The following is a 51,099-nucleotide window of genomic DNA, read 5'->3' as shown; positions in this document are numbered from 1 at the left end:
GATTCTTTGTGGCAAGACCTTTCATTTGATACCAATAACCTTGACCTATTGGCCTTGACCTTGGAGATTTCTGTACTTGTGTTAAAACTCTAACCTTGGCCATGACTTTTGAATGGTAAGAGATGAGACTTTCATACTTCACATATTGAATCAATGTGAGAAGACCTTTCATTGGATACAAAGAACTTTGACCTTTTGACCTTGGAGTTTGACCTACTTTAAAAAATGTCATAAAAAATGACATCTCACTCACAAAGACACCGAAAGCGGGGGACCACAATTCTTTGAATTTGCTTGTTAATCTGTAAAAACAAAAAGAACACAAACAGAAAGGGAAAAATTTTTACTCCTTAAAAACATGGACAGGTTTATATTTCTATGAAATGTTTACCCTTTATTTAACATTGTATTAAGTTATCAATGAAGACAAATGTTTTTTTTTTTTTTGAATTAGGTAACCTAATTATATATTAATTACTCAAAAAACAAGTTTTTAAAATAATAATAATGATAATGATTGGATTTATATAGCAATTTTAATTCATATTAAAAGTAAAATATTAATTTTCTTTGGTGGGCCGTTTTAAATTTTGTCTACTTTATATAATTGAAAATATTTCCTCGTTGTCTAGTGCTCTGATCAGGCTATAAATTCACGAGAAATGTATTTTATATCATCTGATCCAAGGGATCGGTGAGTTTTCGGATCAATAATTGTCCTTTGTTAGTTGTCGTTGTCGTTGTTGTGGTCCTTTTTTTTTTTACATTTTCATCTATAGATTCAATAGACTCATTTCGACCAAACGTGTCACAAGGTTTTTTTTAGTAAAGGGAATTCTATTTTTTTTTTCAAATGAAGGACAGGCCTTCTTTCATGGGGAGATAATTATGAGTTCGCGAAATGTACATGGATAAATCCTTTGTAGCTGACTACGTTGGAACTTAAATTCAAAATATATGTAAGAGAAAGATGTATAATTAAATAAAGGATCACATTGGACAGGTATTGAACTATCTGGGAAACGACATATTTGTTGCTGTTTAATTTTCGTTGCAGATAAATGTTTCCTTAGGGGCAAATTTTACTTCATACAAATCCACAAATATTGAATATGCTGAATCTACAACTCAGAAATGAATTATTGCTGCTAGCATCATTATAGAGTGTACATTACATTACTTTGCTGAAAACATTCATTTTCTTCATATGCGATTTGTTATTGTAATTTCCAAATCAGAGATTTTATCAAATACACCTACCGATTTGATATACATGTACATGCAATGGTAAATATCATCAAGAAAAAAACATACATTTTTTATCTATACTTGATGCTTCTGACCAGATATTTGATTTTCTTAACTTGTCTCTTTCTCCACTGAGCAACAAACAGATTATAATTTAAATCTGCGCAAAGTCCCACAGGTTCACTCAGTTCACAGTCTAGGTATTGGAGGAAATGTCCATTTTTATCTATAATGTGGACGCAGTGGTTATTATCATCAGTCGTAAGAATGTGACTCTGACTGTCTGTGGTGATTCCTATTGGGATGAATGGCCTGTTCTTCGGAGGAAGTGTATGTCCCGTGTACCTGAATCTCAGTCTCCCAGCATGATTTACCACCACTATAGCTCTAATGCCATTGTCGGAGACACATATATCCAAATTTCTATTCTCAGTTATACATGTATATATCGAAAAGAGAGGTTTTCTGTGATCATCATACTGAATGGTTTGTTTCTCTGTGGAACCTGAATAACGGACAATTTTCGAGTGTTTGTCATCATGACTACACATGGTAACCAGGAGGTCACCAGAGGAAGTGCTACAGACGCCACGAGGTGTCCAGTTCTGGAGTCTGATGACGTTTTCAATCTTCTTATGCTTCACAATGTTCACAGTTCTATCACTTACATCGGTGTAAACTAGATCTCCACTTCTTGTCACTGCTATGTCCCATGGTATGTTGCCTGACTTGGTTTTGATTGACTTGAGTAGTGATCCCTGATTAATGTTAAAAAGTTTCATAGTGCTGTCGTTTCCTCTTGTCCAGATTTCATTGTCACTCAGACATGCCACATTGATAAGGTATTCAAACCCCGTGTCTATATTTGTAACAATCTCTGGTTCATCAAGCAGCTGTTTGACTTGAGAAGGGGATCCAGCTTCTGATGATCTCCTTTTTGGTTTCAAGCTGTAACCATTTTCATCTAATGTTAAAGAACTTGGTAATATGATTCCAAATAGTTCACCGAATTCCTCGCCTTGAACCTCTCCTGGAATGAATTTTGGTAGAGAAGGAGCTATTTTCTGTGGAAGATTACTGTAAAGATGAACATTAGAGGTGACCCTTAATAGTTTTGACATGTCATCAGCATCTATAGTTCTTTCAATTGATTTGATATCATTCCTTATGTCAGATATGTTTTTATTTATTTCATCCAGATGTTTCTGCAGCGTTTGTAACTGTGTCTTCTTCATCTTTTCAACTTTGGCTTTAAGTTTTAATGAACGTTTTTCAATTTCTGAGTGCCAGGCTCTAGCATGTTCTGTTATTGCTAAAGAAAGATCTCCATATATCTTTTCCAAATGATTCATTCTATTTTGTACATCAGAGGCAATGTGCTGGTAGGTTGGATAAATAGTCTCAGTTAGTTCATGTCGTTCTTTGAATAATTTATCCTTTTTTTCATTCACAGCTTTCATAATTTCTGACAACTTATGACTTAGATGTTGACCAGATGCGATACACATTTTACAAACAGGAATTCTACATTTGTTACAGTACATTAAACAATGTTGCTTGTTATGATATTTACATTCAGGGTAGAGGCGGTTAGGTTTCCTGAACTGATATTTGATGAGCTTGTGGTCCGTGCATCCATCAGAGATTATGTGTACTCCAACACAAGCCTTACAGAGATTGACAAGACAGGAATCACAGTGTATCTCTACCTCGATAGTCTCACAAAGGTCACATTGCGTCATTTCTGGGACTTTGGACTCTGAAGCATAAACAGGTTTTATGTTAAGACTGACTCTTGTGATTTCAAAAGTGGACATTGTGAAATCGAGATGGAGTAAAAATAAAATCAATCATACTTTTGCAATGCTTTTAAAACTAGAGATATTATGAGCAATAAGCTCACTAAATGATACCCCCGCCTCCCATATGTATATAAATTTCATATGTATATGAAAGTTTCATCAAATTTCATTCAGTGGTATGAGAGGAGTTTAAGATAAGAGATGGGTTCCCCAATGTGTAACAGACATAAGGACGGACGTACAGACTGCTAGACGGACGTACGGACAGACGGACATCCCGATTACTATATACCCTCCCGCTCTTCAAGCGGGGGGTATAATGATTGTAAAAATGGTCTTTATTATACACACCCTATTGAAAAGTGGGAGGGAATATAGTCATCGGGATGTCCTTCCGTCTGTACGTCCGTCCGTAATTCTGCAACTCCTCCTATACCAAGTTAAATCTAATGAACTTTCACAGAATCTTTGTTACATAGTGCCATTGTACACCTGCTATATTATTTTTTCAATCCGTCCGTCCGTTACGCTTTGGGGTACCAATCTCTACCTGCAACTCCACGTGTACCACTGAATGAAACTTTCAAATAATCTTTGTTAAATAGTGTCATTGTGTATCTCTAATTTTATTAAATAAAATACTTAAATACTTTTTCTAAAGAAAGGGCGTTCATCAGCAAGATTTATGTCTTTTCCTTTCTTTTTTCTTCTTAATCTCTATTTATCTTTTTTTTTTTGGGGGGGGGATAATATAAGATAATAATCAATAATATATATTGTACATGGCCAATTATTTTATATACATGTATATATATATATATATTTGTTTAAAAAGATATTATTACAGACATTGATTTTGTACCAGGTAAATGAAACTGGGCGTAAATGTTTTAGGACAAGAAGTACAAATGAATATAAAATTGATAAAAGGAAATATAAGTTTTAAATTTCTGTTAAAGTCTTTGTCATCAGGGTGTACAAAGTGTACCTACACTATTCTTTAAGGAAATATTTTAACCGAGCAAATACTAAGCCAGTTAAAATAAGTATCACCTGATAAATTCAGTCATTGAATAATTATGATTTTATTAACAGGAAGTTATTTTTATTCAAGGGAAGGAGAGTTTGATAAATTTCAGTTTTTATTGAGAAAAGAAAACTGCCTTGTTTTCGCAGTGAAAATATCAAGTGTTTGAAAATAATTTATGGAATTGATAAATTTCAGTATTTTCTGCTAAAAATCCATGAAAAATACAAAAAATATTAAAATTAAGAAAAATGTCGATTTCGAACTATTCTCAAATGTTCCAATTAACGGTGAGCAATGAACAAAATTGTATAGCAATGTATATTGTACACTAGAAAAGAAAAATTACTCCTCCTAAAAACTTTTATCTATACTAAAACTAGATTAAGAAATGAAAAAAAATTAGTCAGAAAATGAAAATATTTATCCGTCAAAGAAGTAAAAAACTTCAAACCATGAAGTCAAAAATACGTAACAAAACGAAGTATAAAAAGCAAAAATGCCGAGACTACTGTATATGATTCACATTGGAATTAAAAAGTTACTTATTATTGATTAAATCTTATATAATTGTTAATAAGTCCCAACCAAAGCTTTCTGATTATGTTAAGAAAGAGCCTTACTTAAAAAAAATTTTTAGGATAGTCATTCAAGTCTCAACCGTATATATTTGTTCAAATGTTCCTTTTTTGAGGTTGATATTTAAACTATTTAGAAGCTTTACTCCGACACATATATTCAATTCCATTTACTTCTCTGTTTTTCTAGTCGACGCATTTTTCTGTTGACGAGTTTACAACGTAATCAGAATTCAACACTTTTAAATACTATTACAAGCAAAATGCATGTCTTATCTAGAGCAAACATTCAGTGTAATGAAGTTAAGAATATCAAGTAAATTTTGAATTTCTATTACTGTAAATATAAGCTTACGTTGCGGAGTAAGGAGTTGATTCTTTCTTCGATGGTTCAAATCCCAATGCAGGACGTGGAGACAGCTCAGGTCCCGTGTCCCTTAGATGCTGGTAAAAAAAATTACTTAGTGCTTACTGTCTAAATGTGTTGCCTTTCGCCGTCAAGTGGTTGCATTCTCATAAAATTGAAAACTTCTTGAGGCCGGCGTTGAACTACAAACAAATCAAAACTGACAGGAAAGGGATGTACAAAAGCTGAAGACTGCTTAAGTATATACTTACATCAAATGATCATTTTACCTGGTTAGGATTTCATGTTCCCTGGTCTATTTTCTGACAATAATGACATTATTTTTTATTGGAGCTTATACTTCCCTTTGTTTTTTATCAATACTAGTTTATATTTAATAACTATTTATCATTATCACCTGGGTGTACAGTGTATGATTGATATGCTAGAGTATCCACGTATGCACAGTTTCTAAAAAAAAAAATGGAAAGCTATCGTCAAATCAGTTGATGAATCAAGAATATCAACAGGCTCGTCAACATTTCGTTAACTTTATTTTTCATATGATGATTTAGTCAGAAAATACAATCTATCATTAAGTCGACTGTTGATCAACGATAGACCATTATTATACCCTCGCTTGAGTCCTTATGTTCGTTCATCTGTCTGTTACCCTTTGAGGTACCTATCACTTATCCGTAATTCCTCTTATATAAATGAATGCAATACAATGAGACATTCACATTAGTGTCATTCTACTCCGAGAATTCAAACGATTAATAATGTAATAATGTAAATCCTATGTAAACTGTAGACATGCGGTGTGGCAACGCATATTGAAAAAATTACGCACTTTTTCCAAATTGCGTTAAAATTGGGACAAAATCAACGCACTTTGTAAAAAAACTTTTCAAAGTGCGTCAAATTTGGGACAATATAAACGCATTTTGAAAAAAAAATTGAAGTGTATTAAAAGTGTACATCAACATTTTGTTTAACCATGAGGACTACGTGACTTAACGCACTTTAAAAAAAATATAATTGAAATAAAATTTCCGTACTTAGATTTTAGTAATAGACAGCACTGTTTTTCTTAGATATCTTTCAAAAGCCGATGAAATGATATATCAAAGGCCTTATCGAGAATGAGAAGAAGGCAGATAAAATGACCCACAGCCCATTTCTTTATCTTTCATATCAAAATATATGTATTCATATTTATTTTTAAAAAAATAACGTAAAATAATGAAAAAAATGAATTAGGCTTTCCATAAAAATAATGTTAACGCAACCTCGTGCATTATAGAAGAGAGGCCCAGGGTCCATATCGCTGAATAATAGCCAATTGACCAAACTTTGGTCAAAGTAACTTTATACAAGAGGCCCATGGGCCCTACCCTATCACTAGAACCCCTGACCTTAGGGCCATAAAATCAAAATTTTGGAAGAGGTATTCTTGCTCATCATAACTATGTACTTAGTTTATTTTTTTACTAGGATCAGAAAAGAATTTTTCAAAGAATTCATGTAATTTCACTATATAATCTATAGAACCCCACCCTAACACCAGAACCCTGACCCTGGGGCCATAAAATTCACAATTTTGGTAGAGGCACTCTTGCACATCATAACTATGCACTTAGTTAGTTCATTTAATACCCAGGAGCAGAGAAGATGATTTTCAAAGAATTCATGTATTTTCACTCTCTAATCAATAAAGCCCCGCTCTAACAATAGAACCCCTGACCCTGGGGCCATAAAATTCACAAATTTAGTAGAGGTACTCTTGTTCATCATAACTATGTACTTAGTTAGCTTACTTTATACTCAGAAGCGAAGAAGAAGATTTTCAAAGAAATAATGCATTTTCAATATATACTTATTTATCCCCGCCCTAGCACTAGAACACCTCACCCCGGGGCCATGAATTTCACAATTTTGGTAGAGGACTCAATGCTGATTACAATCACGCAAACAGTTTGACTGCTTGATGTCCAGGAGTAAAGAAGATTTTTAAAGATTGTATTAATTTTAGTGGTTTTTGACCCACCCCCCAGGTCCCGGGGGGGGGGGGGGGGGGGGGGCAGGGACCATGAAATTCACAATTGTTGTTCCCCTTCACTGATAGATGTTTTGTGCCAAATTTGGTTGAAGTTTGTTCAGTGGTAGCAGAGAAGAAGCTGAAAATGTTTAAATGTTAACGGACAACGCACGACGCACGACGACGGACGAAAACAGATAGCAATAGGTCACCTGAGTTTACTCAGGTGACCTAAAAATCGAATACAAATCATAAATAACAATATAAAACGCATAATTTTTCATACATCATAATACGAATCTATTTAAATGATTGTTTTTAAGTCTTATTTAATGACAATAAAAAGACGTTACGTTGTGTTGGAACATTATTTACAACGAGCACAAAAACTTGGATTTCTGTATCACGAAGGGTCATATGTAAAACGTCTATATCTCAGGTCCTGAAGTGACGTCATCAACAAAAAGTTATCCAACCAGGTTGGAATAATTAATTACCCTATCTAAAATTTGCTAGAATGTTGACTACTCTAAGTCGTGCAAAATTTATTTTTTTAAAAAGTGCGTTAACTAGGTCCCAAATTTTACTCACTTTGAAAAGGTTTTTTTTCATACTGCGTAATTTTTCAAAGTGTGTGCAAAGTAACAGTACAATCATGACTTGTTTGGGGAGGAGAGCGAAGAGAACGAGGATAATATACATGTGTATAATGATCTACGTACAAGACAAATTCATATAAGGAAACTTAATGAAGCAAAGATGTGAACGGTAGGCAGGGTATGCTTACTCATCAATGGCATCTGATCCCACCTCTGATGTTTTGAAGGCCCGTGTTTGCTTTGCTGCTATTTTATATTGTTTAATAGATTGACTTTTGAGCTTGAATGCTTTTTGTAAAGAAAGAGCGTCCATCAGCAAGATTTGTTTCTTCTTTTTTTTTTTGAAATCTCAATTTTTACTTACCTATCTCTTTGGGGGATAATATAAGATAATAATCAAAATAGTATATGTTGTACATGGCTTATTATTTTATATATATATATATATATATATATATATATATATATATATATATATATATATATATATATATATATATATATATATATATATATATATATATATATATATATATATATATATATATATATATATATATATATATATATATATATATATATATATATATATATATATATATATATATATATATATACTAGGGATGTCAACGAATAGTCGACTATTCGACTGGACCATAGATCGAATAATGAAACAACATTCGAATATTAAATAACTACAAGTAAATGGGGAGATAATGAAATTTTAATCTCAAAATTGAAAAGGGTCCTTTCTCAAACTACACAACTGTATAGAGCCCATCCTCAGACGAATAAAAGCTCAAACACAGTCACAGTATATAAACAATTTTCCACATTCTTAATATGTAAAAATTAGTAATAATTACATACCGCGATAACTGTTTCTAACCACTGACTTTTTTGTTATTGTACGTAGTAAATTATGCAATGTTATTGACTTGTACCAATTATATTTATAAACTCTGTGAATTTCAAATGCTTAGGAACACACAATATTTGCATAGCCATGAAGTTTTAAAGTTCGATAATTATTAAAACAATAATTTTACATAAAAGGCATTATGATATACAGCTTGGGTAATCATAAATTAAACAAACAGTATTTAACATTTTCATCGGAGCTGTGGATTGTGTGTACGTGTGTGGTTATATTCATTTTGTACCAGGTAAATGAAACTTGGCGTAAATGTTTAAGGACAAGAAGTTTAAATGACCATAAAATGATAAAAGGAAAAATAAGTTTTAAATTTCTGTAAAATGTCTTTGTCAACAGGGTGTACAAAGTGTACCTACACTGTACCTCAAGGAAATATTTTACCCGAGCAAATACTAAGCCAGTTTTAATAAGTATCACCTGACAAATTCAGTCATTGAATAATTCTGATTTTATTATCAGGAAGTTATTTTTTATTCAAGGGAAGGAGAGTTTGATAATTTACTGTTTTCAATGAGAAAAGAAAACTGCTTGTTTTCGTAGTGAAAATATCAAGTGTTTGAAAATAATTTTATGGAATTGATAAATTTCAATAATTTTTTGCAGAAAATCCTATGAAAATTAAAAACAAAAATATCAAAATTCAAAAAAAAAAAATGTCGCTTTAAAAATACTCTCAGATGTTTTAAATTAATGTGAGCAATGATCAAAATTGTTTTAAATTAAACAAAGTATAACACTATGTATAGTGCACTAGAAAAGAAAAATTACTCCTCCTTAACTCTAAAAAAACTTTTATTAATACTAAAACTAAGTTAAGAAATGAAAAAAAATAGTAAGAAAATGAAAATATCTATCTGTCAAAGAAGTGAAAAACTTCAAACCATGAAGTCAAAAATAAATAACAAAACGAAGTATAAAAAGCAAATACCGAGATTACTGTATGTGATTCACACTGGGATTAAATGTGAATAATTATAAATTAAATCTTATATAATTGTTGATAAGTCCCAACCAAAGCTTTCTGATTATGTTAAGAAAGAGTCTTACATGTAGTTTAAAACGATTTTTAGGATAGTCATTCAAGTTCCAACCGTATAAATTTGTTCACATGTTCCGATTTTGAGGTTGATGTTTAAACCATTTAGTAGCTTTACTCAAAGACACATATATTCAATTCCAATTACTTCTCTGCTTTACTAGTCAACGCATTTTTCTGTTAACGAGTTTACAAATCAATCAGAATTCAACACGTTTAAATACTATTTCAAGCAAAATATACTCTTCAAAAAAAGAAACGCATAGTAGAATTTTAGTGACACATTGAACATAAAGATGGTTGGAAAAATGATGTATAAATAAAACAAAAATGTGGTAAGCAATAGGAATACTATCTAAATGTCATGATTACTCAACAATTTTAAAATTATAGTCAGTTTAAGGCCATTAAAGATCAATATCGGGTATGCCCCCCGCAAACACAAATGATAGCCATAAACGGCATCTAATGGAAGCAAATGTGTGTTTTAAAAACTGTATAGGAATACTCTCTCATTCCAAATGTAGAACTTTGGTCAGCTGTTGCAGAGTTTGGGGATGTGATTGTCTTTGGCAAATCATGTCAATCCATTTTGTCCAATGCTGCTTAATTTGGATTAAATCTAGCGATTTGGATGACTGTGGCTGAAACAGGTTGTTGTTTCTTTGCAAGAATAAGTGTTTCAAACGAGCCATATGTGGCTGTGTATTGTGAGATTGCAATACGGCTCTAGGATGCTGCAAAATTGAATGGGTATGTGTAGGTAGAACATGGTTAGAATACCCTTTTCCATCAAAGTCCATTGAATTCGAACCAAATCAATCTTACTTTCCTATAATACCGTTTTCCATATCATTACACTACCACCACCAACTTTTTTAACGTTCTGGAGGCAGTTATATGTCTAACATTCATTACAAAGAATTCGCACTCTTAAACTTATAAGAGGCTTTCAGATAAACATTCTAGACTAGTAGGTTAACCAAAATGTTCAGCAGTGATGCTGGGGTCATACTCTGTTGATCTGAGATCTTCGAAGTAGATATTTGGGGTGTTGTGGGGTCGGAACAATGGCATGAATAATTCTCTTGCAATAATTTGTAGTCAACTGAAAACGGTCTTGTTAGATGATCTGTGCAGTTCAGGGATAGTTAATGCTTTAGATGACGTCCTTGCATTACATTCCTGCAGTTTACGTAATCCTCGGAAGTGATGCTGTGCTGCTGATGTCACATGTAGTCTACCATATTTTTTCCAAACATCGGGTGTTCAATGTTAATGGTTTATGTTTTATAGGTTAGATATGGTCTGTGTGTAACATTAAAACCTCTTGCAATTGTAGATTGCGGTACCCCTGCTTCCAGTCGCCCATTTTCCTTTTTGTGCTACGCAACATTCAGATGCAGCAGTTTTAGGAAGTCATTTTTCAGATAAAACCAGATTCAAAATATCGAGAACCCCCGCTTTTGATAGCCACTTTGTAACTGAAGGAATTGCATTGGAATTCAACAAATGAAATTGGGATCAAAATTTTGGGGGAAATTTTGCAAAATCAGGTCTTTGTGTCTGTGAGACTTGTAGAATAGCTGTAAAGTTAACAATTGCATTAAAAGATCATGCATTTCACTCGAATACATCGTATCCATACAAGAAAAGGTATGACAAAACTATCATACGTTTTTCAGGGCATTGTTCTTACGTTTCTTTTTTTGAAGAGTATACATGTCTAATCTACAGCAAACATTCAGCGTTATGTAGTTAAGAATATCAAGTAAATTTTGAATTTCAATTACTGTGAACAAAAGCTTACGTCGCTGAGTAAGGAGTTGATCCTTTCTTCAATTGTTCAAATCCTGTTGCACGATGTGGAGACCGGTCCTTCGGATGAGTCCGTAAATACCGAGGTCCCGTGTCGCAGTAGGTGCAAAAAAGATATACCACAGCTCACTGTCCAAATTTGCAGCCTTTCGCAAGTGGTTACATTCATATACAATCGTAAATAAAAAAAATTCGAGACTGTCGTTTAACTACAAATAGTTCAAAATTGACAGGAAGGGGGTATATAAAAGTAGAAGACTCCTTAAGGGGTTGTGTACTGAAATCAAATGATCATGTTACCTGGTTACAATATCATGTTTCCTGGTCTATTTTCTAACAATAATGACATTATTTTTATTGGAGCTAATCCTTTCCTTTATAGTTTTGTACCAAAACTAGTACATGAATTTAGGTTATCTTTACTTTTCTATATAAAATGTAAAAATGCAAAAGGTCCTCTGGCTAGATCCAAACATAATTCCACTTGTATTGCAAAGCAAAATATAAGTAATTTTACCGAGTACCTTTTGAACGCTTTCTATACATTTTCCTTGGATTACAAATAAAAAAAAGAAATTATGAAATCAAATCAATATGTAATGGTTTGTTTAAAATAATTCTATAGATATCAAACTTTTAAACATTTCCATGCTGTCAAGAAAATATAAACACCTGACAGGTAGATAAAACAGGTAGCTCTGCTTCTAGATAAAAGTCCCTCGAGACAAACCGTGTAAGGAGGAGATTGGTCGACTGATTGACCAACATTGCTAAAATCAGGTAAAAATATACAAGTAACTTAATGCTTTAAAACTGGATGAACCCATTAAGATTCAATGCACATATACCCAGGTATTGTAAATAAAAAAAATTACTTGTCTACATTTATAATTGTATATTTATTTTCTTCATTTGTGTACACATTCGTAAAAACTGGTCATTTTTGTTTCAGAATCAAATCACAAAAACTTACTATGGATCCCCGTACCACTGGTCAGGACGTGATGCGATGTGACCTGTGTGAGACCGCTGTGGTTCAGATGCACTGTGTTACATGTCTTGTCAATCTGTGTAAGGCCTGTGTGGGAGAACATATGATATATGATGAATCCAAAAAACATGAAGTTGTTAGATTCTCTCTTAGAAATTCCACACCCCTCTTCCCGGGATGTAAATATCATGACAAAGAACGATGTGAAATGTACTGTTACCCGTGTGACATTCCTGTCTGCATCAGTTGCCTTGCATCCAAGCAACATTTAGGTCATGAATTATCTAAAATCTTACAAGTTCTAGGTGAAAAGAAAGAGCTGATTATTAGAGAAGGAAATATTTTAAATGAAACAATTTATCCAACCTACCAGGACATTGCTTCTGATGGATAAACAGAATGAGTCATTTAAAAAAGGAATATGGAGATCTCTCAAAAGCCATAACAAAACATGGACAAGATTGGCACAGAGAAATTGACAAACTAGTCCAGAAACTTAAAGCTGATGTTGATGAGATGAAAAAAACACAGTTACAAACTACAGAAACATTTGAATGAAATTAACAAGAAAATTTCAAACATTCAGGATGAAATCAAATCATCAATATCTATGATAGACACTTACGACATGTCAAAACTATTTTATGTTACATCAAATGCACATATATACAGAAAACTTCCAGAAAAACTTCTACCATCTTTACCCAAATTCTTTCCAGGAAAAATTCTAGGAGAAAATTTTGGAGCCTTAACGTCCAGTTCTCTAGTATCAGATGAACATGGTTACAGCATGAAGACAACACAGATATCACCAGAAGCTGGATCCTCTCCTCCAGTCAAACAACTGCTTGATAAACCTCAGACTATCATAAACATACGTACTGGGTATGTACATCCTTTCAGTGTGGCCTGTCTGAATGATGAAAATATCTGGGGTAGTGGAACTGGCAATCTTATTAAGCTCTTCAGCACCCACAATCCTGATTACCCACAACTTAAATCAATCTGTACTAGATCGAGGAACACGCCATCTGACATAACAGTGACCAAAAGTGGAGATCTAGTCTATTCTGATTTCATTAATAATACTGTGAACATTGTGAAGAATGAGAAGATAGAGGAGGTGATCAGACTAGAAAACTGGAGTCCTCAAGGTATCTGTAGTACCTGCTGTGGTGACCTCCTAGTTACCATGTTCAGTAATGATGGCAAACAAACAAAGGTTGTTCGATACTCTGGCTCCACAAAGAAACAAACCTTTCAGTTTGACGATAAAGGTAAACCTCTCTATTCATCAGGTAGGTGTGACCGATTTATAACTGAGAACAGGAACCTGGATGTCTGTGTGTCTGACAGTGATGCTGAAGCAGTAGTGGTGGTCAATCAGGCCGGGAAACTGAGATTCAGGTACACTGGACATGCTCGTCCTACCTCTTTAATTTGTGAACCTATCAGTTTACAAGGAATCACCACAGACAGTCAGAGTCATATCCTTACAGCTGATTATAACAATCACTGTGTCCACATCATAGACCAGGATGGACAGTTTCTCCGTTACATAGACTGTGTAAGTTATCCCTGGGGACTGTGTACAGATACAAATGACAATCTGTTTGTTGTTCAATGGGGAAGGCGAGATGTGAAGAAAATCAAATATCTGCAATGAAATGAGCACTTGTTGTGTTGCATTCTTTGTAATTAGCGGTCTATATACATATGTATACAATATCACTATAAAATATCAATATGCTGAAGTATTGTAACAGGCATAATATTTCAGTATTTTATCTTTAAATTATTCATCCTTTTTCATTAAAATTTATAAGTGTTATACTGTGATTCATTTATTAAGAAAATTGAAATGTTGTTGAATTTTAAAAGAATATCAGTTTTATATTGTAATTTACTGAAAAACTTAATAAGGGGTACCAGTATTTTTAATAATTTTTTGGCATGTTAAAGGAAATAGGAAACATAAATAAATGAACCCCAAAAGATCATTTTTTTTGCCAAAGATTAAACACTGGACACAGAGGTGGGAACAGGTACCATGGAAGAGTAAATACGACTGTCGATCGGTGTCGTATAGTGAGACTTTCCCCATAGTGAGGCTTCCCCCGGAAGGCTAACTATATAGTGAGTCATCCCCCGGAAGGCTGGCTATATAGTGAGCCTTCCCCCCGGAAGAATGCTTTTATAGTGAGACTTCCCCCACGGAAGTTTCAATATATATCCGTTCTTCCGGGGGGGGGGAGGCTCACTTTATAGCCAGCCTTTCCCCATTCATAGCGAGACTTCCCCCTCTTATTATAGTTTCTGGAACATTGTTTTATTATTTTAAAAAATTCTAACAGTGTTAATTTATGACGAAATTATCTTCCATATAGGTACACGTATTTATATATTTATTTTATATACATGAACAGTTTGAATATCGTTTTAACTGTTTGATATCCATTATAATATATGCATGTACATTGAGATGATATAATATACATGTATATAATATGTACATGTGTATACCCTTTCCTTTACATGTATTGATAACGAATAATTTGATTAGTTCACGAGTCACTTATATGAAATGTTCTGAATGTTTTCAGCATTGGAATAAAAAAAAATGATAGCATAGTTTTGTTTGTGTGTACAAACATTAGCTATTTACACATTAGATATGGTTCAACCGATTTAATAAAAAATGTAGCGAAAAGAAGAAACATTTATAGTACTTTAAGACTATGCGAGAAATAAAATAATTATGCTCGAATGTGAAAAATGAAACATGCATTCCAAATCTCAATTATGATTTTCTTATTTCCTAACTGTATTTATCGAAAGTTTCATGTACATAAAGTTAAAATCTACTTTAAGGATAATTTTAAGCATCATTTAATAGATATGCTGAAATGTAAAATTGATTGGAAAATATTTCATTTACTTTATTCACAGGGACGTTTACAATATTAAAGACTTCATAGAACAGTGGTTCGACAAAAATTTACACTGCAGCACATAAATCTCAGATTTTTATGGAAGGTCCGTAAATGCATATATCTTGTCAATGATTCAGGGGTGCATTTTGACTATGTCTACTCGCTGTCCAATTAAGTAATTAAAAGATTTCATGGTGATTCTCCTTGAGTTTTTGTTACTTATTTAAAAAGTTGAATGGCACATGCTGATTCAAAATTACCAGTATGTTTCGCCCCACGCATTAAAACATTGTATTCTTATTTTCAATTTGTGTGGAATAGCAAACAACTTATTGGTTTGCACATGTGTTGAAGTTAACAAATGAATTATGTTTGTTATTTTTTTTTAATTCATATTCAAATATCTTATCTCAATCAAGTAATGACTGATTCATACATGCACGCTCTGTTTTTCATCGTATAAAGTGTAAAAATATGAAATTGCGACAAACAGATCTACACACTAAAATTGACAATTAACCATCTCCGACTTTAGTGCAAAATAGTTTAGTCAAATAAGTGACAATTGCAATGCAGTATATATATATATATATTTTATTTTACGTATTTTTTATACGTGTATTCAAACATCCCATCGTCCAAACCCATTTTTAAAACACGACCAAAATGAAAAAATATTTGTATGAATTGATGTATGGGTGTGATGAGCAGGGGATGCACATATTTTCATGCAATTTTTCCGGTCATGAATTTAAAAAAAAGGGGGGGGGGATTAAGCCCAATTCATGCATCCGGTGCCTTTGCTAAAATATGCATGACAGTCAGAATTTGATTTAAAGTGTATTAGAACCCAAATCCATCTTATTTGATTTTATAGTGATGTAATTTCTTTAGTATCACGCATATTTACTTTCAAAATGAAATACAAATCCTTAAAAAAATACTTCATAAAATTTATAAAAGTTAAAAGGTCCCTTAAGCATATACATTAAATATTAAATTATGTCAATGTATATAAAATCCAAATCGAAAACCGAAGGGGGAAGATTCACTATGGTCATAATTGGGGGAAGTCTCACTATATAGACATATTTCCCCCCAGGGGGAAGACTCACTATATAGCCAGACTTCCGGGGGGAAGTCTCACTATGGCGGAAGTCTCACTATATAGACATATTTCCCCCCAGGGGGAAGACTCACTATATAGACAGACTTCCGGGGGGAAGTCTCACTATGGCGGAAGTCTCACTATATAAACATATTTCCCCCCAGGGGGAAGACTCACTATATAGACAGACTTCCGGGGGGAAGTCTCACTATGGCGGAAGTCTCACTATATAGACATATTTCCCCCAGGGGGAAGACTCACTATATAGACAGACTTCCGGGGGGAAGTCTCACTATGGCGGAAGTCTCACTATATAGACATATTTCCCCCCAGGGGGAAGACTCACTATAGACAGACTTCCGGGGGGAAGTCTCACTATGGCGGAAGTCTCACTATATGACACCGGTCCTATCTACCGTGTGATCATTGTCGTGATCAAGAAATAACCAAAAAGAAATCCATAGTGAATCTAGTATGTAAAATAATTGCCTACCAATTTGTTTGAAAAACTCAAGTTAGTATTCGACTATATAATACCGGTAATATTTTGTATTTCTAACAAGGTCATTTTATCATCAATTTAGTTTGCAAAATGCTGACTTAAATGAAACTGTTAATATTCTTGTTTCATCAACTTATTTTTCAATATTTCGTTTCGTTTAGAAATTGTTCACACTGAGGGAATGCGCTTGCTTAATGAATCAACTACGAGATATATAAACCCCATACGCGGTTGATAATAGGGTAGTATTTCAAAAGCAAAGGAAGTTGACGACAGAAAAAATTCGGTTATCAAGTTTCTCATTTTTGATGTTTTGTTATTATTTATCGTAAATGTTTTTAGGAAACCATCCAAAAAAGTATTCAAATTGTCAGACTCGGCTTTGGCTTTCTTGAATTCAAAGGAATAAGTTGAAGTAATATAGTAGTGAAAATGAAATTGTTTATAAAATACCGTCTATACTTCTAAAGGTAATATTGAAGGTCACAGCAAGAGCTTCTTTTTTTCTTTTTAAAATAAATCCTTCTTCTAATAAAAAAGTAAAGGTAACGACCAGCAACGATTTCATAAAAACTACATTCGAGTGTATATAAAAATGTTGGTCCTTGGGACAAGGATTTTACTAAAATATAGATTTAATATGAATGAATTTTATATAAAAAATTAAGAGTCATTCTCTGTAAGGATCTCGGATGCCGCTCAAACGAATTCTCAGAAGAAGCAGGGCTAGACGTTACATTTTGATAAGCCAACATTCCAAGTGGTGTGATGTGATATATAATTGGCCCTTGGGTCGCCGAGTAAGGAGTTGATCCTTTCTTCAGTGGTTCAAATCCTGGTGCACGATGCGGAGACAGGTCCTTCGGATGAGTCCGTAAAAATCGAGTTCCTGTGTCGCAGTAGGTGCAAAAAAGATCTCCCACAGCTTGACCACTGTCCAAATTTGTAGCTTTTCGCAAGTGGTTGCATTCATATACTATCGTAAATGAAAAATTCTCGAGACTGGCGTTAACCTACAAAGAAATCAAAACTGACAGGAAGAGGGTACATAAAAATAGAAGACTCCTTAAGCGATAGTTTACTACAATCAAGTGATCATTTTACCTGGTTAGGATTTCATGTTTCCTGGTCTATTTTCTAACAATAATGACATTATTTTTTATTGGAGCTAATACTGTAAAATCACCATATTTTCATCGGGTCAAATTTTCGTGGTTGAAGGAAAAAATGCTGGTTCGTGGGGATTTGATTTCGTTGGTGAAGACCTTTTTAGTAGTTGTGCATATGAAAATTTACATTTCGTGGTGGACATAAATTCGTGGGTCTCTTCATACCATGAAAACAACGAAAATTAAACCCCAACGGAAATTAGTGATTTCACAGTACTTCCCTTAGTTTTGTAGCAATACTATACATGTATTTAATAACTATTCATCATCATCACCCGGGAGGAAAGTGTATGATTAATATGCTAGAGTATCCACGTATGCACAATTTCTAAAAAAAAAAATGGAAAGTTATCGTCAAATCAGTTGATGAATCAAGGATATCAACAGCCTCGTCAACATTTCGCTTACTTTATGTTTCATATGATGATAAGTCAGTAAATACAATCTATCATTGAGTCGACTGTTGATCAATGATAGACCATTATTATACCCTCGCTTGAGTCCTTATGTTCGTCCATCTGTCTGTTATCTTTTGAGGTACCTATAACTTATCCACAACTCCTCTTATACAAATGAATGCTACTTTGAGAATTCAAACGATTAATGTTTCTGCATAACATAAATCCCATGCAAACAGCAGACATGCGGTGTTGCAACGCACATTGAAAATATTACGAACTTTTTTTTTCAAAGTGCTTTAAAATTGAGACAAAATCAACGCATTTTGTAGAGAAAAAAATTTAAAGTGCGTCGAATATTGGACAATATTAACGCACTCTGAAAAAAATTAAAGTGTGTTAAAAGTGTACATATACATTTTGTTTAACCATGGGGGCTACGTGATTTAACGCACTTTGAAAAAATATATTTGAAATAAAATTTCTGGACTTAGATTTTAGTTATAGACAGCACTATTTTTCTTAGATATCTTTCGAAAATCCGATGAAATTATATATCCAAGATCTTATCAAGATTAATGAGGAGAAGGCAGATAAGAGGACTTACAGTCTATTTATGTATCTTTCATATCAAAATATATGTATTCATATTTCTCTTTAAAAAATTAACGTGAAATAATGAAAAAAAATGAATAAAGTTTTCCATAAAAATAATGATAACACAGAAGAGAGGCCCATGGTCCATATTGCTGAATAATAGCCAATTGACGAAACTTTGGTCAAAGTAACTTTATAAAATCGAATACAAATCATAAATAACAATATAAAGCGCAATATTATTCATACATCATAATATTAACCTATTTAAATGATTGTTTAAGTCTTATTTAATGTCAATAAAAAGACGTTTCGTTGTGATGGAACGTTATTTACAACGAGCACAAAAACTTGGATTTCTGTATCACGAAAGGCCATATGTAAAACGTCAATATCTCAGGTCCTAAATAGTGACGTCATCAACAAAGAGTTATCCAACCAGGTTTGAATAATTAATTATCCTATCTAAAATTTGCTAGAATATTGACTACTCTAAGTCGTGCAAAAATTAATTTTTAAAAGTGCGTTCACTAGGTCCCAAATTTAACTCACTTTGAAAAGGTTTTTTTTTCAAACTGCGTAATTTTTCAAAGTGCGTACAAAGTAACAGTACAATCATGACTTTTTTGGAGGGGAATACCCAACCAGATATTAAGTCCCAATCAAAAACGTTTTAAACCCCCCCCCAAAAAAAATCAAGCATTATTTTCTCCAATCTGAAAACTGAAAACTATTTCTTTGGGGAGAAAGTACTTAGAAGAGTTGAGTTCATAAGTCTATATATAAATGCATTCATTTTCTCCTTTTATGTAAATATTCAAAAAAATGAATCGTTTTTGTCTCAGTGTCGGATCAGGAAAAGTCACTATGAACCCCCGTACCAGCTCCCAAGACGTGATGCGATGTGACCTGTGTGAGACTGCTGTGGTACAGATGCACTGTGATACATGTCTTGTCAAACTGTGTAGGGCCTGTGTGGGAGAACACATGGTTTCTGATGAATCCAAAAAACATGACGTTTTTAGATTCTCTCTTAGAAATTCCACACCCCTCTACCCTGGATGTAAATATCATGACAAAGAACGATGTGAAATGTACTGTTATCCATGTGACATTCCTGTCTGCATCAGCTGCCTTGCATCCAAGCATCAATTAGGTCATCAATTATCAAAAATCTTACAAGTTCTAGGTAAAAAGAAAGACATGATCATTTGTGAAAGAAATATATTAAATGAGACAATTTACCTACCAGGACATTGCATCTAATGTTCAAAACAGAATGAGTCAGTTAGAAAAGGAATATGGAGAGATATCAACAGGCATAACAAAACATGGAGAGGACTGGCACAAAGAAATTGACAAACTTGTCCAGAAACTTAAAGCTGAAGTTGATGAGATAAAAAAACACACAGTTACAAACTCTACAGAAACATCTTAATGAAATTAACAAGAAAATTTCAAACATTCAAGATGAAATCGAATCAACAAAATCTATGATAAACACTTACGACATGTCAAAACTATTTTATGTTACATCAAATGCACATATATACAGAAAACTTCCAGAAAACTTCTATTTTCTTTACCAAAATTGTTTCCAGGAAAAATCCTAAGAGAAAATTTTGGAGCCTTAACGTCTAGTTCTCTAGCATCAGATGAACACGGTTACAGCATGAAGACAACACAGAAATCACAAGAAGCTGGATCCTCTCCTCCAGTCAAACAGCTGCTTGATAAACCTCAGACTGTCATTGACATGCGTACTGGGTGGCCTGTCTGAATGATGAAAATATCTGGAGTAGTGGAACTGGCAACCGTATAAAACTCTTCAGCATACACAATCCTGATTACCCACAACTTAAGTCAATCTGTACCAGATCAGGGAACACACCATCTGACAGCATTGACCAAAAGTGGAGATTTAGTCTATACTGATTTCAATAATAATACTGTGGACATTGTGAAGAATGAGAAGATAGAAGAGGCGATCAGACTAGAAAACTGGAGTCCTCAAGGTATCTGTACGTAGTACCTCCTCTGGTGACTTCCTGGTTATCATGATCAGTGATGATGGCAAACAAACAAATTTGTTTGATACTCTGGCTTAACAGAGAAACAAACCTTTCAATTTGATGATAAAGAAAAACCCCTCTATTCATTGGGTCGATCTGAACGATTTATAACTGAGAACAGGAACCTGGATATCTGTGTGTCTGATAGTGAGGCTATATCAGTAGTGGTGGTCAATCAAGCCGGGAAACTGAGATTCAGATACACTGTACATGCTCGTCCTACCTCTTTAATTAGTAAACCTATCAGTTTACGATGAATCACCACAGACAGTCAGAGTCACATCCTTACAGCTGATTATAACAGTCACTGTATCCACATCATAGACCAGGATGGACTGTTCCTCCGTTACATAGACTGTGTAAGTTATCCCTGGGGATTGTGTAAAGATACAATTGACAATCTATTTGTTGCTCAGTGGGGAAGGCAAGATGTGAGAAAAATCAAATACCTGCAATGAAATTAGCACTTCATTGTGCTGCATTCTTTGTAATATTTATATGCAATATCACTTTAACATGATTATCAATATACTGAATTATTGTAACATGCAATAATACTCCAGTATTTTATCTTTAAATATTTATTATGAACGTTCAATACATTTTTATCAGTGTAATACTTGATTCATTTATTAATGAAATTGTAATATCAGTGTTATAGTGTAATTTGCTGAAAAACTTCCCTTAATAAGGGATACCAGTATTTTAAATAATTTTCTCTGGCATATCAATGGAATAAATGAACTCGAAGAAATCGTTTCCTGCCAAAAATTAAACACTGGTCTTCTCTAAAACAAAGAGGTGGAAACAGGAACCATGAGTAAGCATCCCCTGCCGACCGGTCACACCCACCGTATGCTCCTTGTCATGATCAAGAAATAACAAAATAAAAATCATTAGTCAATCTAGTGTGTAAATTAATTGCCTATCAATTTGTTTGAAAAACCCCAGTCAGCATTCGAATTAAAAATACTTTGTCTTTGCTGACAAGGTCATTTTTATCGACCATTTAACTTGCCAAATACTGACTTAAAGGAAACTGTTAATATTCTTGTTTCATCAATTTATTTGTCTAAATTTCGTTTCGCTTAAGAAATCGTTTGCACTGAGGGAATGTGTATGCTTTTGGATCAACTGGGAGATATATAAACCCAGATGCGGTGATAATGGAATATTGTTAAAAAAGCCAAGAAAGGTGAGGACAGAAAAATTGGGGCCATCAAGTTTCTCAAAAAGTTTTGTTATTATTTTATCGTTAACGTCTTTTTTTTAAGAAACCATCCCCAAAACTAGAAACATGACCATAGAATATGAATGCCCCGTCGAGGGTATATTATCAATGCAACATGAAAATTTCTATGAAATTTGATCAGAATATCTTGAAAAGTGATGCAGTTGAAGTGCTTCTTCAGTATGTATCATCATATGAAGATTGACACTACTTTCAAAAAAGTGAGGTCAAGGTCAAATGAAAGGTCAAGGTAAAAAATGTTGATGCAATTGAAAAGTTCTCATCAGAATATATCAGCATATAAAGTTGAAAAAAAAATATGAATGGTTTCTTTCAAACTCAAACACAGTTTGATAAAAGTGAGGTCAAGGTAAAAAATCTTGATGTAGTTGAATAGCTTACATCAGTATGTATCAGCATATTAACTTTGATGCCAATTTAGGAAAGGTAAGGTCAAGGTCAAAGTAAAGGCCAAGGTCATTGATGCAGTTGAATAGCTCTCATCAGTATTTGAAGTTTGATAAAATGTCTTGAATGGTTTCTTTCAAAGTGAGCTAAACACTAATTTAAGAAAAGTTAGGTCAAGGTCAAAGGAAAGGTCAAGGTAAAAGAAAAGTTGATGCAGTTGAATATCTCTCATTAGTATGTATCAACATGTGAATTTTGATAACACCATCTTGAATGGTTTCTTTATAACTGAACTAAACACTATTTATAGAAAGTTAGGTTAAGGTAAAAGGAAAGGGCAAGGTAAAAAAATATATGGATACAGTTGCATAGGTTTCATCAATATCTATCAGCATACGTAGTTTGATGAAAATATCTTGGATAGTGTCTATGAAACTGAGATTTGAACAAAGCTAAACACAAAGTGTAATGGAAGGACAGACGGAGGGACAGCTAGACGGAAGACGGACATGGCAAACACTATATGCCCCCGGCCATATTCATGACGGGGCATAAAGAATCCGATTTTCAGACTCAACTGTGGCTTTTTTCAATTTTAAAGAGACAAATTGAAGCAATATAGGAGTGAAAATGAAAATGTTGATAAAATATCGTCTATACATCTAAAGTTCACAGCAAAAGCTAGCTTTATAATATATATATTCTGCTTATAATGAAAAAGGTTAAGATAACAAACAGCAACGATTTCGTTAAAGCTTCAAGCAATCTAATTCTATGAAAAGTCAAAGCGGGAGCTATCTTCTGACGTTCCTAGATCATAAGTGGAAGTCTTTAAAATGCATGTTTATGTCATAAAAAAAACTATTCACAAGAGCCTATGGGTCTTAATGCTCAAAGGAGTCCCTTTAAAGAACATTTTATTGTGAATGCAGTATGCTCCCCTGTCTTAGTTTCACAGTTACCCAAGGGTCAAATATATACAATATCATACCACTTGGAATGTTGGCTTATCAAAATGATAACGTCTAGCCCTGCTTCTCTTGAGAAAATTTTAATTAATTTTTATTTTATATACATATATATATATATATATATATATATATATATATATATATATATATATATATATATATATATACATATATATATATATATATAAAAAGCACTAAAAATGACCAACGACACGAACAATAAAAATTGTCAAATTTTCGGGCCGCCCTGTCCCTTACTCAGGACAGAGAAAAAAGTTAAAAAGTGTCTCTTTTTCCTTTGTTCTTATGACTTTTTAACTTTTTTTCTTTGTCCTGAGGAATGGACAGGGCGTCCCGAAAATTTGACAATTTTTATTGTTCGTGTCGTTGGTCATTTTTAGTGCTTTATATAAATTTCCATCCATGACTTTGTATCTACTTGGTAGATCAGACATTTAGGATATACAGTGTTGTTGGTTTTTTAGTGCTTTATATATATATTCCTAGTCCCAGGGACCAACTCTTTAATATACACTCGAATGTGTACTACATGATGGTGTTGATGATAATTAATATGACAAATATGGCTTTGTTGATGTCTTACTAGCCGCCAGTGACTGTTTTCCCCGACTGTCGGCCTAGGAACAATTGAAACCTAAACAAAAAGGCTGTAGCCCGCTGATGTCATATGGTTCTAAACTGAGTTAACATTTCATTCAGTAAAGGAGTATAATGAAACAGTTGTTGACAGGATTTTCGGGAAACAGTTGACCTGTTGGACCAGAGTGCAAAATGTTTCTCGCAGCCTACGGCCTTGGGCAACAGCATGCACTTCGGTCCAACAGATCGACTGTTTCCTTCTGCCCCTGTCAACAACTGTATAATATTTTTCTTGAAAGTCTCTTTCTTGATCAACAGGTATAATTATCTGACGGGTAGATAAGTTTGTCACATGATCATAGTGACATGCACGTGTCTATCTAAAATGACTATCATTTCTTTATGTATTCAAAGTCCTTTCGATCATTAACACCTGATATAGGTACATAATCCAGGTGTGTCACATGGTCTGAATAAAGGGGTACCTTGTAGACTGTACCTAGAGGTTAGAAGACAGGACAGCCACCAATACAGGTATTGTAGGTTTTATAAATGATATATTTATCTTTGAGTAATTACTCAAGACATTTTGTGAGCAGCAGAGCTATAGCGTTGTGGTTTTATATAGTAGTCTTTGGTCAGCTAAAAAAGCACCTTAAAATTTTGTATTAATTGCTTAAAGAAGGGTATGGAGATAATAAACAGTATTAAATATCAAAGTCCATAAAGCAAAACAAAATAGGAACAGATCAAACACGGACCTTCGAAACATCAGAGGTGGGATCAGGTGACATGAAAAAAGGGCATCCCCTGCTGACCAGTCACACATGCCGTGTGCTCCCTGTCATGACCGGAAAATAACGGAAAAATCCGTCGTCAATTCAGTGTATAAATAATGGACTAACAATTAGTATGAAAAATGTCAGTCAGCATTTGTCTCAATGATAAATTGTATTTGCTGACAAGGTCATTGTATTGACCATAGAATTGACGAAATGATGACTTTAAACGAGACTGTTGATATTCTTGTTTCATCAACTTGCTTACCAATAATTAAATAATATAGTAGATTGTTGGAATACCTGGTCTCCAAAACCACATAGATATTGTCAATCAGAAACTCAAGCATCTCTATGAGGTCAACTTCAGAGTACTTGTGTGTGCAATCAGAATGTGTTTCAACAAAATAATTCTGCAAATGACCAGTGATATAGTATACAGAATGGGCGATGTCCCAAAAATCTGGTGATGTAAAGGAATAAACATAAGAAAAGGGATTTTTTAAATTTAAAATTAGTTAAAAATGATAAGAAAATCCTTATAATCTCGGTACCCTTTTGCCAACTATGGTGGACAAAATTTCAGTACCATTATCTATCTTGTATATTAGATATTTGTGCATCTATACATCTATAGATTGTAGTTGCACAACAGTACATATTCTATTTCTCCTTGTAAAAAATCAAAAAGAAAATGTGTTGAATTAAAAAGCATTCATGCTTCAGATCCACAAATCTAATGATGGACCCCCGTACCAGTGCGCAGGACGTGATGCGATGTGACCTGTGTGAGACCGCTGTGGTACAGATGCACTGTGATACATGTCTTGTCAACCTGTGTAAGGCCTGTGTTGGAGAACATACGATTTCTGTTGGATCCAAGAAACACGAAATCGTCTCATTTAAGCTTCGAAAAGCCATTCCCATATACCCTGGATGTGTATCTCATGTCAAAGAACGATGTGAAATGTACTGTAATCAATGTGACATTCCTGTATGTATCACCTGCATTACAGCTAATCATCATCTGGGTCATGAATTATCTAAAATCGCGGAATTTTTTTATAAAAGAAAGGAAATAATTATAAAAGAACGAAATGAATTAAAGGAAACAATTTCTCGAACATACCAATACATTGCCTCTGATGTGCAAAACAGAATGAGTCAGTTAAAAAAGGAATATGCAGATCTCTCTATAGCCATAACAAAACATGGAGAGGACTGGCACAGAGAAATTGACAAACGTGTCAAGAAACTTAAAGCCGAAGTTGATGAGATGAAAAACACACAGCTACAAACTCTACAGAAACATTTGGATGAAATAAACAAGAAAAATTCGCACATCAAGAATGAACTTGATTCAGTTGATGTTGTAGTGGATTCTAATGACATTTCAAAACTATTAAGTGTCAAATCAAATTTACATATTTACAAAACTCTTCCACAAAAACTTGAACCAAATTTACCCAAATTCATTCCAGGAAAAAACTTTGAAGAAGAACTTTATAAACTGTTTGGAGCCTTATCATCAAGTTCTTTAACATCAGATAAACATGGCTACAGCATGAAGACAACACAGAAATCACCAGAAGCTGGATCCTCTCCTCCAGTCAAACAGCTGCTTGATGAACCAGAGACTGTCACCACCATAGATACTGGGTATGGAGGGCTTAAAAATGTGGTCTGTCTGAGTGATGAAGAAATCTGGACAAGAGGAAGTGACACCATCATGAAACTCTACAGCATCAATCAGGGATCACTACTCAAGTCAATCACACTTAAGTCAGGAAACATAACAAAAGACATGACAGTGACAAAAAGTGGAGACTTAGTATATACTGATACCAGGGATAGAACTGTGAATATTGTGAAGAATGAGAAAATAGAGGAGTTGATCAGATTACAGAATTGGAGACCTCACGGTGTTTGTAGTACCTCCTCTGGTGACCTCCTGGTTATCATGGACAGTGATGATGACAAACAAACAAAAATTGTCCGTTACTCTGGCTCCACAGAGAAAAAAGCTATTCAGTTTGATGATAATGGTAAACCTCTCTATTCATCAGGTGGTTATTACAGATACATAATTGAGAACAGGAACCTGGATATCTGTGTGGCTGACAGTAAAGCTAAAGCAGTAGTGGTGGTCAATCAGGGTGGGAAATTGAGATTCAGGTACACTGGACATACTCCTGCTCCAAACAACAAATTCTATCCACTAGGAATCACCACAGACAGTCAGAGTCACATCCTTACAGCTGATTTGAACAATGACTGTGTCCACATCATAGACCAGGATGGACAGTTCCTCTGTTACATAGACTGTGGACTGAGTTATCCCTGGGGACTGTGTACAGATACAAATGACAATCTGTTTGTTGCTCAACATGAAAACAGACAAGTGAAGAAAATCAAATATTTTAAGTAAATACATCACTGTATTGTATATTACTATAATAAAACAACAAATTTATGAAATTACAAATTAATATTAATTTACTGATAATTATCATCTGCAACGTAAAACTTGGAGTATATCATTTTTTTTCAGGATTTTTTTTATATTATAGTTAATATTATTATAATATATATTTTGAAGGGAGTTTTAAACATTTAATTTGTTTATAAATGTTTTATCATCATACTTATTAGTAAATACTAGGGATGGCAATTTGTAACCGGTTAACCGATTACTCAGTCGGAATGATAGCAATCGGTTTGAAAATCTGAAATTGATTAGTGAGCAAAATTAAAATATATGTGAAATAAATTTTTTAAGGTAGGATTCTTCTCATATTTCTTGTATTTAAAAATCAATGAAATTTTCACAGAATCAAGAAGACAATATCAGTAAGTGATAGTTTCAGTGAAATAAATCTGACCGGTTTATATGAGAGGCAAGGTCAGGTCAACGTCATTAACTTTTTCCATGACATTTAGAATAAAAAATACTGTTGCAAATCATGTGATACCTACTTCTATTTCAAAAGGTAAAAGATTGTTCTTTATGCATAAAAAGATATTACTATATCGGGTATATAGCATGATATTACCAAAATTTCTTAAACAATGTAACTAAACTGGATATTGGCTAATCCGAATTTTCTCTGTTTTTCTGAATTTTTTAGGATATATTAGTTATTTTCATATGCTTCCTATATTTAACTTTTTCTTATTTTCACATATAATAAAGAAGTCTTAAAATACACAAAATGATACAAAAACAAAAAGTTTTGATCGTTTACTAAGAGAAAAAAAATACTTTCATGGATTTTTGGCTCAAATCTGTACTTTAATTGGAAGCATTTAAAAGCCAACATAATTCTAGTTTCTTTGAAAAATTTTATTTTATTTTATTTATTTTGAAAGTTTAGTCCCTTATCATTAATTTTACTTACATTTGAAAATTTCTTCAAGTCTTTGATGATATCAAAATTATAACTTAATTCATTGCTCTATTGTAATTTTATGAGGCAGAAAAGCAGATATTTTCATACGCCACCATTCCGCCAAAAATATAGTCCCTGCTAGTTTTCAAACGCAGTTTACCATTTCTATTTTAAGTTGTACAATTGTGATGAGGAACGAAAAATATGGTCTTTTAAATCCCGTACAGCTAAATATATCAGACATATAAGTAAATATATAAATATACTTTGAATGTTTTATCTAGTCAGAAACCAGAGAAGAATCCTACCTTAACTTATTTTTGAAAAAAAAATTATTTTTAAAATAGATATATCTGCACAAATGTTTATCACAGAAAAGTGTAGCTCAAACCAATGGTCAACTTAAATTTAATTGATTCAGTTTTATCGGAAGATTATATTATACAATTCATGTACTAAATTTTCTTGAACAGTATAGTTTTTAAATTGACCCATAATTGACTGTGAAAGGCTTGAAAGTCACGAATCATTTTAAATGAGCTTTTTATGAACTCGCAAAACTATATACAGGGAAATTTTCACTCCCATTTCATGCGCTTGCTTTTTGAATCAACTTTCTAAAATAGGACGATTTCATATAAAATTTCTTATGTGAATGGGCGATTTCAAGATACAAGGGTGCAACGCAAAATGTAATAACAAAGCAAAATGGAATAAACCTGGATTATAAATTTTGCGCATTTTGCGTCGGAAGTTGAGCGCAAAATGTAATAACGCAAAATGTAATACCAAATTACATTTTGTTGTTATTTTATAACCCGCTTTTTCGTTGTTAAATTTTGCGCTTCATTGTGTTGTATTCTTTGTAATTAAACGATAAATATATGCAATACCCGGTATCACTTTAACATTATTATCAATATGCTGAAGTATTGTAACATGCAATAATATTCCATTATTTTATCTTTAAATATTTAATATCAATGTTCATTACATTTTTATCAGTGTAATACTGTGATTCTTTCATAAATAAAATTGTAAATTTGTTGCGTTGTTAAAGAGAATATCAGTAATATATTGTAATTTGCTGAAAAACTTCCCTTAATAAGGGGTACTAGTATTTTAAATAATTTTCTCTGACATATCGATGGAAAGGTAAAAGAAATAAAATAAAAAATCATTTTCTGCCAAAAATTAAACACTGGTCTTCTCTAAAACAAAGAGGTCAAATGAAAGGTCAAGGTCACAAAATATGCTTGATGATCAAGAAATAACAAAATAAAAATTCGTAGCCAATCTAGTGTGTAAATTAATTGCCTACCAATTTGTTTGAAAAACTCCAGTCAACATTCGACTTAAAAATACTTTGTATTTGCTGACAAGGTTATTTTTATCAACCACTTAACTTGCAAAATATTGACTTACAGGAAACTGTTAATATTCTTGTTTCATCAACTTATTTGTATATATTTCGTTTCGTTTAAGAAATCGTTCGCACTAAGGGAATGCGCTTGCTTTTTGAATCAACTGGGATATATTTAAACTCCATACGCGGGTCATAATGGAATATTGTTACAAAAGCCACGGAAGTTGATCACAGATAAAATGGGGGCAATCAAGTTTCTCAAAAAGTTTTGTTGTTATTTTATCGCTAACACAATCCCCTAAACACTACATGTCTAAGAAAATGTGTGGTATATTAGTACTGCAACATGAAAATTTCAATGAAATTTGATCAGAATATCTTGAAAAGTGATGCAGTTGACTTGCTTACATCAGTATGTATCACAATATGAAGTTTGACACTAATTTCAGAAAAATTAGGTCAAGGTCAAATGAAAGGTCAAGGTCAAAAATGTTGATGCAGTTGAAAAGCTCTCATCAGAATGTTTCAATATATAAAGTTGACAAAATTATAAATAGTTTCTTTAAAACTGACATAAACACAATTTGATAAAAGTGAGGTCAAGGTAAAGTGAAAGGTCAAGGTCAAAAATGTTGATGTAGTTGAATTGCTTACATCATTATGTATCAGAATATTTAGTTTGACACTAATTTAGGAAAGGAAATACAAGGTAAAAGTAAAGGCCGAGGTCAAAATGTTGATGCAGTTGAATAGCTCTCATCAGTATATGAAGTTTAATAAAATGTCTTGCATCGTTTCTTTCAAACTGAGCTAAACACTTATATAAGAAAAGTGTGGTCAAGATCAAAGGAAAGGTTATGGACAAAAATGTTGATGCAGTTGAATAGTTCTCATCAGTATGTATTAATATATGAAGTTTGATAAAAATTTCTTGGATGGCTTCCTTAAAACTGAGCTTAACATTAATTTTTAAAAAGTGTTTTCAAGGTCAAAGGAAAGGTTCAAGGTCATAACTTTCATCACTATGTATCAACATATGAAGTTTGATAACACCATCTTAAATGGTATGTTTAAAAGTGAGCTAAACACTAATTTAAGTGAGGTTTGGAAAGGTAACAATCCATTTGAATAGCTCTCATCATTATGTATCAGTACATGAAGATTAAATAAAAATATCTTGGATGCTTTCTTTAAAACTGAGCTAAACACTAATTTAATTGTGATCAAGGTCAAAGGAAAGGTCAAGGTAAAAAAAATGTTGATGCAGTTGCATAGCTCTCATCAATATCTATCAGCATACGAAGTTTGATGAAAATATCTTGGATAGTGTCTAGTAAACTGAGCTTTGAACTGAGCTAAACACAAAGTGTGACCGAAGGACAGACGGAGGGACAGAAGGACGGAAGACTCATGGCAAACACTATATGCCCCCGGCCATATTCATGGCGGGGCATAAAGAATCCGATTTTCAGGCCCAACTGTGGCTTTTTCGAATTCAAAGAGATAAATTGAAGCAATGTAGGAGTGAAAATGAAAATGTTGATAAAATATCGTCTATACTTCTAAAGGTAAAACTGAAGGTCAAAGCAAGAGCTAGCTTTGTTTCTTTTTTAAATATTTTAAATAAATTCTGCTCATAATGAAAAAGATTAAGATAACGATCAGCAACGATTTCATTAAAGCTTCAAGCAATCTAATTCTATGAAAAATCATAGCGGGAGCAATCTTCTGACGTTCCTAGATTATAAGTGGAAGTCTCTACAATGCATGTTTACTTCATAAAAAAAAACTATTCACAAGAGGCCTCTGGGTCTCAATGCTCAACTGAGTCACTTTAAAGAAATGCATGAATTGTGTAAAATACTGAGTATGTTCCCCTGTCTTAGTTTCACAGTTTCCCAAGGGTCAAATATATACCATATCATACCACTTCGAATGTTGGCTTTTCAAAATGATAACATCTAGCCCTGGTTCTCTTGAGAATTTAAATAATTATATATTCATATAAAATCCATATTTTAGTAAAATTCTATCCCAGGGACCAACTCTTTGATATATATACTCGAATGTGTACTACATGATAGTGATGATATGACTAATATGGCATTGTTGATGTCTTACTAGCCACCAGTAATACAGAAAATATTTTATATTGCAAATCCCTTACTAGACTAGCTGATATAACAAGCAAATTCAAAGAATTGTGGTCCCCCGCTTTCGGTGACTTTGTGGATGAGATGTTATTTTTTTCTGACATATTGTGTCTAATATGAATACCCTATCATATGTCATTTATTTAGAAATTATCATTGAAGTTGATTTTCTTTTTTGAAATAATGTCAATCGTGAAGGTCAAGGTGTAAGAAATCATAGCATGCTCGGAATTATCTTGTCACAGGTAATGCACATGTCAAATATGAAAGCCTTGTCTCTTCTCAATATAAGGAACAATATAAGTTTGTGAAACACTGATGACCCCTTTGGCAAAATAACGAAGATTAAACTTTTCTTAAATGCAAATTAGATATATTATTACCCAAAGTAGGGTTTTTCTCACAAGAAATACGATTGTGAAATACAAAATCCCTAGCACCACCTGTTCAAAAATTTATAGTCGAGGATAATTTTTTTGAAAGGTAGGTCAAACTCCAAGGTGAAAGGGTTTGAGTTGTTGGTTTCTTAAGAAAGGTCTTGTCACAAGTAATACATATGTGAACGATGAAAATCCTAACGCTAACCGTTCAAAAGTTATGGCCAAGATTAAAGTTTTTTAAAAGTAGGTCAACTCCAAAGTCAAGTTCAAAGGGTTAAAGTTCTTGGTATCCAATGGAAGGTCTTCTTGCAAGAATTACATATGGGAAGTATAAAAGCCCTAGCCCTTACCATTCAAAAGATATCGTCAAGGTTATACAATTATATGTAGTTTTTTTTTATAAGTACGTAAATCTCCAAGGTCAAAGTTGTTGGTATCCGATGAAAGGTCTTGCTACAAAGAATACATATGTAAAATATGAGAGCCTAGTATCTACCATTCAAAAGTTGTGGCCGAGGTCAAAGTTTTTGAAGTTCAAACCCCAAGGTCAAGATCAAAGGGTCAAGAATTACATATGTGAAGTACGAAAGCCCTAGCCCTTACCGTTCAAAAGTTATGGGCAAGTTTTTTTTATAAGTACGCAAATCTCAAAGGTCAAAGTAAAAAGGTCAAAGTTGTTAATATCCAATGAAATGTCTTGCCACAAAAAATACATATGCGAAATATGAAAGTCCTGGTATCTACCGTTCAAAAGTTGTGACCAAGGTTAAAATTTTTAAAAAGTAATTATAAAACTCCAAGGTCAAAGGGTCAAAGTTCTTGGTATCCAATGAAAGGTCTTTTTAGAAGGATTACATATTTGAAGTAAGAGAGTCCTTGCCCTTACCGTTCAAAAGTTATGGTCAAAGTTAAAGTTTTTTCGTAATTTTATAAATCTCAAAGGTCAAGGTAAAAAGGTCAAAGTTGTTGGTATCCAATGAAAGGTCTTGCTACAGAAAATACATATGTGAAATATGAAAGTCCTAGTACCTACCATTCAAAAGTTATTGCCAAAGTTAAAGTTTATAATTTTTGTGTAAAAGTGGGTCAAACTCCAAGGTCAAATTAAGAGGTACTCAAAGAAAGGTCTTGTCACAAGGAATACACATGTGAAATATGAAAGTCATAGCTCCACTAAATCAAAGTTATGGGCAAGGTTAGAGTTTTTGTGACGGACGGACAGCTAGATAGACTGACGGACAGACGAATGAGATTTAATGTCCCCTCGCTTTCGCGAAAGCGGGGACAGTTATGTAGATATATGTGTCACATAATCAGAGTGATATGCAAATGTCTTTATCATTTCTTCCTGTATTCAAAGTCCTTTCTAGATTATTAACACCTGATATAGGTACATAGTCCAGGTGTGTCACGTGGTCTGAATAAAGGGGTACCTTGTACACCGTACTATGAGGTTACTAGAAGGGACAACCATACAGAAGTCAGGTACTTTAAAATTATTTTCATTTATTTATAAATTTATTTTTGGCTGATTACGCAAGACAGTTGAATTTGGTGATGTACAGTAATAAAGACAGGAGAATTTAGGGAAACTTAATCATAAGCATTTCTGTAAAATTTGAATTAAGTCAAGAATATCCTTAAAAATTTTGTGTCCTCATTGGCGTAGGAAGCCATTTAACAAGCTTAGGTTTCTACTATATACTAACACAGGCGCTTGTTTTATACAGTATATAATATAGCAGCAAACTAAGCTTACTGTGTGAAACAAGCGCCTGTGCAATTAAAGGCGGGGAGGAGGTTAATATATGGGGTTTTAGGTCACATAATATTTTACGAGGGCCGTTCAAAAATTTACGCGGACTCTGTTATTATTTACTCTTGCAGACGTCAAACTATACTTAACACCAAAAACAATCATTTGCGATTGCAAAACATTGATTATCTGATAAATACAGTTTCAGTTTGGTCGTATTTCAATAGTGGCTATTACAATGATGGATATACAAAAAAAACAAAGAAATACATGTTTTTTAATACATCTTTGATTATGTTTATTATATCTGAATACTTAATACGACATCTATTCATCTAACAATTATCATAAAAACATTGTCCGTGAATTTCTACTAACGGATACTATTGTCGGAGAATTGTCTATTCCGCGAATTTCACTTTTGTCGGTGACCTGTCTTTCGGTGAGTTGTCTGGCACCGTGTGCATCTATACATCTAAACACTAGCTATACTTGCAAAACAGTTAATTTTCTATTGCTCTTATGAATACCCAATAGAAAAAGTGTTAAATTACAAAACATTTATGCTTCAGATCATGGACCCCCGCACCAGTACCCAGGATGTGATGCAATGTGACCTGTGTGAAACCGCTGTGGTACAGATACACTGTGATACATGTCTTTTCAACCTATGTAAGGCTTGTGTGGGAGAACACATATCTGATGAATCAAAAAAACATGAAATTCTCTCATATAAGCTTCGAAAAGCAACTCCCATATACCCTAGAGGTATACGTCATGAAAATGAACGATGTGAAATGTTCTGTAATCAATGTGACATTTCTGTCTGTATCAGCTGACTTGCATCCAAGCAACATTTATGTCATGATTTATCTAAAATTTTGGAAGTTTTTGATAAAAGAAAAAGTATAATTATAAACGACAATAATGAACTAAAGGAAACAATTTATCTTACCTACCAATACATTGCCTCTGATGTACAAAACAGAATGAGTCAGTTAGAAAAGGAATATGCAGATCTCTCAAAAGTTATTTCAAAACATGGAGAGGAGTGGAAAAGATAAATTTACAAAGTTGTCCAGAAACTCAAAGCTGATGTTGATGAGATGAAAAACACACAGTTACAAACTCTACAGAAACATCTGGATGAAATAAATACGAAAATGGCTAAAATCAAGGATGAAATCGATTCAGTTGATGTTGCTGTGGATTCTAATGACATTTCAAAATTATTAAGTGTCACATCCAATGTACATATTTACGAAACTCTTCCACAAAAACTTGTACCAAATTTACCGAAATTCACTCCAGAAAAAATCATTGAAGAAGAACTTTATAAACTACTTGGAGTCTTATCATCAAGTTCTTTAACTTCAGATAAACATGCCTACAGCATGATGACAACACAGATATCACCAAAAGCTGGATCCTCTCCTCCAGTCAAACATCTGCTTGATGAACCAGAGACTGTCTCCACCATACACACTGCATGTGGAAACCTTTGGCCTGTCTGAGTGAAATCTGGACAAGTGGAAATGACAACACCATGAAACTCTTCAGCATCAATCAGGGATAACTACTCAAGTCAATCACAACCAAGTCAAGAAACTGGCCAACTGACATAGCAGTGACAAAATGTGGAGATCTAGTTTATACTGATATCAATGATAGAACTGTGAATATGTTGAAGAATAAGAAGATAGAGGAGGTGATCAGACTACAGAACTGGATACCTAGCGGTGTCTGTAGTACCTCCTCTGGTGACCTCCTGGTTGTCATGTACAGTGATGATTTCAAACAAACAAAAGTTGTCTGTTACTCTGGCTCCACATAGAAACAAAACATTCAGTTTGATAATAAAGGTTAACCTCTCTATTCATCTTGTGGTTATTACAGAAACATAACTGAGAAAGAGAACCTGGAAATCTGTGTGTCTGACAGTGAAGCTAATGCAGTAGTGGTGGTCAATCAGGCCAGGAAAGTGAGATTTAGGTAAACTGGACATACTCCTGCTCCAATGAACGAACCATTCTATCCACGAGGAATCACCACAGACAGTCAGAGTCACATCGTTACAGCTGATGAAAAGAATGACTGTGTCCACATCATAGACCAGGATTAGTAGTTACATAGTCTTTTATTGACAGGGTATGGACAGTTCCTCAGTTACATAGACTGTGAATTGTTTCGACCCTGGGGACTGTGTATAGATATATATGACTATATGTGTGTTGCTCAATCTGGAAACAAGCAAATTTAAAAAAAATCAAATATTTGCAGTAAAATGTTTCAATGTTACTGTATTGTACTTTATCATAATTGAACAACAAAAGAATGAATTTGTATTGGTAATTATCAGTATGCTGCAGTATAAAACTTGCTATATTTCTATTTTTCATTTTATCATTATACCGTACTTATTAGTAAATACTAGAGATGGCAATTCATAACCGGTTAACTGTTTTCTCAGTCATCAATTTTTAGAAAATCTGTAACTGATTAGTCTGCAAAATTAAAACATGTAAAATTGAACACAATTTTCCTAAAATTTATTTTCAAAATGAAATATCTGCACAAAGGTTATTATCATAGAAAAGTGCAGTTCAAACCAATAGTCGACTTTAATTTTCTCAGTTTTATCAAAAGATATATACGTTATACAGTTCATGTACTAATACTTCTTGATTTGATTACCTGGTAGTTTTAAATTGACATATATAATTGACTAAATTGTAATCGACATGAAATGTTTGTAAAGAAAAAAGTGAAAAGACACAAATCATTTTTAAATGACTTATTAATAAACTCGCAAAACTCTATAGAGGGAAATTTTTGCCCCCATTTTATTTTTGCCCCTTCTGTCCTTCCCTCAGTTGGGTGAATCTAAAACGGTTCTAAAATGAGATGAAATCAAAGAATTAATCAATAAATTTCTTAAAACTGTGACGACAAATTGAACTGTTTGCAAGTGTGAAAGGGTGAAAAATAAAGCAGAATAAAAATAATGATCAAGTATACAGTAATACATGTACTTCATTTTTTTCCAATCTAATAATTCATTATCAATGAACAATTTTTATCTACTTTTCTTTATGAAAACCATTGGTTTGTCTGAAGAATTTAGTACAAAGTACGATGCACATGTACAGTAACTTTCTACTTCTAAACTAGCTGATTCAGGGAGAAACACCGGTAACTAGTGGCGCTTTCTGACTTTTTATTACTTCCTTTGAGCTCTTTTTATTATGCTGAATGGTTTTTTTTTGGACCTTCTCTAGGATTTAGACCTTAAACTGGTAGGCTAGTCCAGTGTTCTACTGGGTGCGTATCATTACCGCTACATTTTCGAAATTTTTATTACCGCTACATATAAAAGTATACATTACCGCTACATTGCCTCTTTCGTTAGTCAGCCATTTATGCGTGTACTGATTGATTTAGAGTACAACATATACACACATAAGAGATGTTTCCACTGATTCATGATTCAAATCTTCCATCTAATCCACATTTTTTAGTTTTAAAAGTTTTATTTTTACTAAATTTATATCCATCGATAACTATTACTGCATTGCCGCGATTTGTCACAAACTTCTCAATAGTAGCCATGACGTTCAAGTGTGTTCAGTACATGTTATTGCATTTTGACTACAGACATATATATAAACTGATTCTGATTAGAATTAAAATTGAAATTGTACTTCATTAGTGATCATATAGTGATTCTGGAACTCATATTCATAACCATACCATTTGATATGTAGCAGTAATGCGTTGTTTTTGGTCAGAAAAATGAAGCGGTAATGATCGGTCAAAATTTTGGAAAAATGTAGCAGTAATGAGTTGAAATTTTTGACAATGTAGCGGTAATGTTGACCTCTCGTTCTACTGATTGAGCTCGAGTTAAACCATTAGTCCAGGCTTGTATAGAAGCTGTGTATCACACATTAGCTACCTCAAATATAAACGTATTTAGAATTTTAAAAAAAAACTCAGTATAATCAAAATGCTTGCTTTATTAGCAAAGTCAGGAAAATGACAAATTTAAATACCAATATTCAGTGAAAACAATCATATCACTTATCAGAATTAACGATTTCACATAACACAATATGGAAACATGATTTTTATATAGTGGTATAAAGGCTATGCTGATAGCCTGAAAACATATCACACGCAATAATTAACACTCGATTTACAACAAAATTTTGTAGTGGCCTAACTTCGACATCCCCCATTAGTATGTCACAGATGTCAGCTACAGTGAATTGCACTTGTTTTATTTTTCCAGCTGATGACTAGCAAATAATCAAGGACAAAGTGTGAAGAATATCATCAAACTGAGAAACGAGTTTAAACAAAATGTTTTTTTTTCACTTCTTGTGAACAAGCTAATGAAAATAACTACTAAGTATATTATAGATTTGAAGAAACATTTTCCTACATACAGTGTATTATAATCACAGGTTGTAGGAAATCCAAAGGATCTATACACATACAATGTTACACTGTATAAAAGCACAGCATCGTCACAAAAAGCTACATGTACATGCCAAGAAAATCTTAGCAGTCTTTCCGGAGAGCGAACTCAATAAAAGCCGAATTAACGTTAATCTGTGAAATTCCCCCGAGAGATGTTGGCGAGGCAATTAATGTCAGGAGTTTTGAGGGAGGGATCTTAAGTTTTACTGGGTTTAAAACATAGGTACAAAACTAATTATTTAGAAGCCTTTGCACCCCTTCTTTTTTTCTGGGGGGGGGGGGGGTCATATTTATCAAATACTGTTAAAAAAAAAGTAAGCTAAAGAAAAAGAAAGTTAAAAATTATTAATTATAGTAAACTAATTTGTCAGTAGAAATAAGCTGGCTTTCAATTTTTTACGTATTTCCATATAGTTTTTTTTCCTGAGCATTTTAACGTCGGGTACGATGAACTTGGTAGTTGTGGAAGTACCGCGCGTCGAATTATGGGAAAAAGGGTACCAGATTCCCGGAAGTTGACATCATTTCCTGGTTAAACAAGAGGGGAGAGGAGTACCAAATAGGTAGAGGTATCACATCGGTAATTGACCAATCAAAATGAACTTAGTCAAATGTAGGTCCATACATATAAAATTGATTTTCCTTTCTTTTGAGACGTTTTTCTATTCTCTTCCAAGCCATTCTTACAACTTTGGTACCTGTGCCTAGTAAATTTTATGTACTTTTTGAACAAATAAAGGTTTTTGACAAGAACTATTTTTTCCCGGGAATTTTAGGAGGCTACTTCCTGCGGTACACTCGGAATGTTTATATACACATTGAAAACACGTGGATTTGAGAGTAGCTCTGTTTGCAGATGGAAAAAGTCAGAAAATGCCGTGTAGGTACCGTTTTGTGTGTGAGAGTGTGTCAGCTAGTGTGAAGGTAATGTTTAACACCTCCTGCTAGATATTTTTTCAAGTAAACAAATACCAGATTTTTTTTAACGACTTTTTATTCTATATGGAATTTTATAGTGAAAACAATTACCGGTGTGACGCAACCTGATTGGCTATGTTAATATTTTCATTTTAATGTAAAAATATCACTGATAGAAATAAATGGTGGAATATATCAAGTTTATTTTTCTTTAACTAAGAAAGCTGAAAACCTATGACCCCCCCCCCCCTAAAATCGAAATCTGCTGTCGTAAATTGTCTTGCTAGCGTTTGGGGAATATGGGTGATTTGCATCAATTACACTTTTATTGACTTTATCAGTGCGTAAACCGGTCGAGATTTCTTGGCATGCATATGTCATCGTCACAGTACAAAAAGCTATCAACCATTACATTATAAACCGGCCGTATATTTACAGATAAATTGTTAACTAGTGCCCAGCTAGTACCCTAGATATGTAAGCTTTAGATAATGGCAGCCTGAGTATACAGATAAGCCTGCAGTAAACAAGAAACCGAGCACTGGGATTCAGCTTTATATCACATTTAGTTGAAGTGGAACTGCTTTTCGCGGGTAGCAGTGATCAGTCTATCGCGGAGTATCCCCTCGCTGGAATACTCAGGCAGTTTGAGATAGTGGTAACAAGTGTTCACAGAAGGGTAGCCGGACTCATTCTCATTTTACGAGCCACGGAGAGGCGTGGGTGGAGATTGGCCAGGCCCCCCAGGGGGAGGGAGGAACAGCCGGTCACAAACTGAACAAATGCTTTCCTCTCATCAGCATTCAGTTCACAAAGGACACAAATCTCTGGAGTTCAGGACTACAAAAATGTTTCTCAGAACTACTCAAAACAATTAATAAGTTAACATGGATACTTTCAAGATTAATTTAGCTTTTATCATTAAAAGATATTCATAGAAAAATAATGACGAAATATAACATTACTGTATTTTCGGTGAAGAATCTGATCCTCAAAGCTTTCTATACAAGATATGTTTGCAAATCACTTATGCCCTCTTCCCCCAAATAAAAATCAAAGGGGCATGATTGCGTCCAAAATGGTCCGATCATACCCAAAACAGAACCTGACCTAGATATTTTTATGATAACTCTAAATACTAAATTTTATTTCAATATGTGCAACATCCGTCTTTAAGTTCGTGTGTCCGTCCGTTTGTCTCTCCGTCTGTCTGAATTTTTTTTAAACATTTTTAACTTCTTTTCAAGAAGTATTGGGCTAATTTCAACAAAACTTGCCACAAAGTATCCTTGGGTAAAGGGAATTCAAGTTACAAAGGATTCTATTGAAAAGCATCTGCAAAAATCTTATTCTCAATTCTCAAGAACCTCTGAACCTGGAAAGATTAAACTTATATGAAAATATCCTCATGTAGAGTAGATTAAAATTTGTACAAATCATGACCCCCAGGAGTAGGGTGGGGTCAAAATTGACGATCAAAGTTTTACATAGGAATATATAGGAAGAATCTTTAAAAATCTTCTTCTCAAGAACCACTGGGCAAAGATGCAATTCATGTGGAATCATCCTCAGGTAGTGTAGATTCAAATTTGTTCAAATCATGATCCCCGGGGGTAGGGCTGGGCCACAATTCATGATCAAAGTTTTACATAGGAATATATAGGAAAATCTTTTAAAATTTACTTCACAATTACCACTGGGCAAGGAAAGATGAAACATATTTGGAAACATTTTCAGGTAGTGTAGATTCAAGTTTGTACAAATCATGACCCCCGGGGGTAGGGCGGGGCCACATATGAAATTAAAGTTTTACATAGGAATGAACACATCGGATAAATATTTTAAACTCTTCTTGTTAAAAACCACAAAGGCATGATTGGTCATATCTGTAATAACCAGATCAGAACACTAAGATGATGCAACCGGAAACTGATTTATTAGACTTTACACATTAGAGAGTTCACATACAAAATAAGTCATACATAAGATTATTCATGTGATTATATTACATCCCCCTTCAATTAAATTAAAGAATAGTTTGGATGAGAATCAGTATCAAATTAAGTAGATAAAAAAATCAAATACTTTAAATTTTCATAAATCACACAATATAAGATACAATCACATTTTAGGACTTAATGAAGGTAACTTAATATCAACATAATATTAGACTAGAAAGTTCACTGACTAGGCAATCTCATAGAACTAAATTGAAATTCATTTGCTTTAGCATCACATTTGTAAACAAATTGAACATGCAAATAAAGGGATTATCATGCCCTTTTTACAACGATTTATGTTTTACTGAATCACACGGTATAATCAGACAGGTACTTAGGTTTCACAACAGCTCGACCCGAACGCGTTTTTTTTGTTGGTTGGTAGCTGGTACTGGCAAAACTGGATTTTGTTTGTCTGTTGCTTCACTCTGTTGTATGGTTTTTTGATTTGTGGTTAGCGGACTACTTGTCGGCTGCTCCTTTGGAACAATAATAGTCTGAGGATTGAGGATTTCTTGTTTTGTTGGATTGTATGTGTATCCTCTGTCGTTTTCATCAACTTGCAGTTGTTTCGGCGGTATGTTCTGCCCTGAACACCTGCTTTTACAAGATGAGATGGTGGAGTTTCAGTTTGCGCAATGTATTCAGTCGGTTTCCAACCCTCTGGTGTTTGAATGCGTATTGAATCGCCAGGCTCACACTGTTGTCTTGGCTTCGCGTGCTGATCATAATAGAACTTCTGTTTTAGTCTATATTCCATTAGACGAGTTGAAACCTGATTCGGCTCTATGATGCATGGTTTACGTAGGTTGTCACTGGTAGGTATCAATGTTTTAGCTCTTCTAGACATCAGACGCTGCATCGGAAATCCAATTCCAGAATCTCTTGGGTCGTTGCGTAAATCAAGGAGACCCAAGTGTATATCATATCCAGATTCTGCATATTTCTTTACAATGTTCTTGACAGTTTGAACTGTCTATTCCACCAAGCCGTTGGATTGCGGATGTAAGGACGATGACGTTATGTGTTCAATACCATACGCCCTGGTGAAATCCTTAAACTCTTGACAGGCGAACTGTGGACCATTGTCGCTTACCAGTATGTCCATAATGCCATAACGAGTAATATTCTCTTTGATTATTTTAATGACAGTCGCTGCTCTTGTGTCACGTTCCAATTCAGCAACTTCTATGAAATTCGAATAGTAATCAACCATAATGAGGAAATGGTGGTTGTCAAACTCAAAAAGATCTGTGCCAACTTTGCTCCAAGGAAGTGAAGGTATTGAATGGATGATCATTGGTTCCTTCTGTGGCTTGTTCCTATGCATCAAATAGGCGCTGCATCTACTAACGACGTCTTCAATCCGTTTGTTCATCCCAGGCCAGAACACAAGCTCTCTAGCTTTTTGTTTTGATTTAAGAATTCCTTGATGAGAACTGTAGATAGTCTTCAGTGTGGTGGCTTGTAGCTCTGTTGGTATGACTGTTCGTTCTCCACGATAGATTAACCCACTGTAGGTAGATAACTCATCGCGAAAGTCCCAGAATGACTTCAAGCATGACTTCAAGTGGCAAGTCTCATTTCCTTTCTGTCCATCCTTGGCAGATAGCTTGTTTCAGAGTCTGTAATTGCTGATCCTTCTTCGTGGCTTCTACTAATGTCTCATGGTTTGTATACGACAGTGTTTCTACAGTAAAAACCATCATTTCATCGTCACTCTCCTGTAACGATTACCTGCTCAGACAATCTGTTAATCCGATCTCCTTCCCCTTCACATATATGAGATTAAATTCATACGGCTGCAGTCTTAACATCATTTTTTGAATTCGCATCGGTGCTGTGCGTATTGGTTTCTTCATGATGCTTTCCAGTTGCTTGTGGTCTGTTTCTATGGTTACATCAGCTTTCCCATACAGCAATTTGTGAAAACATTCACACCCAACCAATACAATTTCTCGATTTGCGCATATCTTTGCTCCGCGGGTGTTAGAGCTCGAGATGCATAATCCACTACTCCATTTTTCTGCGGGATTGCTGCTCCCAAACCTTTCATTGATGCATCAACTGTAACGATCACTGGCTGTGTGGCATCAAAGTACTTCAAGACATCTGTTGAGGTAAGTGCTTTCTTAACATTAGTAAATGCCTGTTGAGCTTCCGTGTCCCAGCTCCACTGGTCTCTAATCTTAAGCTCTCGTAACGGTGATGTAAGTTCACTTAGTCTTGGAATGAACTTGGCTAGGTATGCGAGCATGCCCAACACAGTCTCTAGCTCGCTTCTATCCTCTGGATCCTTCATCTCAAGAATTGCTCATATCCTATCTCTTGAAGGTTTTCGCCTTCTCCGGTGAGGATATGACCAACATAAACTACTTCTGGCTTCACAAGTACACACTTAGCTGAGTTTAGTTTCAGACCAATTGATCGGGCCTTTTTGAGTACTGTCGTAAGTCTCTTTGTGTGCTCCTCTAGAGTCTTCCCATGAAGCAGTATATCGTCAATCACGATTTCAAAACCTTCCATGCTGCCAAAGTGAGTAACCATTTCTCTCTGGAACACTTCTCCTGAACACTTTAATCCCATTGGAATACGAAGATATCGGTACCTTCCAAAAGACGTGTTAAATGTTGTTAACAAGGAGCTTGCTTTGGTCAGTTTTATTTAGTAGTAGCCCATATTGGCATCAAGGGTAGAGAAAAACTTGCTTCCGTGTAACCTGGTTACTATGTCGTCTATGCTGTTCATAAGGTAATGCCCACGCTTAATCGCTTTATTGAGATCTGATGGATCAATGCAAATTTTTACACGAGCGTTCTTCTTCCTTACACAAACCATACTGTTTACCCATGCGGTTGGTTCTTTGACTGGGGTGGGGTAATAATTCCACAGCGAACGAGATTGTCAAGCTCACTTTTCACTTGCTCACGAATGGCTACAGGAATTGCTCTTGGTGCGTTAATAACTGGTGTTATAGTGTTGTCAACTTTGATCTTATACTCGCCAGGCAGACATCCAACTTGCTGTCCGATAACATCTGTGAATTCTTGCTTTATTTGTTCCGTGACGTCACTCACACTTACATTGTTCACTCTGGCTATAAGACCAAAAAGAATGCTGTCCTTTCTCCCCAGTAGCTGTAAAGGACAAGGATTGTCAATCACTTGAAAGTTTATGGTTCTCTCTTTGTCTTGGTATCTGCATGGCAGGCAGATTTGTCCACATGCTTTTGCTGTGTTGCTCACTCCATTGATGATAACTTTGCTGTCTGTAATCGGTGCAATCGATATGAATTTATCGGCACTTGTTTTTGAAAGGATGTTGCACTGTGCTCCACTGTCAATATCAAGGGTAAGTTTCCTATCTTTGACGTCAAAGATGACTTTCCAATCACTTAGTTTCTCTTGGCTGGAATCTGTTTGAGCTGTCCACACATCCTGAAACGTACATTGATCAAATATTTGTTCCAATTCTTGGGTATCCTGATATTCGTTATCTTCTGCGTAATATACTCTTGACTGCTGCGGTGCATGTCCACTGCCTCTGAACCAACTCCTGCCTCTACGAAAATTTCTGACTGGTGTGGTGCGTCCTCCACACAAGGTTGAATGTGTAAAATGTCCCTTTTGTCCATATGAATCACAATGCTTGTTATAAGGCGGACAGTTTCCACTCGCATTGTATTTGCCACATTTGATACAAAATGGATGAGTGCCTTGGTATATACCTCCCCTCGTTGGTCACCGATTCATCCTTGTTTTCTCATGATGCATGTGTGCTAGATTTACCATTGGGTTCTCTGCGTCCAAGTTTTTCAGATGTGCACTAGTTAGTTCGACCTGTCGACAGGTCTTAATTACTCTGTCTAGATTTAAGTTAGCGGCTGGAATTTCCATTAATTTCTCTGAGCACTTCCTGTTGTTAACACCATTAATAATCATGTCACATATGAAGCCTTCCTTATACTCACCGTATTCACAAAATTCTGCTTTACGCTTAAGCTCCGAGAAATAGTCCATAGTTGTGCTCTTACCTCTCTTAGTATCTAAGAATTCCTGTCTCTTGATATTGCGATACATGTAATTGTGCACACCAAAATGGCGGTCGAATTTGCGGAATACTGTATCTAGGTCATGGCGATCCTCTCCGAGCTGTGCTTCTATGTTGTTTCCTTCATCTGCTTCTATTCCAGGTGCCCATGTGAAGGAATAATATATTTTGACGGCCTCACGTCCCATGTTGGCGAGCAACATACTTACTTTCCTTTTGCCGGATTTATCATTCAATTCTAGTGTATAAAAATGAACGAGGAAATCACGCTTGTACGACTCCCATTCTCTTGCTCCAAAATTAGGATCAGTCGGATTAAATTCTGGAAGGGTTCTAATGCCTTTATGCGCCATATTTCTGGGGCGATGGATGTGAATTTTCTGACACCATGTAAAAACCAGATCAGAACACCATGATGATGCAACCGGAAACTGATTTATTAGACTTTACTCAATACATAAGATTATTCACGTCATTATATTGCAATATCTTTATAATGTTGATTCAAGACTGTTCATGTCATAATTGGGGGAGTAGGGAAGTAGGTTGGGTGGGCCACAACTGGAGATAAAAGTTTTACCTCGAAATATCAAGGAAGATTTTTTCCCAAGAACAGAAAAGCCATAATAATCATATTGATATTGAGGCATCCTCAAGTAGTACCAAGCCATACTGGTTCAAATGAGGGCCCCCAGGGGTAGGGCTGGGTCACAATGGGGTGTGGTGGGGTTCTAATGAATAAATAGGGGAAAAAAATCATCTGCAGAATTTGTCCAAAATCTTATACGTGAAATGAAGGAAAAACTTGCTGTGGCCTTCAACTCAACATTTAGATATATCGACGACGTAATGTCAATTAACAATGGTAATTTCCATTCCTTTGTCAATTCGATATATACTGGTGAGCTTGAGATAAAAGACACCACAGAGTCTGACACATCTGTTTCGTATTTGGATACTCTACTTGAAAAAGACGTTAATGGTTATCTAACAACCAAGCTCTATGATAAACGTGATGACATTATCTTTTCTATCGCCTTATCTTCCCTTACTGATGTAACAATATATCTTCATCATCTGCATACGGCGTTTATATATCTCAGTTGAATAGATACGCACGAGCATGCTCTTCATATGAACTATTTCTAAAACGAGATTTTCATAAATACAACCACCGATGTAATATACATGTGCATACGATGGTAAGTTTCATCAAGAAAAAAAAATCATAATTTTTTTTATCTATACCTTGATGCATTTAGCCAGATATTTTATTTTCTTTACTTGTTTGTTTCTACACTGAGCAACATACAGATTATAATTTAAATCTGTACAAAGTCCCACGGGTTCACTCAGTTCACAGTGTATGTATTGGAGGAAGTGTTCGTTTTTATCTATACTGTGGACGCAGTGATTATTATCATCTGTCGTAAACACGTGACTGTGACTGTCTGTGGTGATTCCTAGTGGAATGAATGGCCTGTTCTTCGGAGGAAGTGTGTGTCCAGTGTACATGAATCTCAGTTTCCCGGCATGATTTACCATCACGATAGCTCTAATGCCATTTTCGGAGACACATATATCCAAATTTCTATTCTCAGTTATACATATACCGAAAAGAGAGGTTTTCTGTGATCATCATACTGAATGGTTTGTTTCTCTATGGAACATTAGTAACGGACAATTTTCGAGTGTTTGTCATCATGACTACACATGGTAACCAGGAGGTCACCAGAGGAGGTGCTACAGACACCACGAGGTGTCCAGTTCTGGAGTCTGATGACGTTTTCTATCTTCTTATTCTTCACAATGTTCACAGTTCTATCACTGACATCAGCGTAAACTAGATATCCACTTTTCGTCACAGCAATATCCCACGGCATGTTCCCTGACTTGGTTTTGATTGACTTGAGTAGTGATCCCTGATTATTGTTAAAAAGTTTCATAGTACTGTCGTTTCCTCTTGTCACTCAGACATGCCACATTGATTAGGTATTCAAACTCTGTGTCTATATTTGTAACAATCTCTGGTTCGTCAAGCAGCTGTTTGACTTGAGGAGGGGATCTAGCTTCTGATGATCTCCTTTTGGGTTTCAAGCTGTAACCATTTTCATTTAATGTTAAAGAACTTGGTAATAAGATTCCAAATAGTTTACCGAATTCTTCGCCTTGAACCTCTCCTGGAATAGATTTTGGTAGAGAAGGAGCTATTTTCTGTGGAAGATTACTGTAAAGGTGAACATTAGAGGTGACCCTTAATAGTTTTGACATGTCATTAGCATCTATAGTCCTTTCAATTGATTTGATATCATTCCTTAGGTCAGATATGTTTTTGTTTATTTCATCCAGATGTTTCTGTAGCGCCTGTAATTTTGTGCTCTTCATCTTTTCAACTTTGGCTTGAAATTTTAATGAATGTTTTTCAATTTCTGTGTGCCAGACCCTAGCATGTTCTGTTATTGCTGCAGAAAGATCTCCATATATTTTTTTCAACTGACTCATTCTATTTTGTACATCAGATGCAATGTGCTGGTAGGTTGGATAAATCGTCTCATTTAGTTCATATCGTTCTCTGATTATTTTCTTCCTTTTTTTCATTCACAACTTTCAAGATTTCTGACAACTTACGACTCAGATGTTGACCAGACGCAAGGCACATTTTACAAACAGGAATTTTACATTTGTTACAGTACAATGTGCAGTGTTGCTTGTTATGATATTTACATTCAGGGTAGAGACGAGTAGGTTTCCTTGACTGATATTTGATGAGTTTGTGGTCCGTGCATTCATCAGAGATCATATGTACTCCAACACAAGCCTTACACAGATTGACAAGACAAGAATCGCAGTGTACCTCTACCTCAATAGACTCACAAAGGTCACATTGCGTCATTTCCGGGGCTTTGGTTTGAACTGTTGACGCTGAAGCATAAACAGGTTTATGTTAATACTAAATCTTGTGATTTTAAAAGTAGACGATGTGATGTCGAGAAGGAGAAAACCAAAACCAAACCAAAATACTTTTATAAACTTTTAAAATGATTTTAAAAATTGAGTTTTTTTTAAACCCCTGCTTGAATAGTGGGAGGGTATACATGTATAATGATTGGGATGTCCGGCTGTCTGTACGTCCGTCCGTAACTCCGTCACTCCTCTTATACCATTGAATGAAATTTAATGAAACTTTCAAAGAATCTTTGTTATACAAAGGTTCCTATTTTGTATTGTTTTATGGACTTTGATATTGAATTTATTCGCAATATCCATATCCTTTATGGAATTTTGAAATTTGAAGTATCAGAAAACTCTTGTCATAAACTTAAGGTTTCCATACTAATTGCATCTTTGTTAGTCATAAATAATTTTAATTAATTCTTACAAATACGCAAATTGCATCAGAAAGATATTGTATGAAAAACATGTTTAGTGCTATTTAGTCGAAAGAAATTACAATATCCTGAATTGGCACAAAAAGAACTGTGAATTACAATATAAAATTCTTTTGTAAAGAAAGGGCGTCTATAAGCAAGAGTTATGTTTCTTCCTCTTTTTTTTAAATCTTTTTTGGGGAGTGGGGTGTAGAAAAAATATATAGGATAATAAGCAAAATACTATATATTGTACATAGTTAACTTTAAAATTTTTTTTTTTTATAAATCGAATATAAAAATGACATTCTTATTGTACCAGATAAATGAAACAGGGCGTAAATGTTTTAAGACAAGAATTATAAATGACTATTAAAAGGATAAAAGGAAATATAAGTTTTAAATTTCTGTAAAAGTCTTTGTCAACAGGGTGTACAAAGTGTACTTACTTCAAGGAAATATTTCAACCGAACAATTACTAAGCCAAATAAGTATCACCTGATAAATTCAATCGTTGAATAATTATGATTTTATCATCAGAAAATTTTATTCAAGGGAAGGAGAGTTTTAATTTACTGTTTTCACTGAGAAAAGAAAACTGTCTTGTTTTCGTAGCAAAACTATAAAATTTTGGAAACAATTGTATGGAATTTATAATTTTGAGTATTTCACCGATGACAATCCAATGAAAATAATAATGAAGAATATTATTAAAATTAAGAAAAATTTCGATTTAGAATTATTCTCAAATGTTTAAAATTAACTGTAATGAAGGATATGGAGATAACGAACAGTATTCAATATCAAAATCCATAAAACAATACAAAATAAGAGCAGGGCAAACACGGACCTCCAAAAATCAGATGTGGGATCAGGTACCATGGGGGAGTGAGCATCCCCTGCCGACCGGTCACACCTGTCGTGTGCTCCTTGTCATGTTCGGGAAATAACTGGAAACTCCGTCGACAATTCAGTGTATAAATAATGGACGAACAATTTGTATGGAAAACGTCAGTCAGCATTTGACTCAACAAAAAAATGTATGTGCTGACTAGGTCATTCTATCGACCATAGAACTTACGAAATGAAAACTTTAAACGAGACTGCTGACATTCTTGTTTCATCAACTTGCTTGTCAATAATTCACCTCGTTTTAGAAATTGTTCATACGTAGAGCATGCTCTTGCATATCGAATCAATTGAGATATATACTCCGTATGCAGGTGATTAAGGTATATTGCTGCATAAGTAAGGGAAGTTGACGATAGAAAAGTTAAAATCATCACGTTTATCACAGGATATTTTGAGAATCCAGATCTCTTTATAGCCACTTTTAATTTAAGAATATGCTTTGTTCAGTACTCCTGAAGCTTCTCCTGTAAGGCAGTTGAATTTTTGTGCTGAGCAAAGATAGGGGCTTGGTATAGAATTGATGGACCCGGAAATGTAACTGTTTGTTAGGATTGTTAGGAATTTAGTGAAAGCAGAGTAGTAATCCACCAGCATACTAATATATAGCATACTTATTCATAATGTCGTATGTTCACTGAATAAAGTTGTTAGTTTCTTGATTATTTTGCTTTATAAGTCTTAACCGAAGCTTTGTAATAAAATTTTAGAGAGAGTTAAAATACGTAAGTCTCAAGGTGTATATTTCTTCAAATATTCCCATTTTAAGATTGATATTGAATTCTTTAAAATATTTAGTAGCTTTACTCAAAGACATAAAATTCCATTCACTCCTCAGCTTTACAATTCAATGTATTTTCTTTTGATGAGTTTAAAATGTAATTAAAGCTCAGCATTTTTGAACACTATTATAATACCAATTGCATGTTTTTTCTACGGTAAACAGTGTTCTGTTGTTAAGAATATCAAGTAAATGAGTTTCAATAAATGTAAACATTAGCTTACGTCGCAGAGTAAGAAGTTGATTCTTTCGTCGACAGTAGAATGTGGAGAACAGTCCTCTGGATGAGTCCTTATAAATCGAGATCCCGTGTCGCAGTAGGTGCTGGTACAAAAAAGAACTTTTACAGCTCAAAG

General features: G+C 34.2%; 5 protein-coding genes across 6 annotated transcripts; 3 read left to right on the top strand and 2 right to left on the bottom strand.

Annotated features, from left to right (window-relative positions):
- Positions 1–1,262: 1,262 nt before the first annotated feature.
- Positions 1,263–11,516, bottom strand: LOC134272228 (uncharacterized). 2 transcript variants are annotated; one of them, XM_062754477.1, is made up of 2 exons: positions 11,425–11,516; positions 1,263–3,007 (listed from the first exon to the last, which is right to left on the bottom strand). In XM_062754477.1, the coding sequence occupies exon 2, from the start codon at positions 2,988–2,990 to the stop codon at positions 1,320–1,322; it is 1,671 nt and encodes a 556-aa protein (XP_062610461.1). In that variant the 5' UTR covers positions 2,991–3,007; positions 11,425–11,516; the 3' UTR covers positions 1,263–1,319. The 2 variants fall into 2 exon arrangements, with proteins under 2 accessions (XP_062610461.1, XP_062610460.1); XM_062754476.1 differs by lacking the exon at positions 11,425–11,516 and adding an exon at positions 5,011–5,109.
- Positions 11,517–12,967: 1,451 nt separating this feature from the next.
- Positions 12,968–14,182, top strand: LOC134272227 (tripartite motif-containing protein 2-like). Its single transcript, XM_062754475.1, has one exon. It carries the CDS (start codon positions 13,034–13,036, stop codon positions 14,087–14,089), a length of 1,056 nt encoding a protein of 351 aa, XP_062610459.1. The 5' UTR covers positions 12,968–13,033; the 3' UTR covers positions 14,090–14,182.
- A 6,179-nt stretch (positions 14,183–20,361) lies between these two features.
- On the top strand, positions 20,362–21,459 carry LOC134272217 (uncharacterized). Its single transcript, XM_062754465.1, has 4 exons — positions 20,362–20,449; positions 20,732–20,890; positions 21,008–21,145; positions 21,242–21,459. Exons 1-4 carry the CDS (start codon positions 20,362–20,364, stop codon positions 21,457–21,459), a joined length of 603 nt encoding a protein of 200 aa, XP_062610449.1.
- Positions 21,460–24,878: 3,419 nt separating this feature from the next.
- LOC134272226 (E3 ubiquitin-protein ligase TRIM71-like) lies at positions 24,879–27,652 on the top strand. Its single transcript, XM_062754473.1, has 2 exons — positions 24,879–24,946; positions 25,918–27,652. Exon 2 carries the CDS (start codon positions 25,931–25,933, stop codon positions 27,617–27,619), a length of 1,689 nt encoding a protein of 562 aa, XP_062610457.1. The 5' UTR covers positions 24,879–24,946; positions 25,918–25,930; the 3' UTR covers positions 27,620–27,652.
- A 19,965-nt stretch (positions 27,653–47,617) lies between these two features.
- On the bottom strand, positions 47,618–48,578 carry LOC134272214 (uncharacterized). Its single transcript, XM_062754461.1, has 2 exons — positions 48,410–48,578; positions 47,618–48,147 (listed from the first exon to the last, which is right to left on the bottom strand). Exons 1-2 carry the CDS (start codon positions 48,576–48,578, stop codon positions 47,618–47,620), a joined length of 699 nt encoding a protein of 232 aa, XP_062610445.1.
- Between the last annotated feature and the right edge of the window lie 2,521 nt (positions 48,579–51,099).

This window comes from Saccostrea cucullata, unplaced genomic scaffold (assembly GCF_032062105.1).
Source record: "Saccostrea cucullata isolate Sc308-1 unplaced genomic scaffold, CSIRO_AGI_Scuc_v1 ctg2485, whole genome shotgun sequence".
NCBI classification, from domain to species: domain Eukaryota; kingdom Metazoa; phylum Mollusca; class Bivalvia; order Ostreida; family Ostreidae; genus Saccostrea; species Saccostrea cuccullata.
Note: the sequence above shows the minus strand (reverse complement) of the source record. Positions and strands in the feature narration are given on the sequence as shown.

What these genes read in the sequence shown, in the direction of transcription:
- LOC134272227 (XM_062754475.1), top strand. Translation starts at nt 13,034, where the DNA reads ATGATAGACACTTACGACATGTCAAAACTATTTTATGTTACATCAAAT.
- LOC134272214 (XM_062754461.1), bottom strand. Translation starts at nt 48,578, where the DNA reads ATGACGCAATGTGACCTTTGTGAGTCTATTGAGGTAGAGGTACACTGC. An exon ending in TACTCGTCTCTACCCTGAAT is followed by an intron (nt 48,148 to 48,409) that starts GTAAATATCATA and finishes ATCTTTCTGCAG; the next exon opens with CAATAACAGAACATGCTAGG.
- LOC134272217 (XM_062754465.1), top strand. Translation starts at nt 20,362, where the DNA reads ATGAGACAATTTACCTACCAGGACATTGCATCTAATGTTCAAAACAGA. An exon ending in ATATGGAGAGATATCAACAG is followed by an intron (nt 20,450 to 20,731) that starts GCATAACAAAAC and finishes AATTGTTTCCAG; the next exon opens with GAAAAATCCTAAGAGAAAAT. An exon ending in AGAAAACTGGAGTCCTCAAG is followed by an intron (nt 21,146 to 21,241) that starts GTATCTGTACGT and finishes CTGGCTTAACAG; the next exon opens with AGAAACAAACCTTTCAATTT.
- LOC134272226 (XM_062754473.1), top strand. Translation starts at nt 25,931, where the DNA reads ATGATGGACCCCCGTACCAGTGCGCAGGACGTGATGCGATGTGACCTG.
- LOC134272228 (XM_062754477.1), bottom strand. Translation starts at nt 2,990, where the DNA reads ATGACGCAATGTGACCTTTGTGAGACTATCGAGGTAGAGATACACTGT.